The sequence below is a fragment of the Solanum dulcamara genome, chromosome 10, assembly GCF_947179165.1.
Source record: "Solanum dulcamara chromosome 10, daSolDulc1.2, whole genome shotgun sequence".
NCBI classification, from domain to species: Eukaryota; Viridiplantae; Streptophyta; class Magnoliopsida; order Solanales; family Solanaceae; genus Solanum; species Solanum dulcamara.
Window position 1 is genome coordinate 24,621,052 of NC_077246.1, and position 72,089 is coordinate 24,693,140.

Consider the following 72,089-nt stretch of genomic DNA (forward strand, 5'->3'; position numbering starts at 1 on the left):
TTTCTTGACTAGGGCTTTAGTAGAGAAGAGAAGTTGAAGAACCAACAAGGTTAAGCTCTAAAATGACTTGTGAACTCTTTGAAATGAATTTAATTCATAACTTTCTGAATTTGAAAACTTAGACTAACATAACATGTGCAAGTCACGTGCCCAAGGCAGTTGGTATAGGCCTCCGTACAGTCCTTTATAAAACATGTATATTGTTTTACTCAAAAGTTGTATTGAAAATAAATTTATTTTGATGGAAACTAGACTCAAGTACCTTTCATTCAATAGGTCGTAGGCCATCTAACTCTTTATATATTAGGAGATATGTTCATTCAAAGGTAGATGATAAATTGGATCATTTAATTTTTTTTTCCATAATGAGCATTTAAACTTGAACTTTTCTTTAATGTTCTCTTTGTCCTATAAATTTTGTATAACACTTCAAATGACTTAATATAAGGATTACTTGGTATTCATAACCATTATTAATAATATTCTCCTAATATCACACCAATGCATCAACATTTATGAGTCACAAACGTACTTTAAGTTACAGGTTATTACATTATCCTACCTTGGGATTATTCATCCTTGAATGCAGTATGCACCTTAAAATGATTCTAACTCAATTAGTTTACAAAAGAATTGATAGAGTTTTCTGTGTAAACAAGCCTATCCAAAACCTGTCAGCTAACTAGAATACATTCAACATGCTTCATGGAGCATCATAATAAAATAATATTCACGGATATCCATGAGGCTCTTCTTGGCTTTATATGAATGAGAACTGCACTAACTATTATAACATACCTTATATTGTGAACATCTCAACTCTGAGGAACATATGTGATATTGAAATGGTATGTTTGTATCAATCAACTGAATATATAACATATAAGTTAAGTAGTACTATAAGGTACTAATAAAAATGATACTCAAAAGAAAGGAGTGATGACTTTAAAAACCTTTGGGAGGCTATGTCTTTGTTACTCAACTTCTTAGCCTATCGGTCTAATATTTCCACTGGGACTTCTTTGAATGATAACTCTTCTGAGAGTTCAATATATTCTATGGGAAATATCTGTGTAGAGTCTCCTAAGAATTTACGTAACATAGAAACATAGAAGACCGGATATACTGCAGCTAAATCAGGAGGCAATTCTACTTCATAGGCTACTTAGCCAACTCTTCGTATAACTTTGTGTGGACCAACATACCTGAGGCTAAGCTTAACTTTCCTCCCAAATCGCATAATGCCCTTCATAGGCGACACCTTTAAAAATACCCAGTCATTAACCTGAAACTCTAAGTCTCTACGCCACACATCTGCGTATGATTTTTATCGATTTTAAGCAGTATTCAAGTGCTCTTGTATTAATTTTACTTTCTCAATGGCTTGGTGTATGAGATTTGGTACTAATATTTGAGTTTCACCTACTTTGAACCAGCCGATAGGCAATTTGCACTGTCACGCATAAAGGTCTTCAAATGGAGCCATGCCAATGCTGGAGTGATAGCTATTATTATAGGCAAATTATATCAAGTGTATATAATCATCCTCGTTGCCTTTAAAGTCTAGGACGCGCTCTCTCAACATATCTTCGAGTGTATGAATAGTGTGCTCTTCTTGTCCCTCTGTCTGTGACCTCCCAAAATGTGTGGTAAACTGGACACCCCTATCTGAAATAATGGATAGTGGAGTCCCATGCAAGCGAACAACTTCACTTATATATAGCTTGGCATACTCTTCAGCTGTGCTGGTGGATTTAACTGGCAAGAAGTGTGCTGACTTCATTAATTGATCAACAATTACCCAAATAAAATTATGTCTCTTAAAAGAGCGAGGCAAACCTATAACAAAATCCATATTAATAACCTCCTATTTCCATATTGGAATGTCTATAGTCTGAGCTAGGCTATCGGGTCTCTAATATTCTGCTTTAACTTGTTGGTAATTGGAGCATTGTGCCATATAATCCTCTATGTTTTTCTTTATGTCATTCCATGAGTAGACATCCTTAAGGTCATGATACATCTTTATAGAGCCCAGATGAATTGAGTATCAAGAACAATATGCTTTAGCCATTTGCTGCCTCAGCCCATTTATATTAGGAACACATAGTCTACCATGGCATCTCAAGGTGTCATCTTTTGCCAATTTAGAAGCAGTAATTCAATGTTCTCGAATCCTTTCTCGATACTGGAGCAATAATGGGTCATCATACTATTTTTCTTTCACTAATGCCACTAGTGATGACTCTACAGTATTTTGCACAACTATGCCTCTATCTTCAGATTCCAATAATCGAACTCCTAGGTTGGCTAATTTGTGAACATCTCATACTATTTCTTGTTGTACCCATGGTAAATGTACTAGGCTACCCATAGATAATCGACTGAGTGCATCTGCTACCGCATTAGCTTTTTCTGGGTGGTAGAGAATGTTGACATCATAGTCTTTCAGCAACTCTAGACACTTTATTTGCCTCAAATTCAATGCTTTTTGCTTAAAAAGATATTGGTGACGTCAAATCTTAAGCGCAAATACAACCGCTGCAAGCTCCAAATCATGAGTTAGATAGTTTTGTTCATTTTTTTTCAATTGTCGAGAAGCATATACTATAACCTTCCCATGCTATATCAAGACCACCCTAGGCCAACTCCTGAAGCATCACAATAAACTACATACCCTTTTGTACCCTCTAGTAAGGCCAATACTGGCGCCGTAGTCAATTTATTTTTAAGCTCTTAGAAGCTTCTTTCACAAGCGTCTGACCATTGGAACTTGACTGCCTTCTGCGTTAACTTAGTCAATGAGGAAGAAATAGAGGAGAATCTCTCTACAAAGCTTCGATAATAGCTAATTGGTCCTAAGAAACTATACACCTCTATCAGAGTAGTAGGTCAAGTCCAACTCTTCATAACTTCAATCTTCTGGAAGTCTACACTAATGCCTTTACTAGACACCACATGGCCAAGAAAAGCCACTGAGTTCATCCAGAACTCACATTTAGAAAACTTGGCATATAGTTGGTGCTCTTGGAGTGTTTGTAGGAATAATCTCAAATGACTTGCATGTTCTGGTATCATGTGAATATATCAATATATCATCTATAAATACAATCACATACAAATCAAGAAAGTGTTTGAAAACCCTATTCATTATATATATGAAGGCTGCGGGGGCATTTGTTACTCCAAATGACATGACAAGGAACTCAAAGTGCCGATATCTCATCTGAAAGTCTGTTTTGGGAATATATACTTCCCAAATCTTTAGTAATTATATCTAGATCTCAAGTCAATCTTTGAAAAAAATTTAGCTCCTTACAATTGATCAAATAAATCATCGATCCTTGGAAGGGAGTATTTATTCTTTATCTTCACCTTATTCAGTAGCTTGTAATCTATACACATTCGCATAGTACCATTCTTATTGCATACATATAGTACTAGAGCACCCAAAGGTGATATGGTAGGGCGAATAATACCTTTGTCAAGTAACTCTTTCAACTTCTCATTTAACTCTTTCAACTCAGTTGGCGTCATTCTATAAGGTGGAATGGATATAAGGTGGGTACTAGGATCTACGTCTATACCAAAATCAATCTCTTTGATTGGAGGTAATCTAGGAAGTTCATCAGGAAACACATCTAGATATTCATTCATACCATGCACTGATTGAAGTGTTGGGACCTTCTTCTCAGCTCTAAGGTCTCTTACTTGGACCAAGTGATATAAACACCCTTTCTCTATAAGCTTTCTATATAAGCTTTTACACCTTAAGATAGTAAATAAACCTTCATCTAGGCATCTACCATTTCCAACTCTATTAAATTTGCCAATATGTCCCGACCACATACTGTTACCAAGCACCCATAATAAACCCTTTTAGCTATAATGGCTCCTCTTATCAAAGTTGATACTATAAATGGCTCACGTAATAACTTTGTCTCTACTCTAAAGTTGTTAGCAACGAATAGAAGGACATATGATAGGGCAGCCCCTGGGTCTATTAATGCATATACATCACAAGAAAAAATAGATAAGGTACCTACACCCATATTTAGAGATGCCTCTAAATCTTACTGACCAACTAGTGCATACATGCGGTTTGGGCCAGCCCTAGAACTAGATCCTCTGCCTCTACTTGAACCTCTACCTGGTGATGATTGAAGACCACATGATGAAGAAGGTGTTGATGATAAGGATGCTCCTGCAGAGGCACTATACTATGTCTTATTACCTCTACCCTTAGCTTCAATCCTAGGACAGTCTCATATCTTATGACCCACCCTTGACTCCACACCTATAGCAAGTGGTAGACCCAAATCGACACTCTCCAAACTAAGACCGACCACACTAGCTGCAAGTAGATCATGGTGGTAGTTCTCGGCTAGTACCTCTCTGATTACCGATGTATGGTGCCCTCGAAGTCTGACTCTACTCCTGTCTAGGTCTCAATGACCGAGTTGGGGAACTAGATATAGAGGGTTTTACTGACTGAGCTTGCCTTTGTGGACCTCTACCGGAATAAGCTCTATGACATCCCTAAAACATGATAACTTTCCTGGCTCTCTTATTCTGCTCTCTTTCTCTCTCAGCCCTACGATTTTATAAGAGGTCTTCTGTCTGTTGGGAATGTGCCATCAATTTGGCAATATTCATATCTCAATTTAATGCAGTAACCGCACAAGAGCTAATTAAATAATCTCCAAGGCCAACCACAAAGCAATGCTTCTTTGCATCCTGGGTGCTGACCATCTCAGGAGTGAATCTAGCCAACTGAGTGAACTGCATGCTATACTTCCCGACATTGAGGTTCTCTGTCAAAATTTTAGAAATTCCTCAACCCTCACTTCCCCGAGCTCTTGGGGAAAAAGTGCTCTATAAAGGCCTTATAAAACTCCTTCCAAACTACTGGGGAAGCATTTTCTCTAGAATCCACCCACATCTCATACCATGCAATGACAATATCTTTCAATTGATAAGAGGCCAATTCAACAGCCTCAGTCTTTGAGATATGCATGAACCTTGTTGATCTCATCTATAAACTATTGTGGGTCCTTTGTCACACTAGATCTGGTGAATACTAGTGGGTTTATATGGAAGAAATCATATACTCTGGATTCAGCTACCTCTCCCTAGATAGTTCTAGGTGCAACGACATTTTGTCCTTAGACCTAAGCAGCTAAAAATTGAGTGAGAAACTATACTGCCCCTCTAAGATCTTTCTTGGAGGCACCTGGTAGTGGTATAGGCAGTACATAAACCACTACTGATGCTACTGGAGGTGTAGAAACTCCCACTGACCCTTCAGTCATTGGATTCTAAGGACCTACAAGTATAGGACATGTCAAGCTCTCCTGAGAGCTGGTTTGATCACCTAATAGTTGAGTCTACTCTGAAATAGCTACCTCTTGAGTAGTGCTAGTAGTGGACCTCGAGCATAATTTGTCCTTGTTTGTAACCGACATGATTTGTAAGACCAATTAAAAGAATATAAGTAAGAATTGACTTTCTTTGACTTAGCTCTATTGCCCAATCTAAATTATGAAAGAAGGTTGAATTGATAAATGCCCATGTCATCTCTATAATATAATTATAGCGCGCAATATATTTATAAGAAAGATCCTGCTAGACACGAATTCACAGACTCCCTAGGACACTTGAACCCTGTGCTCTAATACCAAGTTTTTGTCACGCCCCAACTAGGAAGGAGTGGACAACGAGGACTTATTCAAGCACTTGCTAATATATGTATTGAAATCGTACTAAAGATATAGACTCATAAGCAGAAGAACATATACCAAGACATATACTAACCATAGATAACAAAAAATCCCACTAGTCTACTAACAACTAAAACAAAACTAAGTCTAAGAAGCCTCTAAAGAGTGCATCTGAGAATCTGATAATTGGTCGGGACAAGGCCCCAACATACCCATTCCAAAATATGTACATATATAACAAAATAAAGGCTCTAGATATCTGATAGCTCTAGGTATAGGTGGAGCTTACCACTACTAAACTGGAAGTCTCTAGGCTTAATGGGAATGTCTGTTATCCTGAGTACTTGAGCCTGCATCAATGGAAATGCAGCGCCACAAAAATAAGGACGCCAGTACATATAAAACATGTATTGGTATGTAAAGAAGATTGAATAACAAGTAGACATATAAGAATGCTCAAATGAATCAAATATCAAGATAGGCAAATTTGAGCATCTGTATGTAGGAGGCATAATCCAAAATTGGAACTATGACCAATCTCATGGGTCCTCGTCTCGTGCTACATGGCTTATTCATTATATATATATAATCTGGATATTGACAAGTAAAAATGCTCCCAGAAAGTAGAACTATTAAAATTAGAAGTAATAAGACAATTTACATCTAAGCATCGATCTGGTGTATTTATGGTAAGAAATCATAGTGAGCAAGTAAGAGGAAAAGCTAGGATGGTAATAATTTTTTTTTTTGAGCCATAATCTTTCTGTAACTGTTTTTTTAAAAAGATTTTGGTAATCTTCTTCGTGAGAAAGAAGATCCCTCGTCTTTATTTTTTGGCAAAGTGACAACCATTAACGAATTTAATATGTCTTTACTAGCTACCGTTTGAACCGGACTAGCTGTATCTCGATATGATACAGTAGATTTTTTAGCATTCAAAAGGGAATGCACACTCTTCTCATTCATTTTTGATTGAGATGGAGAACTCTTTTCGTCTGTCTGAGTACCTGTATTATTAGTCTTTGGAATAAATTTATCTTGGAAGGTTTCAAGCAAACCTAAAGAATTAGAAGTAAAAAACACCCAAGTAGTAACAAAAATTACAGAACAAATAGAATATAACTACAGAAATTAAAGACTTAAAAGAAATAATAAAAAGACTTGACCAAATCTCTCTTTCATGAGCGAAGAGGACATAAATTATAAGAAACCTTTAGAAATTTTAACTAAATATCATCAAGACCTAATCAGTTTTTTAGGACATATTCCTACCAGTATATCAGACAAAGTAATAGTATAATAAAATAACACAACAATAGCCTTGTTAATAGAACTAAATAACAAAGTGGACAAGTTAATTAAAGAAAAACAACCTGAACTGCAAGTACCTAATACAAAAATAGATGCACTAATGAATCAATTAAAAAGGATAGACAAGTTCTTCGTTCCTACAAACCATTTTCAGGTTATTTGTAAAATACAGAATAATAATTAGTAAAACAAAATGTAACTATGCAAAACACATATTAATTTCTTAGGAGTAATATTAGGCAATGGTAAAATAAAATTACAGCCAAATATAGATAAAAAGGTATTAGATTTGCCAGATAAATTAGATAATACAAAAGAACTGCAGAAATTTCTAAACCTTATAAATTATGCTAGAAATTTTATTAAAGATCTAGGAAAAATAGCTAGGCCTTTATATGCTAAGACAAGAAGTAAAGGACAAAAATATTTTAATACAGAAGATATCAAATTGGTAAAAAAAATAAAGGAAAAAGTTAAAAATATACCAGACTTAAAAATTTCCTTAGAATCAGATTATCTCATAGTCCAAATGGATGGAAGTCAGTTAGGATGAGGAGCTATTTTAAAAACCAGACCTAGCAAATATAGCAATAGAAACAAAGAAAGAATATGTGCGTATCAGAGTGGTAAATATAAAGTAAAAGGAAATATGAGTAGCATAGATGCTGAGGTACTAGCAATAATATATGGATTAAATAACTTCTTTGATGGCATTGCAAGAAGGTTGTGATGTAGACAAGGCCATCAAAGAAGCTATTTAATCCATATATTATTGGCACTCAGATTATTCTATGGAGGGCAATGTTCCATACTATCTATTAACAGAGGATGGAGAGCCTTCAACTTTTCACAAGGCTCTGAAATGCCAAGAATAATCTCTGTGGATGGCAGCAATGTGAGAAGAAATTGAAGCTCTTCATAAAAATAAAACATGGAATCTTGTTCAATTACCACAAGGAAGGAAGTACATTGGAAACAAATGGGTCTACAAGATCAAACACAATGGTAATGATCAAGTGGAGAAGTATCATGCAAGATTGGTGATAAAAGGATTTTCTCAGAAAGAAGGTATAGACTTCAATGAGATATTTTCACCGATAGTTTGACTCACAACAATTCGAGTGGTCCTGGCAATATGTGCTACATTTAACTTGTACTTGGAGCAGTTAGATGTCAAAACTCGATTTCTTCATGGAGAGCTTGAAGAAGAAATTTACATGCTCCAACCAAAGGTTTTGAAGAATAGGAAAAAACGAACTTGGTTTGCAGGTTGAACAAATATCTATACGGTCTTAAATAGGCGTCGATGTGTTGGTATAAGAGATTTAATTCTTTCATTATAAGTGTTGGATGTAGCAGACCCAATTCAGATCCTTGTATTTATTATAAGAAATTTGGTGATGACGATTTTATTATTTTGCTATTGTATGTTGATGATATGTTGGTAGCAGGCCCCAACAAAGATTGTCTCACAAATTTAAAGGCATAATTGGCTAGGGAGTTCGAAATGAAGGACTTGGGACCAGCAAATAAGATTCTAGGAATGCAAATTCACCGAGATATAAATAATACACAGATTTGTCTTTCTCAAGAGAACTACTTGAAACAAATCTTGTGATGCTTCAAGATGCAAGACTGTAAGTCAATTTCTACCCACTTCCTATTAATTTTAAGTTATCCTCAAGTATGAGTCATAGAAATAAAGTAGTGAGGATGAATATGTCTTGAGTACCGTATGCATCAGCAGTGAAAAGTTTAATATTCTCCATGGTATGTACAAGACCTGACATCTCAAAAGCAGTGGGAGTGGTTAATCGATACATGGCTAATTCTGGTAGAGAGCATTGGAATACTGTTAAGAGGATTCTGAGATATATCAAGGGTACCTCAGATGTTGTAATGTGTTATGGAGGATCAGACTTTACTTTTAAAGGTTATGCTGGTTCATATTATGCAGGTGTTCTTGATAAAAGCAATTCCACCACAGGTTATCTGTATACTCTTGCTGGAGGAGCTGTAAGCCGGGTTTCAAAACTACAGTCTATCATGGCTATATCTATGATGGAAGCAGAATATGTAGCAGCTACACAAGCTAGCAAAGAGGAAATATAGATGCAGATATTACTGGAGGAGCTCAGGCACAAATAAGAGAAGGTTGCTCTATTTTGTGACAGTCATAGCACTTTGCATCTTGCAAAGAATCCGATATTTCATTCAAGGACAAAGCACATACGAGTTCTGTATTACTTTTTTCATGAGAAGGTGGAAGAAGACAGTGTGGATATTCAAAAAATTCACACTAATGACAACCTAACAGATATGTTTACGAAGCCGATCAATAGTAACAAGTTTATATGGTGTTGATCTTCTATTGGCCTAGCAGAAATGTAACATTGCAGTAATTGGGTATAAAGGATGGTGTGAAGACCTAATTGATTCTCAATTAAATTTTCAAGTGGAAGAATGCAAGAAAGTCAAAATGGGAGGTGCACATGCACCTTTCAAGAAGAAAATGCGTATTTTACGTGTTTCAAAAGTTGTTGCCTCCTTTAGCAACTTTTGACAAGAAAATGGGTATTTTACATGAAAGCGCGTATTTTACGCATTTCCAATTTCCTATAAATAGAGGACCTCTTGTCCTCATTTAGATCATCCCACAAAAATCTAAAAGAGTAAGAATACAAAGAGAGTTATACACCAAGATAAATATTATAGTCTTGAGTGTCCTCTTTAGTGAGTTATTCCTTATACAAGAGAAAAGTTTTTATTATTGTTTTTATCCTTGTATATGAGAGCAGTGTACTCCCATATTATCATAGTAAAATCCTTCTACCCCGTGGTTTTTCTCCTCTATCTGTTTGAAGAGTTTCCACGTAAAATTTTCGTGTCTAATTTATTTTCATTATTTATTATTATATCAAACTTTAGTTGTGATGCTTCTTCTCTCTAATAATAAACACAAAGAGTCGAAAGAAAAGAACGGAAAGGAGGTACATGGTTTATAGAGGAGCTGAACTGATAAGTTACTAATTCTAATCATCAAACTAAAATGCAGAGTAAAGGAAGACAAGTTACAGAAGACTGATTTACTAGAGAAATACTTAGCTTAAGTTTAAATTTTTATATTTACCTTGTGTGATGTTTTTCTTGCATTACTAATTTTCTTATTTTAGCTAGCTCATATTTTTTAGCATGATTTAGCCAACAATTTTTAGGTTCATTTCATTAATAAAAACAATCATTAGGCAACCAACCTAATGATAAATTTCATTAATAAGAAATAAAAAAAGCTAATTCACACAAACTAGCATCAATAAAATTAGAGTATGACCTTTGAATATATACTAGGTCAACCATAAAAAAAAGTGACCCAATTTTCTATCTCAATCTGTGTAGCCAAAACGAATATATACCAAATCTAGTTAAATTACAAACAACTTTCTGGTTTATTTACACCATAGGAAGTTCCAGCAACATTGGAGCATGTTAACTTTTATCAATCTGCAATGAACTATCTACTAAGTAAAGAGGATGAAGAAGAGAAGAAGTAGCAGTAGAGAGAACAGAGTTTCATTGATTATCAATCTATGTATACAATGCATTACACATGCTCTTATATAGAGCACTGTCAACTTGTTCTTCAAGCTAACTATGTAACTAATTTTTGTTATAACAAACTAACAAATTCAAAGTCTAATTTGTAACTAACTTCCAACTCAACAACTAATCTTCAACTAACTTCCAGCTTAGCATCTAACTATCTCAACATTATTTAACACACCCCCTCAAGCTAGTGTGCCGAAAGCATTGAACATACCAATCTTGAAAACCAGTAACTTATGCTGAGCAACACCCAAACTCTTAGTTAACACATGTGTAATTTGTGAAGCTATGGGAATAAACTGCGGTTGAACCAAGCCACTCTCGATCATTTTTCTAACAAAATGACAATCAATCTCTATGTGTTTGGCTATTTCATGGAATATAGGATTAAAAGCTATGTGTATGGCTTCTTGATTTTCAAATTACAATGTAACAGGAGTAGGAACATTACAGTTTAATTCTTGTAGGGGCCGATACACCCAATTCATTTCATCCACTGCCATTGCCATGCTCCTATACTCAACTTTCAGCTGAGCTTCTACTAACTGTTTGCTGCTTCTTTGATTTCCAAGACAAAAGAGCACCCCTTAACTTCACTACATATCCTGTGACTATCCTTCTAGTATTAGGACAGGCTGCCCAATTAGAGTCACAATATATAGGTAACTCTGATATTGTATTGGATGGGAAAAATAAACCAAGATCTGGTGATCCTTTTAAATATCTCACCACTCTCATAGCTGCATCCAAATGAGATTGTTTAGGACTTTGCATGAACTGACTAAGTACTTGGACAGTAAAACATATGTATGGCCTAGTGATGGTGAGATAGATTAATTTTCCAATCAATTTTTGATACCCAACCAAGTATTCTACTTTAAGATCAACTTTGTTTCCCATATGATCATCATAATCTACTATTGTGAGCTTATGATTTGCTTCTAATGGTGTAGGAGATGGTCTTGCACCAATGAGTCCTACTTTTGAAATTAACTCCAAGCTATCTTTCCTTTGATTGCGGAGTATTCCCTTCCCAGATCTCATGACTTCAATGCCAAGAAAGTATCTCAAAGTTCCTAAGTCCTTAACTTTGAAGTGAGTATGCAAGGTCCTTTTAGCATCTTCAATCAGTTCAGGTATGCTACCTATTATTAATAAATCATCCACATACACTAGTATAATAGAAATGTCCACTCCTGCCTTCTTTATAAATAGAGAATGGTCATATGCACTTTGTGAATACCTTGCATTGACCAGTGCATATGTAAGTTTGATATTCCACTTCTTTGAGGCTTTTTTCAATCCATATAGAGATTTGACAAGCTTGCAGAACTTTTTGTCTCCCTTTTTACAGAATCCTTGTGGCATATACATGTAGACCTATTCATATAAGTCCCCCTGTAAGAATGCATTGCTTACATCCATTTGTCAGATAATCCAATTCTTAGATTCAACTAAACTTATCATAGTTCTAATAGACACCATTTTTGCCACTAGTAAAAAAGTATCATGGAAATCCAACCCTTCCTTTTGATTGTATCCTTTTGCCACTAGTCTAGTTTTAAACCTCTCAATTTTACCATTAGACTTGTACTTAATTTTATATACCCATTTAGAACCTATAGCTTGCTTATCTATTGGAAGATCAATAATATTCCAAGTATGATTCTTTTCCAAGGCATGTATCTCTTGCTCCATTGCGAAAACCCACCTCTGATCTTTAGAAGCCTCTTGGAATAATTGAGATTCAAGTGCAGCTAAAAATGCACTTAAGTATGCTTGATAGTTAGGACATAAATTGGTATAGGAAATGAAATCAGAAATGGGAAACACAGATGCCCGACTGACTGTCTTTTTAGATACTACATAATCCTGCATCTATATAGGAGATTTAGCTGTTCTAGTACTGATTTTCTTACTTTTGGTTCTGCTGGTGTACCATGAAGAGGATCTACTTCTATAACCTCTTCTAGAAATGTGGTATCATTTATCATATTTTCTGCATTGTCTGACACTTCTATCACAACTTCAATTAGCTCTGCTGATACTATTGAAGATTTAACAATATTTACTCTTTCTATTGGTAAAGTCTTATTAGTCTCCTCCTGCATAGCCTGTTCTCTATCAATTGCAAGTGGCAAAGCATGCTCATGTATGTATTGTGTAGGGCAGGACAGAAAATGTCATCAAGATCTGTCTTAGCCCCCTTAAAAGGAAATATAGATTCCCTAAAGCTGACATCCCTACTAACTAGAAAAGTACTAGCTTCCATGCCAAACAATCTATAACCTTTTTGTGTTTCTTCATAGCCAAGTAGGACAGTCTTTCTTACTCTAAAATCAATCTTGTTCCCTCTAGGTAACATTGTAGCAAAACAAAGACAACCAAAGACCCTGAGATGATCTAGGATTGCACGTTTGCCATGTACGACCTCAAATAGTGACTTTCCTTACGAAACATTGGATAGTAACTTGTTGATAAGATAAACAGTTGTTTTCACACAATCACCCAAAACCTATGGGGATCCTACTTTGAAACTTTAAGGCTTTTGCAACCTCCAAAATGTGTCTGTATTTTCTTTCCACAAGTCCATTTTACTGAGGGGTATAGGGGAAACTACTTTGATGCATAATCCCCAAAGAGAAAAATAATTCATGACAACTGATATTGATGAACTCTTTTCCATTATCAGATCTCAGAATTTTGACATGGACAGCATACTATTTTTTTAATTTATACAAAAAATATTTCAACACAATAATCACTTCACATTTAGACTGTATTAAACAATACACGTGTATCTACTGAAGTCATCTACAATAGTCACAAAATAGTGCTTTCTATCATAGGTGGGAACCTTGAAAGGTCCCCATACATCAATATGTAATAGATGGAAACAACCAATAGTTTTAGATGTACTGAGGGGAAACTTGAGCCTACTTTGTTTAGCCATAATACAGACTATGCCAAGCTATTGTTGTTCTTTACACATTTTTATTTCTAAGTCACCAATGCTATTGAATACCTCTATAGAAGGATGTTCAAGCCTGTTATGCCATAAGGCTGAGTCTGACTGATCCTTTATTAATGCTCATACTGTGACTGGTTCTTCCTCCTTCAGCCAGTACAATCCATCATATTCTCTACCAATCCCTAACACCTTGCCACTGTAGAGATCCTGAAATATGCAAAATTATGGATAAAAGTTGACTAAACAACAAATCTCCTTAGTTATCTTGGATACTGATAATAAGTTGAACTTGAAATCAGGCACATATACGACATCTTTGAGTTTGTGACTTTTAAAAATAATTGTTTCCCTTGTGTGTGTTATATTACACTTATCTCCTGTAGGAACCTGAACTCCGTTATTTTGTTGTCTGTCAATAGCTTTAAGATTATTCAACACTTTCCTAAGTGGTGTCATATGATGAGAAACTCCCAAGTCTACAATCCACTCACATTGTTGTACTTGTGATAACAAAGATGATATACTTAAAAAAATGCAATGATATTCACCTGTGTGATCTTGTGACTGTTATTCTTGTGTTTTCCCTTCAAGTTTATGTAGTACTAATATTGCTCCTCTGAAAGATAGTGAACTCCACCTGATGATCCAAAGCTTCTTTCACCTCCAGCTTCAGTTATAGCAGTATGATGTGCTTGTGGATAGTTCCTTCCTAGATTACTTGGTCCTATATTATTTCCTCCTTGTGTTGCTAGATGTTTCTTACTTTTAAAATTAGGAGGATAGCCAACTAACCTATAACAATTCTTCTTTAAATGACCTTTATATCCATAGTGATCCCATATAGTACCAGGAATAGTACCTATAGTTCCACAACTCATAGGCTTTTTAGATCTAAAATTACCATCTCTACTTATAGCCAGCAAACTCAAGAAATCTTTAGTGAGATCAACTACTCCTAGTTTACTTTGACTATCTTCTTGTACTACTACAGAGTATGCTTGATTCACACTTAAAATTGGTGTTCTAAGAAGAATATCACTCCTTACATGGCTGTAAGTCTCATTTAATCCCATTAGGAATTGTAGAAATATTTGATTATTCAAATGCAATATGTATTCACCTGATTCTATACCCTCACACATAGAAGGCTAAGGTGCTAATAGCTATAGTTCATCCCAATAATCCTTCAACTTAAATTAATAGCCAGTGATTGAATCTGTACCTTGTGTCATCATGGCAATTTCTTTCCACAATTGATAGATCCTAGTGAGGTTTGATTTGTGAAATCTCTCTTTAAACTCATCCCACACTTTCTTTGCAGTTGAGGCAAGTACTATACTAGAGAATAACTCTGGTGCAACCACTCCACTAATTCATGCAAGGACTAGAGTGTCACGACCCAACTAGGGCCGCGACGGGTAACCGAAAGTGTTATTCCGAGCACCTACGATACGTATCCTATTCTTACTACTGAGTGGGCCGAATGAGAGATACCATTGTTAATAGCATAATTATAACCATGCGTCAACATACTTTGCTAACATATTACATAACGACGAACAAAGTTGCAAAACATCTAGCTGTACATATCTGTCTACAAACCTCTAAACAAGATACATATGATCACAAGGAGGGTCGGATTCTGCCGTGCCCAAATATATATACAAAAGTAGAACCAATAAAATGAAGCTACGAAATAATAGGAGCGCTTTTGGTATACTGCTAGTGGAGCTCCTAAGGACCGAACTCATCCGCCTTCCTATCTGCTTGGCATGAAATGCAACGTCCAAAAGAAGGGACTTCAGTATGAGTAATGTACCGAGTATGTAAGGCATGAAAATCAGCATAATAACGAACATAAGGTATGAATAACCGTATCATAGAATCATAGAACATAAAGTGAGATAAGAGAGTAACCTGTACATATTAGTGCCTTTTAGGCCGGATGCCATGCATGCTTGTCTTTTCCTTTAAAAACATTTCTTTTTCATATACATGGAAAATGGAACATGTCATATCGCCCATATATGTCCCGCATCTAGGATGAAAATTACTCCAACTGATCAGGTGGGAATGCATCTATAGCGCCACATATACATCTCCCCATATCCCCCATATACATATAGATAGCATGCACGAGAGCCCAACGAAAGTCACATATTTATCAGAGTGACGGAAGGTCGGTAACCTCTGATTATATTATAGATTAATCATGGTCGCTTCGTCTCACCTTGAAGAAATAATTGTTATAAGATGAGACTATTATTTAAAAATCAAGAAGAGAGTAATATCAAGAACCTTTTAGACATGAATCCGTTCTTATCATAGCCATTATAACATATTCTCATTCTCGACGTCATCAATGTTGTTGTAAAATATATCTATCGTTACTATCATAAAAGCTTGTAATACTGTAAACCTTTGTCTTGAAAAGCTATAGACATTTTGGAAAATATTTACGGGTTATAGAAAAAGTAGTCATTCCCCTGGGACCATTGACACCTATCTTTTGAAAACAAAGAAAATATGGAAGCACTTATGAAACCATAACATCGGGATCATGCCTTGAAAGAAAAGGGTAAGCCTTACATACTTATACCAAAGACATGTCAAAAGAAGGAATGGTTAACTTTACATACCTTGTCCGCTTCCTTAATCAATTCAACTTAACTCTTGGCCTTCCCAAAATCTATACCAAGATTAATGAATGCCAACATTAGCTATAGGTATCCAAGAACCTCATTCTAAACTAACATTTTATCTACCGAAATTTCGACAGCACTTCCCTTGTAAATACACCATCCCCGAGAATCTAACTCGGCCTATTTTATCAACAACAATCCGAGATTTCAACTCAGTAAATTTACCAACAACCATACCAAATCAATATACTACTTCCTCCAAGACCTTCCAATTCCAATAAGAACAATAACAATCTAATCCCTTCTTTCAAATTCAATTACCACAACCCAATAATTTACACACTAACCACATTATATTTCCTTGCTTAAGATTCAAGAACATATCAGCTGGAGCCCGTCAAATCTCTGCTGGTAAGTAATGTCGCAGGAATGCTTCAGTGAACTCCTGCTATATTGAGGGAGGTGCATTTGCTCCCCGTGAAGATATCCAATTATTATACCACTGGACTGCCACATCCCGCAATCTATATGAAGCTAACTCCACTGACTCGGTATCTGAAGCATGTATTATCCTCAGTGTTCTCAGCATCTCATCTATGAAACCTTGCGGGTCTTCTTCTTGTTTTGATCCATAAAATTCCGGTGGTTTCAGGTTGATAAAATCTTGGGCTCTCGCACTCACCATCCTATTTCCCTGGCACTCACCTTGCCGCTGAGCTTGTGCGGCAACTAACTGGTTCAGCAACTGAATAGCCTCTGTTATCTACTGGCCCGAAGCTGTTGGCAGCGGAACTGGAGGTACTGGGGCTGGAGCTGGAGCTCCTTCTTGCTCTACCGACCCGGGGAGAGCATAAGAAGTCTGGGGAGAAGCTTCGTTATGAGACTCGCCTTCTTCTACCTCCGCTGGTAGCTCTCGCTCAACTCTTCTCCCATCCACCATCTTTCCCATTAGGGCCGCCATAGCTTTCCTCTTCACCGGCATTACTGAAACCATAACACACAATTAAGAGGAGGACATAGAAACCTGGTAACATAGCTCTATCACACGATCTAGAGTACAAAGAAGATCATATTTCCTAAATGCCCCTGCATCCTCTTGTTTATAAGTGTGGCGCGCTTCACACCCATAAACAGGACTCTATCGGACACGGCTCGTAGACAACCCCAAGGACCGCCTGCTCTGATACCACTTTGTCACGACCCAACTAGGGTTGTGATGGGTACCCGATAGTGTTATTCCAAGCACCTATTATACGTATCCTATTCTTACTACTGAGTGGGCCGAATGAGAGATACCATTGTTAATAGCATAATTATAACCATGCGTCAACAGACTTTGCTAACATATTACATAGCGCTGAACAAAGTTTCAAAACATCTAGCTGTACATATCTGTCTACGAGCCTCTAAACAAGATACATATGACCACAAGGAGGGCTGGTTTCTGTCGTGCCCAAATATATACACAAAAGTAGTACCGATAAAATGAAGCTACGAAACAATTGGAGCGCTCTTGGTGTACTGCAAGTGGAGCTCCTAAGGATCGAACTCGTCCGCCTGCCTACCTGCGTGGCATGAAATGCAGCGTCCACAAGAAGGGACTTCAGTACAAGTAATGTACCGAGTATGTAAGGCATGAAAATCAGCATAATAACGAACATAAGGTATGAACAACCGTATCATAGAATCATAGAACATAAAGTGAGATAAGAGAGTAACCTATACATATGAGTTCCTTTTAGGCCGGATGCCATGCATGCTTGTATTTTCCTTTAAAAACATTTATTTTTCATTTACATGGAAAATAGAACATGTCATATCGCCCACATATGTCCCGCGTCCGGGATGAAAATTACTCCAATGATCAGGTGGAAATGCATCTATAGCGCCACATATACACCTCCCCATATACCCCATATACATATTCATATACATATAGAGAGCATGGACGAGATCCCAACGAAAGTCATATATTTATCAGAGTTATGGAAGGTCGGTAACCTTTGATTATAATATGGATTAGTCATGGTCGCTTCATCTCACCTTGAAGGAACAATTGTTATAAGATGAGTCTATTATTTAAAAATCAAGACGAGAATAATATCAAGAACCTTTTAGACATGAATCCGTTCTTATCATAGCCATTATAACATATTCTCATTCTCGACGTCATCAATGTCGTTGTAAAACATACCTATCATTACTATCATAAAAGCTTGTAATACTGTAAATCTTTGTCTTGGAAAGCTATAGACATTTTGAAAAATATTGACGGGTTATAGAAAAAGTAGTCATTCCCCTGGGACCATTGACACCTAATTTTTCAAAACAAAGAAAATATGGAAGCACTTATGAAACCATAACATCGGGATCATGCCTTGAATGAAAAGGGTAAGCCTTATATACTTATGCCAAAGACATGCCAAAAGAAGGAACGGTTAGCTTTACATACCTTGTCCGCTTCCTTAATCAATCCCACTTAACTCTTGGCCTTCCCAAAATCTATACCAAGATTAATGAATTCCAACATTAGCTATAGGTATCCAAGAAGCTCATTCTAAACTAACATTTTGTCTACCGAAACATCGACAGCACTTTCCCTGTAAATACACCATCTCTGAAAATCTAACTCGGCCAATTTTATAAATAACAATCTGAGATTTCAACTCGGTCAATTTACCAACAACCATACCAAATCAATATACTACTTCCTCCAAGACCTTCTAATTCCAATAAGAACAATAACAATCTAATCCCTTCTTTCAAATTCAATTACCACAACCCAATAATTTACACACTAACCACATCATACTAACAATATTAGCTTCCATATATGCAAGAACATTATATTCAATTTACATAACTTCTAAAACAAGTTTCCAACTACTACAATTTCACTAAAACCATTAAGCTTTTATTAGAAACATAGAATCCATAACAACCACTCAAATGTCAAATAGAATCAATTCACCATTACTTGTCAAACCACCCCCATATTTGGCCACAACAACTACATGCATATTTTCATGAATTTTTCATCCATTTCTATACCTTACAACCACATACTATATAAAATCAATCCATTCTTTCTACACAACTTCACACATACACGGCCAACACCAACACACATATTTTCATATACTTCATCTATTTCTTCACTCTACAACATATACCAACCATCCATAACATATAAAAGAAGATTAAAACCTTACCTTTTCTACTTAGTTCTTCAACTTGGCTAGAATTGTGCCTTGTTTTCTTGCTCCAACAACTACTCCACATTGTTAAGGACCCTCCAATTAGTTGTTTGGCTAAGAAAGAATAATTTTTGGTGAAAATTTTTCCAAGATTCTTGCCTATTAGAACATGGCCAAATGACCCTTTTTATTTTCTTCCTTTCTTCTTGCTCTCCAAGCTCCTTGAAGCTTCTAGGAAATAAGACCAAGATGACTAGTAAGTCATTCTTGAAACTTCTAGAAAATAAAAAAAATCAAGATGACTAATAAGTCATCTTTTGGACCCTTTTTCTCTTCTTTTTTTTTTCAAATCCATATGGGCTTTGGCCATTACTATGGATGGCCACCTAGGCCCAAGTGGTGATCAAATCCATTTTTTTTTTTGCTTCATAAAAATTTTATTTTCCAATTTCCGAATTTGGCCTTAGTCTTCCTCCATATTTTCATGAGTCATATTGCTAATTTCCCTTTTTTCCCTAGCCATTCTTGATATTTCCACTTCCTAATTTTCATAAGCAACTTGTGTGCTAAACGAAAAAAATATGGCCTTGTTTTAAACTTTCCGCGATTTTCTCGAATTATCCAAAAATACCAAAATGCGGGATATAACATCCTCCCCCCTTTAGAACATTCTTCCTCGAATGTTAAACCGGCTTTATGGTGTAGTATAATACGTCGGGAAAGTCTCCTTTATAGATGTCATATATAACCGTTTAACACATCTATTTTAAAAGCTCCTTACTCTCTACATACCCACTTTCTTTCTTTTCCCGAATACCACTGTGTTAGGACTTTCTAGCCTTAACTAATGTGGATCCAGTATCAGTTTTACCTTGTAACATTTGCACCTATGTCCTTTACTCTTCCTCGTGAACTCCGTCCGGTTAGGACCTTCTATATATCGTAACACTTACTACTGGAATTCACTTATCAATCAATCAGTCACTAATGAGATGTCGTATATATATATATATACAACTATTTCACTCATAGACATTTCCAGACACTATTCTAACTTACTTTAATCCGAAAGCCATGTCGCACTTCCTTCCTTTTCACCAATCTAGTCTATCTCAGCCTACATGACCCCTACAGATTTTCTAACCACTTTACATACCCCAACTTACGTTAGGTAGCCCTAATTCCATATTCTTCTCCTATACCTACCGTTATGAAATTTTCAGTCCACTTCCCAAGGGGTCACCCATCCTAAAATTGTCCTCACCCTAGCATGCTTAACCTCGAAACTTTAATGTATTTCGGTGTCTTAGTACCAGTATATTTGCCTCCACTCTCTCGTACGACCTTTATCACGTAATCTGGAGTAGGTCAGGGTCTTAACAACTTCCGAAACAATCTCGTAATGCATCTTTCCCCTTTAATTACCATTTTAGCCTTCGTAATCCCAGTATTCACCCTTCACCTATGTATAGGAGTACCTTTTGTCCTAGACTTTACAATTCCCAATACATTCAACAATACAGAGAGCAGTATACGATAAAGGGGAACCTAAATCAATTACCACATACATATCAAAAAAAAATATCGGTAGTGTACCTGTAGTCGCGTTTGAGGAAGGTTCAGGATCCTACCGTCCTGCCAATGCATATATACGATATGGAGGACCGGCTGAGCTGGGTGCCCCTCTTACTCTACCTCGTCTATGGCTCGCTGAAGCCTGAGAAGTCTGTCCAGGAGGGCGCACAGTCGATGATGAACCAACTGCCGATCAGACGGGCTGGGCTCTGTCTCCTTCATACCTTAGTGGGCAATCACGCATTAAATGGCTTGTCCGACCATAGGCAAAACATGCACCTGTATCTAGGTAGCATCGCCCAACGTGTGGCCTGCCACACCGAGGACACCGTAGTGGGGGTTGCCCTATCTTGTTAAAATTAGCTCTATTGGACCCTAAAACTATAGAACCCTATTCTGGTCCTGAATAGGTAGGACGGTCAAATGTTCTATTCGCAAATCGAGGAGGTGCGCTGGCCGCTGATTGGCCTGAATACCCGAAATGCTGTTGTGCCTGTCTCCCTTTGTACTCATTTATAATTTCGAAAAATCTACCTCTTTTTCTAGAACCTCCATCTGAATAACGTTCACCTCTTTATGGCTGGTGTTGTTCCTCTAGGTTTTGGGCGTGGGCCTGGATACGAGCAATAGTCATCCCATCCTAGAGTGAAGCCGTCAAGCACTCCTTAACTAAATATGGCCCCAACCCACTCACAAATCGATGTACACAATCTCCCATATCAGCCACCATGGCTGGGGCATACCTGGCCAAGGAGTTAAAATAGAGGCTATATTCCCGAATGCCCATATTTCCTTGCTTAAGATTCAAGAACATATCAGCTCGAGCCCGTCAAATCTCCAGTGGTAAGTAATGTCGCAGGAATGCAATACTGAACTCCTGCCACACCGGGGGAGGTGCATTTGCTCCCCGTGAAGATATTCAATTATTATACCACTGGACTGCCATATCCCGCAATCTATATGAAGCTAACTCCACTGACTCGGTATCTGAAGCATGTATTAACCTCAATGTTCTTAGCATCTCATCTATGAAACCTTGCGTGTCTTCCTCTAGTTTTGATCCATAAAATTCCGGTGGTTTCAGGTTGATAAAATCTCAGGCTCTCGCACTCACCGTCCTATCTCCCTGGACCTTACCTTGCCGTTGAGCTTGTGCGATAACTAACTGTGTCAGCAACTGAATAGCCTCTGTTATCTGCTGGCCCGAAGCTGTTGGCAGCGGAACTAGAGGTACTGGGGCTGGAGCTGGAGCTCCTTCTTACTCTGCTGACCCGGGGAGAGCATAAGAAATCTGGGGAGAAGCTTCGTTATGAGACTCGCCTTCTTCTACCTCCGCTGGTAGCTCTCACTCAACTCTTCTCCCATTCACCATCTTTCCCATTAGGGCCGCCATAGCTTTCCTCTTCACCGGCATTACTGAAACCATAACACACAATTAAGAGGAGGACATAGAAACCTAGTAACATAGCTCTATCGCACGATCTAGAGTACAAAGAAGATCATATTTCCTAAATGCCCCTGCATCCTCTTGTTTATAAGAGTGGCGCGCTTCACACCCATAAACATGACTCTATCGGACACGGCTCGTAGACAACCCCAAGGATCGCCTGCTCTGATACCACTTTGTCATAACCCAACTAGGGCTGTGACGGTACCCGATAGTGTTATTCCAAGCACCTATTATACGTATCCTATTCTTACTACTGAATGGGCCGAATGAGAGATACCATTATTAATAGCATAATTATAACCATGCGTCAACAGACTTTGCTAACATATTACATAGCGCCGAATAAAGTTGCAAAACATCTAGCTGTACATATCTATCTACGAGCCTCTAAACAAGATACATATGACCACAAGGAGGGCTGGTTTCTGTCGTGCCCAAATATATACAAAAAAGTAGTACCGATAAAATGAAGCTCCGAAATAACTGAAGCGCTCTTGGTGTACTGCAAGTGGAGCTCCTAAGGATCGAACTCGTCCGCCTGCCTACCTGCGTGGCATGAAATGCAGCGTCCACAAGAAGGTACTTCAGTACGAGTAATGTACCGAGTATGTAAGGCATGAAAATTATCATAATAACAAACATAAGGTATGAACAACCGTATCATAGAATCATAGAACATAAAGTGAGATAAGAGAGTAACCTGTACATATGAGTGCCTTTTAGGCTGGATGCCAAGCATGTTTGTATTTCCCTTTAAAAATATTTATTTTTCATATACATGGAAAATAGAACATGTCATATCGCCCACATATGTCCCGCGTCCGGGATGAAAATTACTCCAACTGATCAGGTGGAAATGCGTCTATAGTGCCACATATACACCTCCCCATATCCCCCATATACATATACATATACATATAGAAAGCATGCACGAGAGCCCAACGAAAGTCGCATATTTATCGGAGTGATGGAAGATCGGTAACCTCCAATTATATTATGGATTAATCATGGTCGCTTCGTCTCACCTTGAAGGAATAATTGTTATAAGATGAGACTATTATTTAAAAATCAAGAAGAGAGTAATATCAAGAACCTTTTAGACATGAATCCGTTCTTATCATAGCCATTATAACATATTCTCATTCTCGACGCCATCAATGTCGTTGTAAAACATATCTATCGTTACTATCATAAAAGCTTGTAATACTGTAAACCTTTGTCTTGAAAAGCTATAGATATTTTGGAAAATATTGACGGGTTATAGAAAAAGTAGTCATTCCCCTGGGACCATTGACACCTAAATTTTGAAAACAAAGAAAATATGGAAGCACTTATGAAACCATAACATCGGGATCATGCCTTGAAAGAAAAGGGTAAGCGTTACATACTTATGCCAAAGACATGCCAAAAGAAGGAACGGTTAGCTTTACATACCTTGTCCGCTTCCTTAGTCAATCCCACTTAACTCTTGGCCTTCCCAAAATCTATACCAAGATTAATGAATTCCAACATTAGCTATAGGTATCCAAGAACCTCATTCTAAACTAACATTTTATCTACCGAAATTTCGACAGCACTTCCCCTGTAAATACACTATCTCTGAAAATCTAACTCGGCCAATTTTATCAACAACAATCTGAGATTTCAACTCGGTCAATTTACCAACAACCATACCAAATCAATATACTACTTCCTCCAAGACCTTCCAATTTCAATAAGAACAATAACAATCTAATCCCTTCTTTCAAATTCAATTACCACAACCCAATAATTTACACACTAACCACATCATACTAACAATATTAGCTTCCATATATGCAAGAACATTATATTCAATTTACATAACTTCTAAAACAAGTTTCCAACTACTACAATTTCACTAAAACCATTAAGCTTTTATTAGAAACATAGAATCCATAACAACCACTCAAATGTCAAATAGAATCAATTCACCATTACTTGTCAAACCACCCCCATATTCGGCCACAACAACTACATGCATATTTTCATGAATTTTTCATCCATTTCTATACCTTACAACCACATACTATATAAAATTAATCCATTCTTTCTACACAACTTCACACATACACGGCCAACACCAACACACATATTTTCATATACTTCATCTATTTCTTCACTCTACAACATATACCAACCATCCATAACATATAAAAGAAGATTAAAACCTTACCTTTTCCACTTAGTTCTTCAACTTGGCTAGAATTGTGCCTTGTTTTCTTGCTCCAACAACTACTCCACATTGTTAAGGACCCTCCAATTAGTTGTTTGGCTAAGAAAGAATAATTTTTGGTGAAAATTTTTCCAAGATTCTTGCCTATTAGAACATGGCCAAATGGCCCTTTTTATTTTCTCCCTTTCTTCTTGCTCTCCAAGCTCCTTGAAGCTTCTAGGAAATAAGACCAAGATGACTAATAAGTCATTCTTGAAACTTCTAGAAAATAAAAAAAATCAAGATGACTAATAAGTCATCTTTTGAACCCTTTTTCTCTTCTTCTTTTTTCAAATCCATATGGGCTTTGGCCATTACTATGGATGGCCACCTAGGCCCAAGTGGTGATCAAATCCATTCTTTTTTTTTGCTTCATAAAATTTTTATTTTCCAATTTCCAAATTTGGCCTTAGTCTTCCTCCATATTTTCATGAGTCATATTGCTAATTTCCCTTTTTTTCCCTAGCCATTCTTGATATTTCCACTTCCTAATTTTCATAAGCAACTTGTGTGCTAAACGAAAAAAATATGGCCTTGTTTTAAACTTTCCGCGATTTTCTCGAATTATCCAAATATACCAAAATGCGGGATATAACATAGAGCATTACATCTATCCCATTGTTTTGCCAATTCTCCCTTGTACATGATTCGAGTGCAGCTTCCATCAATCAGACCTATCTTATTCTTTCCCAGCAAAGCTAGTGCTATTGATCTACTCCACAATGTATAATTTTCTAGCCCTGTCAACTTCAAACTAATCAATGTAACCCCTGGTGTATCTGAAGTTTGTAAAAACAATGGATGAGTGTAATCTATTTGTGAAATCTGAGTGGTTTCTTCTTGCGATCCCTCTTAACTAACCATGGCTTTAACAATTGAGCTTGAGCTACAACGGTCGATGCTCTGATACCATGTTAACTTCTATCAATCTGCATTCAACTATCTACGAAGTAAAGCGAATGAAGAAGAGAAGAAGCAGCAATAGAGAGAATAGAGTTTCATTGATTATCTATCTATGTATACAATGCATTACACATGCTCTTATATAGAGCACTGTCATCTTGTTCTTCAAGCTAACTATGTGACTAATTTCTGTTACAACAAACTAACAAACTCAAAGTCTAATTTGTAACTAACTTCCAACTCAGTGACAAATCTTCAACTAACAGCTCAACATCTAACTATCTCAACATTATTTAACAGAGCACAATGCTTGTGCTTGTTGGTTTTTAAAGGTTAGATTTACATCTTCTAGTCTAATCCCTTTGCAGGGATTAGCCTTACTACAAGCAAGTTTCAGTGCAACTTAGGATGTCGATGTTCCATGAATGTCTTGATATGTTACATCACTTATCTTAACTCCTGATACCTGTGAATTCAAAAAACGCACGAGTTAATTACTGCCTAATGTATACATCCATATTAAATTGAACTTTTCTCATGATTTTGTATCAGATTGCAAGTTCAATTTAATTTCTAACTGAGGCAAGAGCACTACCTGGCCAGGGCAATTCTTCTGATCAGGGCAATATTCTTGGTCAATTAAGATAGGATATCTGGCGTTCACCATCACAGAATGTTGAAATAGAACACCCTTCACAAATCCATTGCTAAGCCTTGCCCATGTCTTTATTCTCAAACCATTTTGAGTACCTCTAAATGTAGTCGTCTTCACGGTGATATTTTGAACTCCTGCTTCTTGCATACTCCACCCAAGACTTCCGATGCTGCAAAAATTAAGAGGAGTTGAGTTCTATATGCTGATAGAGTAAACGAATACTAATAAACCTGAAAAAATATTTACATTGTCAATATATATAACTTAAACCTAATAAGGAAAAATCTTTTAGCTAGTCAAATTTAATTATATATGCATGCATGAGCTTTAGTCAATGTACCTTATGCCGTGGCCAGGGCCGCAAGACACATTTTCAATCCACAAGTTGGAGGTGCCAGGGCCTATTGATACACAGTCATCCCCAGTACCAATTGCAGTTTTCAAAATGGTGTCGCCAGAAGAAGTTTCTATGTGAATCCCATCAGTGTTTGGGCTGATAGCTGATGCTGAAATTTTCATTTTCTGCAGCTTAGAAGTTTGACATCCATCTATAACCACATGGAACATCTGGCTATTTAATGAAGTCAATCCACTTATCACTAAGTTGTTGGAAATGTAAAAGGCAAGTGTCTGCATACCAAACATTTTTCCAATACAAAAACACAAATCAAAATCAAAACAAGATATATGTATATATATATATAAGTAAATTAGATTTTATAGACAGTTGAGTTTCAAGTGCAGCAAATGTGTTTAAGCCCAGCATGAAGAGGTGGGCGAGCTTAGTTCACATGATTAATCAATTTTAACCAGTATTTTTCTTATCTAGCGTAATTATATATGTAAAAATTAGTCAATATTAAAAACAACCCAACTTTAGATTTTGAATTCGCCTCGGCCCGTGACCTCCTTGGCATAGGGTGCTAACTCTTTCATTGCATAACAACTTTAAAGAAAATAAATATTCCTTTAATTGTGAAATCAAACTGTTTTCTAACAAATATTTCTTATGTCCTAATTTATGTGAATGTGTTAATATTTGTGAAATCAAATTGTTTTTTCTTGTTACTATTCCCTCCGTCCCTCTTTTACTTCTCCATGTTTGAAATATCCTTAAATTTTCTTTTTATTCTCTTCTGCTGTAATTATACGAGTAGGTATGTTCATATACATTAATCATAGTCTGTTTAATTTACTATGATAGGACGTTTGCCATCGACACATCGTGTATATATATATATATGTTATATGTATAAATAATCTATTCAGGAGTCTATCATGTTATTGTTGTCGTCATTAGTAATTCTGGGTAACAATTATGAACAATTTAAAGGATGGAACATACCGTTGCACCGGAAGGACAACTTTTGCCAGAGGTTTTACAAGCCCAAAGAGCAGCACCTTGACCATCATAAGTTCCACCAGAAATTTTAAGTCCATTGACTTTCTCAAACTTTAGCCAATTTCCATTATTACCTATAACTTTGTAATCAGAGGGAGCCACTAAGGTACCATCAATCTTTATTGTAATATCTTTATTCTTGCAATTTTGTCCCCAAAATGCAGCACTTGCTAGTAAATACCTTCCTTGTGGTACATATATCATGACAGACTTTGTGGAAGCACAAGCTGCAACCCATGCATTCAGAAATGCTTTTGTTGAATCAGTCTTCCCGTCAGCTTTGACTCCGTAACTCAGTACATTGTAAGTAATCTTCTTTCCTGATGATAAATGGAAGAATAACGTGATGACTAGAAGAAGAGACATATATTTTCTAGTAATTAACATCATTTTTCTGAAGGTTAATTAGTTAGCTAGAGGAAAGAATATGAATTATCTTTGAGTAATGGAGAATTAATTCACATATTTATAGGGCTTTGGAGTGCATGCATTCCTCTGTTGCATGGATTAAGAGAAAGGTGTGCCAGTATTTGGTTTATTAATTATTGAAAAATCCCCTTTGTAAGTCAACTTTGTTTTGTTAATAAGTAGTTATACCAATGTGAAAATGCATGTTGAAGTTATGTACGTGTAGCTTATCATTTCTTCTTTTTGTTTTTTTTTTCCGGAAAAAAGAAGATTATTTAGCCTGTAAATTTACAAGGTTCATTTGATGTTAAATAAGTGGCTCCCTATTTCACTAGATGACTTATCAAGAAATCGCAAAGAAAAGTGATATGAACTGAATTTTGATTGCTTCTCCAGAGGAATCTTTTTCTTTCACTGTACTAGAAAAATAAAAAATTAGCTACCGATAAAATTTTGTAGTTAAAGTTTTTTAGTTAAACAACAAAATAAGAAATTCAGAAGCTATTTAGCAACGCATTAACTGAGTTTGTAGCTAATTTTATATTTTAAAGTGGTGTTTTTTCTTTTTGACAATTTTGTGACAGTACTTGAGGATCAAATGCATACAATATTGTGAAATAATAATTCGTCTTCCGTATGATTGGGTAGATAATTTGTACTTACATGTTCTTTCATGTTCGTTCATAATTGGCCTAATCATATGAAAAGAATATGAACCTCTGACTTTTAATGGAAAATAAAATTAATCCAAAAAGAGGTATTTGTATAAGTAGTATAAAAAGGCACCACTGATCTGCAAGATTAATAAAAAAACAAAAACATTCCGTTATATACGAATAGAATTAATCCTTTGGTCAGAATCTCCACATGGTGCAATTTAGTTATACGTAATCATCGCACTTAAAGTCGACGCGTGTAGCATATTAACGTGATTACGAGTCCTCTCTATATAATATAATATAATATATAGGGGCAGACTGAGGCAATTCACTTAGGACAAAATTTGTATTAAACATTAAAGGACAATCAATCATCATGTAGTAGTCATACATCAATCATCATGTAGTAGTCATACACTTTGTGCAGGTTCTTCTGTTACAAGTGTAATTTGATTCTCTCAAAGACAAATACAATGAGAATAAAAACACTTTTGTTTCAGATATAGAATCTCGTTCAATCCATGAAATTCTAGCCTACGCTTTCTTCTTTGTCCCCCGAACGAGTCTCTTGAGTGTTTACAGTATGAGGGATCTCATTGGGAATCGCTTCCTGTTGTTGATGAGTGGCATTTGCAGGACCTTCAATCTCATCAGCCAGCATCTGCTCCACATCTGGCATATCTACGTCAGTGTGATACACATATTGCACTGTAGCATTGCCGATGATCTGTAATCGGTTTTTACAAAAATCACAAATACAGTAGGCTCCCAATTCGAACACAACTATTCATAGTAAAAAAAATACCTTCTTGACATAATACAGTCGGTTCTTGATAATCACATGTTTCTGGTGCAAGCAAGAACAGCCGATTCTTCATTAAGAAATTCCACATGAATTTGCCCACATGAAATATATATATATATATGATTTTAGGAAAGTATGTTTACTTGCCACAAGATTTTTCTTAAAATACAATTTTTATTTCTGTTATATTCGGTACGTAAGAAGAAAAAACTATTTTCCTAAAAATATATGGACATGCTAATAAAAAATGGAAAAAATGTAAAAAAATAAAAATAAATTAAGAGCAGAGGCTTAGATGAGGTGTGTATAATGTTTTTAAAAATAAAAATAATAACATTTTTAAGGAAGGAGTGGGGAGTGGGTGAAGTATGAATTTTTTTTAAAAATATTTTATATAAATAATTTTTTAAAAATAAAAGGACGGGGATTGTCCCGGGGGGGGGGGGGGGGGAGAGGTGGTGGAATGGATGAGAAAAATATTTTAAATTTTATTTTTTGGGGATAAAAATATTTTAGTCTTTAACTTTTAATCAATATTAATAGTTTATTTAATTTTGTCAAGGTAAAATATTTTATCCATGTGGAATGTTATGTGAAAAGGTTTTTGCAAAAAATAGAGAGAGTACTGTATTACACATACCACTAATGTGTGTTTCTCAAACTAATAAGTGATAATTTAGGTATGCAACTTATACTTCCAATAGTTTAGGTATGAAACTCAGAAAATGGAATAATTTAGATGTATTTTTGACATTTATCTCTTTTAAGAATCATATTTTAGCTTGGGATTGAATATTCAATGTTTTATGCATTTTACTATGTTATTGCATTCATGTTGGATTGCTATGTCTCTTTTCCTACTCCTTTCATGCTAGTCAAGTCCCATTCGAGTACGAATATTCTCAAGGGGGGGAGATATTTTAATGCTTGAATTTTTTTATCCAAGTTTGGATCTAGTCCAGAGAAATATGGAAGCTATGACTCGCCAAGAGGATTCGGTGACTCGCTGAATTGCCCAGGATCTTGCCCAAGCTTTTTGAAAATTTGACTCAAGAATAATATCACGATCCAAGCTAGGCTCTAGGGTGGCACGGCGATCAGAACCCTGAGGGACTCCAACCAAGCCTCTTAGCATACATAAGGTAAGTAAAAGCATCAATGGAAAAACATAAAAGGGAGATAGTCTCAAAGCAATCTCAATAGAAAGGAGAACTCAAGCAACATGTCCCAATGATTGGAGCTACAACCCATGAATGTCTTAACATGCCTATGCTTTAGTCTAGATGGGATCATAAGACATGTTCCTATCTCATCCAAAGAAAAAAAGAAAATGTGATAGTAAAGAACATAAAATCGTGTTGGTTACGCCCTCGGGACATGAGGACTTACTAATCAAGTTGTAGCAATAAAGTGACTCTAGGCACGAGCTGGAGGATGAACATGATCGCCGATTCCTATATTATGATATAATGTAGGAAAAAATATGTGTTACTATGTGGAATACACTAAGTATATGAGAAGCATGCATGAACAATGATAATAGGATATACACAATATGAACATAAGATGCATGACCAATATTTTTTGAAGACATGACTAAAAACATGAAAACAATTGAACATCATAATCTTGCTCAATACATCATAAAATCGACATAAGAGATCGCATCATAGTTTATACCTTTGTATCAGATAGGACCATAACTGACACTTAAGATCATGTGAGCCATTACATGAAATTCGATGTTGCTCCCACATTGAGAAGAGAGAGACTAATTTCCAAGGTAGACTATGTGAGAATATCTTAACATCATGAGCTATACATAGATCCACTAGTAAGGACATAAAGGCAAACCTCTGTGGACTATGTCGTACTTAGGGATTAAAGGTTGCTACTAGGACTCCCTTGGGTAGATTTTTTGGCTATCAGACCGAACCCCACCTTAAAGTCCTCTCGGTGCTTAGACATTATCCAAACGGAATACATAATCATTAACATCATCATGAAAATAGTCACAAGAGTAGCCTATAAACATGATTGATTCATATAAGAATATAAGAATGAAAAAACCTTTCAATATTTATGAATCCTTGATTAGTTGAGAAAATCCTTTTGCCTCTTTAACATGATTGTGTGAGAAATGCCTTTCACACTATAAATACTTACTTGAGACACCGTTGAAACATAATTCATCATAATCATAGTTTTTCATAAGATATTTCATCAATTCATGATCATAACTCCATAAATTCATAATTGAAATTATCATAATGCATGAGTCCTTGGCTATTAACTTGAAAACATGCAATTCAATTCAATTTATGCATGATAAAATAAATGACAATGATAGAAACTATAATGAAATCGATTCAATGCAATTACATAAGAATTAGGGCGTTGGAAATAAAATTTCAATAAGGAGAATTTAGAGAAAACATTGGGACTCCATGGATGAATGAATCCATGGATGAATTCCCACATACCTTAGTCAATTGAGACCTAAATGCAAAGATTATAGACTTGAAACCTTGAAATCCTTGAACCTTAACTTGTCATGAAGATAAAACCCTTGGGAGAGTATTTTAGAGAGAGAAAAAATTGTAATTTGGGATTTGAGAGAGAATGAGGGAAATTCAAAGGGTTTGGATAGTTATAGTCTTAGAATTTAGGCTTAAAAATGACGTAGTCTAGAAATTAGATAAGTTGGAATTGACAAAAATACCCTTAATTAAAGCTTTTAAGATCCTCTTTGCAAGGTCAACCGACCTCGCCTTTCCATTCGGTGAGTCACCAACTCCTTAGGTCTTCTCGTCAATCAGTCGATGCAGTTGCTCAGAAACTTTGGGGTTTTTGGCGAGCTCAACCTTTTCCTATCACTCAGTGCCCTTCTTCTCTACTAACTTCTCTGATGTTTTAGGCGAGATAGGCTTGCTCTCCTTTTCAACTCGATCGATTGCCAACCCCACCTTCTTATAGTCCAAAATCTCTTACCACTGAACCTACCTTCCATGTTGACTTGGCGAGCTCTAAGCACTTGGGTGAGTTGCCTAACTCACTTGGCGAGCACCAGATCCTATTTTCTTTGTTTTATAAACCATGATATTTCAACTTAATATAAATCATAACTTAAAAATCAATTTCATTATCATTCAGGCATATGAAAATATGAGAATAACTTAGACACATGATTTTGAAAGAGTGACCATGAAAGAACTTATTACCTCAACTAGGAATGGAAGGAAGAAGATGAGGATATCGTGACATCATATAAGTTTTGGCCTCCCATGTAGCACCTTCAACTTCTTGGTTCCTCCATAGCATCTTAACAGATGCAACTTCTTTATTCCTCAGCTTCCTAACTTGCTGATCTAGAATCTCAATAAGAAGCTCCTCATAGGATAAACCATTATTCACACCACACTATCCAAAGACATAATAGATATAGGATCACCAAAACATTTCTTCAATAATGACACATGAAACACCAGATGCACCGATGCCAACTCCAAAGATAAATTTAATTCATAAGCCACCTTGTCAAATCTTCTCAAAATTGTGTACGGACCTACGTACCAGGGACTAAGCTTCTTTTTATTTTCAAAATGCATCACACCTTTCATTGGGGAAATCTTCAAGTAAACTCAATCATTAACTTCAAATTCAAGTTCCCTTCTCCTTACATCTGAATAGGTCTTTTGTCGACTTTGAGCAATCTTCAATCTCTCCCTAATGAGTCTAACCTTCTCTATCACCTCATGTACCAATCGGGACCTATTAAAGAAACTTCACCAACTTTGAACCACCCAATAGGAGAACTACATCTCCTACCCTACAAAGCTTTAAATAGAGCCATTTGAATACTAGAACGATAACTATTATTATAAGCAAACTCAATCAAAGGCTAATGGTCATACCAATTACCCTTAAAATCAATTACACAAGACCTCAACATATCCTCTAAAGTCTGAATAGTACTCTCGACTTTACCACCGATTCACGGGTGAAAAGCCATACTAACCTTAACTTAAGTACCACGACCCTTTTGGAAAGATCTCCAAATTTGAGATGTAAACTGGTACCTCAATTTGAAATAATAGAAAATGGAACACCATGAAGCTTAACCAACTCTCGAATATTAAGTTTAGCATAATCCTTGGCCGAATAAGAAGTCTTAATGGGAAGGAAATGAGCTGACTTAGTCATTTGGCCAACAACAACCCAAATCGAATAATGTTGCCTATGGGTACAAGGCAAACCCATAATGAAGTCCATATTAAATCTTTCCATTTCCAAGTGAGAATCTCAATATCTTGAGCTAAACCTCCTAATTTTCGATACTCAACCTTCACTTGTTGACAATTAGGATATTTAGCCACAAACTACACAATATCCTTCTTCATTCCATTTCGCCAATACTTTTCCCTCAAATCTCTATACTTCTTTGTGGAACCCGGATGAATCAAATACCGTGAACAATGAACTTCGTACAATATCAATCCTCTTAACCCAATAACATCGGGAACACACAGATTACCTTGATATCTCAACACACCATACCCCCAGGAGAAAGACTCAATGGCTTTTTCAGTAACCACTTTCTTCAATTCAACCAAAATAGGATCATTATCTTGGTTTTCCTAAACATCTTCCACAAGAGATAATTTAGAACCATTTTTAACAACACCACCACCCTCTTCTGAATAAACCAAGAGAACACCCAAAAAAGCTAGCCTATGAACATCACAAACCAACTCCTTTTCATCCTCAACATGGGCAATATTATTCATAGACAATCTACTAAGAGCATCGGCAACCACGTTCATTTTACTCAGATAGTACAATATGCTCATATCATAATCTTTCAACAATTCAAGCCATCTCCCTTGCCGAAGGTTCAAATCCTTTTGGGTGAACACATATTGCAAACTCTTATGGTCGGTGAATAAATCAACATGGACACCATATAGATAGTATATCCAAATCTTTAAAGCAAGTACAACCGCCACCAATACAAAATCATGAGTCAGATAGATCTTTCAACGCACCTTAAGTTGCCCAGAAGCATAGACTATCACTTTACGATTTTACATTTAAACACACCCAAGACCAATCCTTGAAGCATCACAATACACAACAAATCCATCAGAACTTTCGAGTAAGGTCAACACTAGAGTGGAAGTAAGTTTAGCCTTCAACTCTTGAAAGCTCTTCTCACATGCCTAGAACTATTGAAATTTCATCTTCTTTTATATCAAGCAGTCAAGGGTGATTCAATGGAAGATAAACCAACCTTCTATAATAACTGGCTAAGCCCAATAAACTTTGAATATAAGACAGGAAAATGGTCTAGGCCAATTCTTAACCACTTCTATTTTCTTCAGATCAGCTATAATACCTTCACCGAAAATAATATGGCCAAGAAAAGAAACCAACCTCAACCAAAAATCATACTTGCTAAACTTAGGAAACAATTGACGGTCCTTAAGGACTTGTAATACCACCCTTAAATAATAGGCATGTTCTTTCTCACAGAATACACCAAAATAACATCAGTGGGCAATCACAAACATATCCAGGTATTGATTGAACACCTTGTTCATCAAATTCATAAAAGCTACAAGAGAATTCATTAATCCAAAAGACGTAACCAATAATTCAAAATGACCATACCAAGTTCTAAAATCCATCTTCGGGATGTCACATTCCCTTAATCAGAGTTGATAACAATCTGATCTAAGATCAATCTTGGAAAAGTAACTCGCTCCTTGAAGTTGGTCGAATAACTCATCAATCCTAGGAATGATATACTTATTCTTGATAGTGACCTTGTTTAATTATCGGTAATTAATGCACATCCAAAGCGAACTATCTTTCTTTCTAACAAAGAGAACAAGAGCACCCCATGGAGAGATACTCAGTCTAATGAAACCCTTATCTAATAAATCTTTCAATTGGTCCTTTAACTACTTAAGTTATGCTGGGGACATTCGTTAAGGAGGAATAAAGATAGGTTGGGTATCAGGCAAAAGATCAGTACCGACGTCTATTTCCCTTTGGGGGGGGGATACATGGGAGATCATAAGGAAATACCTCCGAAAATTCATTAACAATTGAAACTGACTCAAGAGTAGGAGCTTCAGAATTTGTATTCCTAACCAAGACTAGATGATAGATGCAACCCTTGGAAATCATTTTCCAAGCTTTAAGGCATGAGATGAATTGATCCCTAAATACATAATTACTACCCTTCCATTTGAGGACTGGCTAATTAGAAAATTGAAATTTGACTACACAGGTTCTACAACATATGAAAGCATAGGATTACATCAAAATCAATCATTTTAGGCTTTACAAGATCACATGAGGTAACTTTATGAAAAACCAAGACCGTACAATCTCTAAATCGAAAAAGGCTTTAATAATGTCTCGGGACCAGCAACAAATCTCATAGCAAGATAGGCAGTAACAAAATATAGAGTAGCACCCGGATCAAGTAAAGTATAAACATCAAATTTAAATACTTTTAACTTACCCGTCATAATATCGGGAGACTCCTCCAAATCCTGCCTAGTCTAAAGAGCATAGAATCAGTTTTGGTGCTGACCGCCACCGTCACCCATAGTAGCACCTTACTGAATCGGATGACCTGTTACCTAAGTCTAAGCCTGGTGTTAACCACCACCTCTAAAATTCTTTATTTGATGACCTAATTTATCACATCTAAAACATGCATTCGAGCTCGTCAAACACCCTTCCTTATGGCTTCTTCCGCACTTCTTGCATAGGGGAATGACTTGGTCACTCGAAGATCCTCCTTGAGCCGTAGGGTTAGACAACCTTTCTTTATCAAACCTTGGAGCTAGATCATTCATAGAGTTTTGGCTGGAATACTCTTTGCGAAATTGAGAAAGACCACCATTTCCGGACCTAGAGTGTGAAAAGTTACCACCATCTATCCTTTCCCTCTTAGACTCTCTTACCTTATCCCTTGTCATGACCCAATTTCTCAATTCATGATGGTACCTATTATCAACCCACCAGTAGGTAAGCCTAACCCCACAATATAGAATCATAAGCGACAAACCATTATAAGAGGAAGAAAAGAAACAAATAATAATAATAATAATAATAATAATAATAATAATAAAATAAGAATAAAAACAATACAATAAGATAACCCCCAAGACCTGGTATTAGTTGGTAGTTGAGATACTAAACCAAATAAGGAAGTACAAGGTTTATATAGATATAATAATAGTACAACTTTCTCCAAATACAAAATAAAGACTGATCCAAGTTGAAATAGAGGGAGATAGGCAACTCTGAATGTCAAGCGCTCACCCAAGTCTCCAAAATTCAAGATCTGCTCCGCATGATATCCAAATCAGCAAAGAAAACCCATACTATAATCTGTAGGGTGCAAAAGTATAGTATGATTACCAACATGTGGCATTTAGTAGGCATCGACTGACTGAGCTCCAAATATAAAGCAAGTATAAAAAACATGTAAGTAAGGAGTAAATATCACAAGTATCTAACAAGAATAATATTGAAGCCTGCAATAAGAAACATCTGATATAAGGAAAGGAGAGGATAGGAAATAAGCAAGGAACTAAAGGACGTACCTGGTGGTGCCATCCCAGAACCTAAACACGATAACTCATTACGGAGGAGGACAACTAAGTGACTACCTACTAATAGAAGTAAACACCAATATCACATAAAGGCCTAATGGACTGCATCAACTAAATCCCTGCACAAAAGGTTAGGTAAATAAGAAAAATAACAGTAACTACCTTCAAACAAGATACCACACTTTATACCGCCATAAGTTTTCAAATAGTCAAACAATACCTTCCATGCCCCTGCTTTCCCAAGAAGGTCACTCACAAATAGGTAAACCCGTATGACATCCCATACTACCGATATATACAAAAAACTATGCTGGTGATCGGAGATGGATATATGAATGAAGTCATGCAATAAAACCAGTTGTACCATCACTGCCAAGTGCTTCATACCAAGATATATACAACTACTTCCAGTTTCGTCCAGGAAATAGGACCCATAGACCTCTATAGGATCGCCATAGGGTTTTTAGGAATGCCTCTATATACCTGTCTGGTCTCGATTTAGGTCTTATATCAATATAGATATATATCGATCTGTGTATCCAATCATAAAAAATCTTCTCCATCGCGGTCATTGGAGATAAAAAGTCAAATCAGTATAGAAAGGGTTAGGAACTCTCTCTAACCAAATCAAAATCATAAAATTAGTGTATCCTCGATGCCTTGAACGAATATTATAAAATGAGCGCATCCTCGATGCCTTCGGTCCATTGAAAATAGAAGTAATAAAGAAAGTATGACCCCTATTCAAAAATCAATATAAAATAGTTTGGGTTATAATCCAGCTTTCTCAAATCAATGCCAAGAACCAATGCATGCACCGGGGTCAACTACATCCATGAGAAAAGAAGGATCCAATGCAATGCATGCCATCACCAGTACGCAAACAACATGCACAGTCACATACAATAATGATGCCATATTCACCTTACCCTCTAGAGCATGAAAAAAGAGCTAACAAATGAAACCAACCTTTAATCAAGGCCTAAAGCTCAAATCTACTGGATCCTTATTTTCTCATGGATGTAGTCGACCCCAGTGCATGCATTGGTTTTTGGCATTGATTTGAGATAGCGGAGTTGTAACCCAAACTATTTTATATTGATTTTCAAATGGGGGTCATCCTACCTTTATTATTACTACAACTTTCAATACCCAAACAACATGCACAATCATATACAATAATGATGCCACATTCACCTTACCATCTAGAGTATGAAAACAGGGCTACCAAATGCAACCAACCTCTAATCAAGGCCTAAAGATCAAATCTACTCATCTAACTCAACTATAAGGCCCAAAAGGGAGCTTAACCCTAACTGGGCAATAAGGAGAAGGATATGAGAAAACAGGTGCTCAGCTAGTTAATTAATACCTCTAGATCTAACTGGAATACAACCCCGAGAATACAAACATGGCTAGCCTGCCAAATGGCAAAAAGAAAGCATAGGGAATTATAGTTCTAAATCCAAAAATGGGATCCAACAATAATTCACAAGCCTAACTGGGTGAAAACTCCTAAACTAAGGCTTCACAATAGGTGCTACAATAGTGGAGGACACTAAGTCTCAAAAACTCCCGCCAACAACAGCTACATTAACTAAGGTTCATCCAAAAATCAATTCTAAGTCACAAATCGACCAACCACTATATACATCAAACAAGTTACCTAAAATAGGCTAATCAAGGCCAAACTAAGATATAATCAATAATCTTACCAATTAGACTGGAAGTCTCATAAAGGCAACCTAGCCTAAGGCTCATAATGGGACAAAGTAATAATAAACTAGGAATCAAGCCAAACTCGCCACATACAATCCAAACCATAATCAATTTACACTATACACTACCTCATAAAGATCAATCAAAAGAAAGAAAACCGTAACCTACCTCGAAGCCGAACACATGCATTTCAAGTCCACTTCCTGATAGATTTTCACTCCAAAAATAACTCCAAATGCCTCCATACTATCAAAATGTTGATCACCTTATCAATACGATTGTTTTGACACTAAAACCATATTTCCAGAGAGGGACCAAAAATTAGGTCAAAAACGGGATTGTGGGACCCATGATGGTAATCCCAAAAATGACTTTCTGAACTGGTTCTAAACGTATTATTGAGCATGTACCACAAAATTAGGCATAAATCGATGCTCAAAAAGAGGGAAAATAGCCCAACATAATAAATCACCATTAAACCTTGAACTAAGCTAGGGTAGCCCCTTTAGGGTGGAATTATCTCAAATCATAGCCTTCCATGCTTCCCGAAGATGCAAACATGTAGCCATAACTCCCACAAACCCATTGCACTTGGAATCTCCCAAAACAGAGCTCCCAAGATCGAAGAAAAGGAAATGGAGATTGGGCTGTTCGCGTCATTGGTCTTAATTAAAAGACCAGTGAAATGCTCTCCATGAACATGGAGGAAAAGGTCCACGAATGCGGAGTACAAAGCTCCGCAAATGTGGAGGGAAAATCCATTAGGCTCCACGAACACGGTAGGTACCCCGCGAATGCAGAGGACAATTCCTTAGGCCTTCGCGAATGCGGTCCCATGTCCATAAACACATAGAGCAAGGCCCCTGGCTTCTGCGAACACGAACCCCGCGATGCAAACGCAAAGAGAAATGGTCATGCACCAGATTTTGGTGCAACATTAGATTTTTCAAAGTCCAAAGTCTCCGATGGGGTGCTTATGATTCATTTAGAATCCCATGCGCGCAAACAGACTATGCTACCCCACCAAATTCGATATTCCAAACTCAATAGAGCAGTTGAAATTTCCATCTGATTTCATCTCGATAAAACTTGGGTCCCACACCCATGCACTATTTTTTCCATTTCTATAAAGAGGCTCAAAATAAGACCAGAAGCCTCGAGAACTGCATGAAAGATCATTTTAGAACAAACACAATATTTTGGAGCTAACTGCGCTGATGAAATTTCAATGCGAGTATATTTACCAAGAATATTGACCAAAGTCAAACATAGGCCAAATTTTCAAGGCAAAAGCACCAAATGGCCCCAAACTCGTATCGATTGCCTCAATACTCATGCTAACCATGATACTAGCCTAAGTGTTCCATTCTGGAGCTGATGAAACTGTCAAAATTTTGTTCTCAACTTATCTTCATGGATTTTTAACCGAAGTCAACCATTCAAACTCCAAGAGCTCCAAAACAGGAAAACGGGCATAAAACTCAAATAAAAGACCAGGCTACTATGATTGTCGATAAGTCATAAATGACTTGGGGTCACTATAAGAAAGCTCTAAATGCTGAAAATATCAAAAAAGATGAAAATGACCTTGTGGGTCATTACATCCCTAAGCTTCTCTTCCTGAATTTTCTTGGCGTAGGTCATGAGCCTTGAGATATCCATCTCTCTACTTAGTATATATGCCTTATACTTCTTGGACATCAAGTCTAAAACACCCGACACAAACTTACTTATTCAGGATCTTGAGTCGAATACTATAAATGGTGCATACTTTGATAATTATGTGAACTTGAGTGAATACTTCCTCACACTCATGTTACTATGCCACAAGTTGATGAACTCTTGGATCGCAGCCTTCCTTAGCTCAAAGGGAAAGAAACGGTCAATAAACACCTCTTTGAACTTATCCCAAGCAATAGGATCGGCTTCCATAGCTCGTCCCACCTTCCATTGGTCAAACCAAATCCTAAAAACTCCTTTCAATTATTAAACGACTAACTCCACCATTTCCACTAAACTAATCCCCATAATTTCCACAATCTTGTGAATACTTTCAATGAGCTCTTATGGATCCTCATAAACTTTATACATATGAAACTCGGAAGGACTCATCCCCATAAAATGATGAACCCTTGTTACCACCGTACCCATATTTTGGATCACAGGAAACTACCTTTTGGTTGTCTTGAGACACTTCAACTTGAGCAAGAACTTGCAATGTGGATTGGAACTCCGGATAAGAGATTTTCTCATTCAAAGGTTCATTTGGAGCTTATTGCTCCTCCTCAACATTTCTTCACCCAAGGATTCTTTATGGAGGCATCGTTTAGAAATCACAAAGAGAAGGTGTAAGAGGGAAAGCCTTAAAGTTCAACTCTATCACACGATAAGATCATGAAAGAAGTGAAATTTCTTAAAATGCCTCATAACTTCCTATTCATAGATGTAGCAATATTTACACCAATGAACAAGACTCTATTTAATGCGGCATGTTGGACTCCTTAGGAAACCTTAAACCTTGTGCTCTAATATAAAGTTTGTCACGATCCAAGCTAGATCCTAGGTGTGACACGATGATCGAAAACCTGATGGACTCCAAAAAAGCTTCTTATCATACATCACATACATAAGGTAAGTAAAAGCATCAAAGAAAAAGCATAAGGGGAAGATAGTCTCAAAGAAATCTCAATAAAAAGGAGAAGTCAAGCAATTTGTCCGAATGATCAGAGCTATGACCCATAAATATCTAAACATGCCTCTACTTTAGACTAGATGGGGGCATAAAACATATTCCTAGCTTATCCAAAGAAACAAAAAAAATGTCACCGTAAAGAACATAAAATCGTGCTGGTTATGCCCTTGGGATATGAGGACTCACCCATTAAGTGGTAGCAATAAGGTCACTCTGGCCAAGAGCAAGAAGAGGAACGTGATCGTCAGAACCTACATTATGATATAATGCAGGAAAAAGTATGTGTTAGCACATGTAATGCGCTGTGTTTATGAGAATAATACATGAACAATGATAATAGAACATAGACAATATGAACGTGAGAAACATGATCAATATATTTAGAAGACATGATTAAAAATTTGAAAATATTTGAATATTATAATCTTGGTCAATGCATCATAAAATCGACGTAAGAGATCATATCATAGTTTATACTTTTGTGTGGGATAAGACCTTAACTGATACTTAAGACCATGTGAACTATAACATAGAATCTGATATAACTCCTATATCTAGAAGAAAAAGGCTACTTGCCAAGGTAGACTCCATGAGAATATCTTAACATCATGAGCTATACGTAGATCCACTAGCTAGGCCATACTGGAAAACCTACACCGGCAACGTAGTTAGGAACTAAAGGTTGCTACTAGGATTTCCTTGGATAAGTCATTTGGATACCGAACTGAACCCCACATTAAAGTTCTCTTGGAACTTAGTAATTATCCCAATGGAATACATTTAACATAAGAATTGAAATCATCATAAAAATATTCATAAGAGTAGCTCAGAAACATGATTGATTCATATTAGAATTAGAAAAACTTTCAATCTTTATGAATTCTTGATTAGGTGAGAAAATCCTCTCACCTCTTTAACATGATTGTGTGATAATAGCCTTTTATACTATAAATACTTACTTGAAACATTATTGAAACATAATTCATCATAATCATAACTTTTCATAAGATATTTCAGGAATTCATGATCATAGTTTCATAAATTCATACTTGAAAATATCATAATGCATGGGTCCTTGGAAATTAACATGAAAGCATGCAGTTCAACTAAATTTATGCATGATTAACTCAATTAAAATGATAAACACTATAATGGAATTGACCCAATACAATTGCATAAGAATTAGGGCATTGGAAATAGAATTTCAATAAGGAGAATTTAGAGAAAACCTTGGGACTCCATGGCTAGAAGGATCCATGGATGAATTCCCACATACCTTGGTCAATTGTGCCCTAAATGCAAAGATTATGGAGACTTGAAGCCTTGGAATTCTTGAACCCTAACTTGTCTTTAAGATGAAACCCTTGGGAGAGTATTTTAGAGAGAGGAAGATTGTAATTGGGGAATTGAGAGGGAATGAGGGGAAATTAAAGGGTTTGCATAGTTATAGTCTTAGGATTTAGGCTTAAAAATAATGTAGTCTAGAAATTAGACTAGTTGAAATTAATAGAAATGCCCTTAATTAAAGCTATTAAGATCCTCTTTTGTGAGGTCGATCGACCTCGTCTTTCTATTCTGTGAGTCACCGACTCCTTACGTCTTCTCGCCAATCTGTCCATGCAGCTACTTAGAAACTTTAGGGGTTTTTGGCAAGCTCAACTTTGCTCGCTACCTGGTCGACGGTTCACCAATCAGGACCTCCTCTTTTCTCAGTACCCTTCTCCTCTTCTAACTTCTCTAATGTTTTAGGCGAGATAAGCTTGCTCACCTTTCTAGCTCGGCGGGTTGCCAACCCCACCTTCTTCTTATCCAAAATCCCTAACTACTAAACTTACCTTCCATGTTGACTTGGCAAGCTCGTGGGTACTTTGGAAAGTCATTCAACTCACTTGGAGACTCACCAAACATGACTTGGTGAGCACTAGATCCCCTTTCCACTATTTTCCCCTTTTTAACTCATAATTCCGGCCTTTCAACTTCTAGGGCTTTATAAAATAGGACTTTTTGGTGAGAAGAGAGAAGGTTTGGCGACTCGCCAATTGTGTTTGGCGAGTCAAAGCACCTCACAAAAGAAGTCAGAGATTTTTACTTTAAAGTCAAGGAAAATGTGCAAAAAGAAGGGGCTTTGGTTACTCGCCAAATTGGCTCGGCGAGTTGTGTTTCCTCACCAAAAAAATTGGAAATATTGGCAGGGAAAGGAGAGATTGGGCAAGAGGAAAAGCAAGTCAATGACTCATTGATTGGGCTGGCGAGATAAGTCTAGCCGCCAAATGTTTTAGAGAAATTTTCCTTAGATCTGAGGAGGTTAGGTGAGAAGAAGGAAAGATTGGCGACTCATCAATTCGGTCGGTGAGCCCAATCGATCTCGCCAAATAGGTCCCTTTCATTCTTCGAATGAGGATAGTTCCATATTTTCTAACTCGTTTAATCCCTAAATTACATCATTAAGACCTATTTCTAAAACTTATAACTACCCAAACCCTTTGAATTCCCCTCATTCTCTCCTAGGTCATTGAAACTAAAACTCACCTCTCTAGAATTCAAGTCTTCTTCTCCAAAGGATTCCTCTAAAAGTGAATTAGGGCTATTCAAGTTTCAAGTATCCTCTTTCAATTTCAAGTCTAGAATTCTCCAACGTATGTTTGGAGTTCATCCATGGATCCTATTCCATTCATGGAGTCCCAAAAATTTCTACCTTTATCTATCAATTTGAATTCAATAATTCTAGGGTTTTGATCAAATTACATTGGGTCAATTCAATTAAGATTTTATTAAATTCTAATGATCTATTCATGTATGATTTGAATTAAATTACATATTTTTAATGAATTTTACAAGGACCCATATATTCTGCTATGAAATTCAAGTATGAACTATGGTTTTATGATCATGGATTTTATGAGTTCTTATGAACAATTTATGAAATTTATGTATTATGATTCAAGTATGTTTTCAAGTATAAAACCACTAATTATGAAAGTTTCTCTCACAATATATAAGATATCATGATTTAGATGCTTAGAAAGGTAAGTATCCATAAGTTCAAGTCATGATCATGATTTTGAAGGAGCTATTCTTATGATGTATTTTCATGATGTTGGATTGGTTGATTTATCTTTCCTAATTATCATATTTTATATATTCTGTTGGGATTAACTTATCACCAAGCAAACTTTGTGGTGGGGATCCATGAGGGAACCCTAATAGAAACCCATAGTTCCAAAACTTCGTGCCACCATATAGCTCATGTTATATTTATGATACAGAGTCTACCTTTGTAAGTAGCCTCTCTCTTCTTGGTATAAGAGTTACATGGGATTCTATGTTATAGTTCACATGGTCTTAAATATCCGTTAAGATTAATATTCCCCCTATATTTATATATATGCTATATCTACAAGTTTTGTTGATGTTTTATGATGCATTGACCTTATGAAATATTTTCAAATGCTTTTAAGTTTTATTCATGTCATCAAGATATTTGTCATGCATCACATATTCATATTTACTATATTCGATTATCATTATTCATGCATGTTCTCTCATACTTAGAATATTTTATGTACTAATGTATAATTTTGGCCTACATTGTATCATAATATAGGGACCAACGATCCTGATTCATATCTTGTATGTGGCTAGAGTTTAAGTTACTACTTTCTTATTGTTGGTGAGTCCTCATGATTTGAGAACACAATATTTATGACCTTTTATGTTTCCTATGACTATTACTTATAGTATTGGTTATCTAGGGACTTGTCCTATGCCCCGTCTAGACTAATAGAAACATGTTAGATTTTGCTATATCTATGTTATGTTCATTGGGAGCTTGAGTTTGTTTTCTCCTTATTTGAGATTCTTGTTGGAACTTATCTTTTGCCTACGCTTTTATTAATGTATTTACTTACCTTATGTATGTAATGTATGCTAAGAGGCTTGGTTTGGTCTCTTGGGATTCTAATCGTTATGTCACGCCTAGGGCCTAGCTTGGGTCATGGTACATAGACTAGAGTGTTTTATGAAATCCTTAGCTTAGGCTATGGGATTTCTTGTGATATTGACTTAGTGTTATTATCCTTATTAGGACTAGTATTGGTTGCCTTAGGCTAGGTTTGAGCCTTAAATTCCTTAGGATGTGTTCTAGGTCTTTAAAAGAAGGCGTGGATTTTAATAGGGCTTATTTTGGACCGTGTATCTTGTCCTAGAGCCTAAGATCTTAGTGGATCATTGTAGACATAGGTTTGGCTTAGCTATGCTCGGTTATAAGCCAAAATGGCATATTTGGGGTAAGGCATTGTCCTTTGAGTCTCCTCTCCTTATTTTGACTCTGAGCTACTTTTTAATTTTTTTGTTTTATGTTTAGTGGTAGGTTTATGAAGATTTAATGAGCTTCTATTATATTTTTTGGGCCCGAGGATATTGTTTGAGGAGAAATTGGACTCCAGGTTAGTTCCTTCCACCTTGGTAGTGTGTTAGGATTAGTATCATGTCTTTTGATTTTGTGTGTCTTGACAAGAGTCGTTCCACTAGGACTACTTTTGATAAATTGATTTGAGACTTTTGAGCCATTGAGGATGTACTCTTTTTTTACTTGTAACATTAAAGGCGTCTGGGATGTACTCATCTTTTACTTGAATAGTCGGTGCGTCTTTACCCTTTTTTACACTGGTGGCTATTTACCCCTCTGGTACCACAATGGATATGACTTGTTGAAGACCTGGTTTAGGACCAAACAGTGTATATAGACTACCCGCATCCTCTATGGGCTCCTCTGTCAACATGTGCCACTGTAGTAGATGAGGGAACTATATGGTCCTATCTGGCAGGCCGAGGGTCGGAGTGGGTCTGTATATTTTGTTACTATTGGCACTGGTTATCGATGATACTATAGATTTTTACTACAAACTTATATTCAAATGCATAGCCTATCACCAGTATAACTATTTCCTTATTGGCACCCCCGATTTTATAGGGGCTGGAAGTTATGTTTGTTATTTATATTATGCTTGTTTTTTTGTACTTTCTAGGGGTATGGGCATCCAGGGTTGTTATTATTTGATTATAGGTTTGCTTATCTTATGTTTTATTTTGTAGTTAGTTAATAGGGTGTCTTACTATGGACATGTTGGTACTTCCTATTAGGCTGAGTTGGGTTAATTCTTAGGTAGTTATGTGGTTAGCGGTGATCGTCGAATTTCTACTCTTGATTAATTGGCTTATATATTTCTTTGTTGTTGTAAATAGGTTGTTGGATTGTATTTCTAGGATGTTCCTTGACTCTATTTCTTTTCTCCTTGTACCCTATTCCTTCACTCTTATTTCCTGTTCTATCTTGGGTTATCTCTTGTGTAGTTACTTGTGTTGTACTTACCTTGTTTATATGTTGTTCATACTTTTTTTATTTATGGATATCAGGCAGCCTATTCCTACTGAGCATCATTCATTTGGTAGCCATACAACACTTTTGCACCCATCAGATCATAGTACGGGTTATCATTGGTGGTTTGGATTTTGTGCAAAACAACTTGAATTTTGAGATTTGATGAGCTCCCGGAATCTAGAGTTGATGATTTCCATCAATTTTAGGCCATGACTAGTTTTTACTTTGCTTTCAAAGACAGTCTGTACTTATCTTTTTATTGTAAAAGCCTTGTACTCTCATTTTAATTAGATGTTGGAATACTGACTAATGTCAGGTCTTGGGGATGGTTCTTTGTATATATTTATATTGACTCCTCTTTCTTCATATTATTATTAATTTTTGCTTTATTTCTTTCCCTTTTTCTCAATAGCTCATTGATTATGCTTTCGAGCCATGGGTTGACCTTACCTACTAGTGGATTCTAGTAAGTTTCATTATGACCAGAGAAATTAGATCATGACAAGTTGGTATCAGAGCTCTAGGTTGACCGATATTATTGGTAGGAGAGTAATATCTATTAAAGTTATGTAGATCAATGTAAAGATGTTTGTATCCTCATATATTTGGGAGTCTATATGGCATTCTTAGGAAATTCAGTCCTTGACTCCTTATCATATGTTTTCTCTTTGATTAACTTCTAAAACTGATCCTTTGAAATCCATTATCTCTTAGATGGATAGCACGAGGTTCTCGATGAACACATTATAAACACCAACATATTATACCAGAGTTTTGGCATATGGTTCTCAACCTAAAGATAGATTGGTTGTTCCCAGCAGAGTTCATTGTTAGTATCAGAGTATATGTTGGGATTTCTTTAATGGGCCAGGCATAAACCCATTTTATTCCTTATAGATTAAGCTATGAGTTAGGTGTTCATCAAAGGGTTGTCTTTTCTACTTTATTTGGTGTTGGAGAATTTGATAGCATCGTGGTCTACCTTTCGATAGGTTGTTAGTCATGTGAAGGTCGTGGAGCAGGCATTCCTTAAGACATACAGATATAGCAACTATAGGCCTCGCCATCAGTCTAGCGTTGATAGCCTTCCACTTTGAGATGGGTATCCATTTAGTGAGGTTCATAATCCTTCTCAACCTATCATACTTATGGTATTAGAACCTCAGATTACATGAGGTTCTGAGGTAGGTCGTGGAATCTACAATAGATAGAGTTTAATTCAGAAATTTGAAGGTGAGCACTTAGGGCCTTCAAATGTTGGAGCTCATTTCATTCTACTTAGGCCTTTTCAATAGGTTGATCTTGATGGTAGTTACTATGAATGTGATGAGATAAGCCATTTTATTAGAGAGTGTCGCAGTGCCTTGATACAGTTCGCTAGGGGTAGTCCCTAGGGAATTAGAGGTGGTCCATATATTGTCAATGGTAGACAGGCTAGTTTATCACATTCTTCACATTGGGCTTCAAACTATTGAGGTTGTTATGATTGCGGGGAGGTTGTCCATTGGTACTGGAAGTGCCTCAAGCGCGAGATGTTAACTCAGACGTTGTCAATATTAGTTACTCCCTAAGATAAGGTGGTCAGAGCTTTTCGTATCTATGGATAGCATGGCCATCAGTGTAGAGCTTGTCCCCAGTATGGAACTATGGTGGCATATGTTTAGCTGGGTTAGTCTCATGGGTTTATGTCACATCCGATCATAGGAGGTACCTAGACTATTATTGGTGGTACTTTAGGTGTTTAGGTTAAGATCAAGCACGATCTATTTTATGCTTTTACAGGCTGGCTGGAGCCAAGAACCCAAGTACTAATTATATTTGTGTGATTTTATTATTTTGTCCTTTATTGCATATAGTATGTGGTTTGGGAGTTTTTATACCCATACGCACCCATTTGACTTGTTATTTATCTTATGATTGTTGTGGAAGTATAATTTGGACTTCTATGTTTGTTTTTTAGAATCATAGTTGATTTGTTTTAGTAGTGGATATACCAGGTTATGTCTCTTTGACGGAGAAGTGGTGGTTGAGCAACTCCTTATGTCTTTGCCTTATTGGCTGGGTTATGTGTTAGCGGGTGATCAAGTTAGCTTTCCTTTTTTGTCCCCCTTACTGATTACTTTTGCTGTAATGTCGATCCTTGAAAGGTAGGTGGCTAGATAAGTTTATTCAGATTTGGAGGTTCCTATATTGTTAGACCTAGTTGGCTTAGAAGGTTGCCTTAGTTGGGTGTCGTCCCTTTGGATTAGTGGTTTGGAATTGCCCATTTTTAGAGTTGTGAGTAGGGTAGATAACCTTCTTTTGTGTTGTGGTAGATAGGGTTTGTTGTTTCCTTCCTTGCCTTAAGTTTTTTCTCAGCTGTTGAGGTTGTATAGTGGTGGTTCACTCATTTTATCTATTTGTTTCATCTCTTCATGCAGACTTGGTGTTTGTTGTGATTTTCTCATTTGATCTCCTTGAATTATCTCTTTTGATGGTTTTGGTTCTGACTATGGCTAGTAAAGGTTTGGAAAGTATGGTCTCTTATTGCACCTTGCTATAGTTATGGTTGGTTCTCTGCGGTTATGTTGGTAGATTTTGAGGTTTTGGTTGTTATTTTGAGTCGGAATGGTGGTGTACCTTGGCAGATCATACTTTTAGCTTTTGTTAGAGAATGAAAAGTACTTAAACAGGTTCATATACAGGATGGGGGCAAAGTAATTCATGGTATCTGTGACTTTGTACTTTCTCAGGATGTGAGGTTTTCTTGTGGCATATGGAATAAACTGCGGTGTTTGTTGATGAGATTTAATGCCCTTGGGCCATTATTGGTCAGTTAACTATGTTTATACGATGCCTAGTGGCTTGGTTTCCCTTGGGGTCAAAGTAATACATGGTATTTATGACTTTGTACTTTCTCAAGATGTGAGGTTTTGTTATGGCATATGGAATAGCTTGCGGTGTTTGTTAATGGGAGTTAGTGCCCTTGGGCCATTATTGGTCAGTTCACTATTTTTATACGATGCCTAGCAGTTGACTTTTACTAGTATGGTTGGATCAGATTTGCACTTGCAGAGTATTTGTGGGCACTAGCGTCAGCTTTTCGGAAGTTCTTTTGGTAAGAGTGGGTTACTGAAGATGGGCTCAGTGAAGTCTTATCATTTATAGGTTGGGTGTCTTTTAGTGGAATATTTAGATACAGAAGGTTGAGTTTCATCTTGAATTAATGGTTTTAGAAGTTGGAGTTGGATTCTGGTCTTTGCCTCGAGTTGTTTTCTTTATTTTGGCTTTTATCTTCCCTAAATGTTTAGATAAAGTATGAAAGTCCTTAGAGGTAGGTGATGTAGGTTCTTCTAGGTGGAATTCAGATTATGATGGAGATGTTTAGTAAAGCTAAGGTCTGGTAGGACGCCCTTGGTGGCTAGGAAATATGGGGTTTGGAGCATAAGACATGTATTTTGCTTTGTGAGTTGAGTTTCATCAGCTTTGATGGTGTGTAACCTTCAGTTTGGTAGCTTCAATATGGTGTTTGTTTCATTAGATGAATCTGGTTATTTCGGCTAGGCTCAATTTAGTTTGGCGAGTGCTTGAGTCAAAGAAAGAAGTTAGAAGAATATTTGGAATTTTGAGATGGATTTGAAAATTTTCTCGTTAGCCGAGTTTTGTGTTTGGGTTTTTCGCTCTAGAAGGGTGTATGGAGGCCTAGCGGGGTATGTGGTCTAAGTAACCTCATTTTTTCGAGCCTTAAGTATTTTTAGTCCATTGACTATCGAGGATGAAAGTCCTTTTAATAGTGGATGTTGTAATGACTTTCCCGGTCATTTCTTCCATTTCTAGGTAATTTTAGGTTTTAGAGCTTTCATGTAGTAATCCTAAGTAATTTATGACTTGCTAGGATTGAAAATTCGATCGCCTGATCATTCGTTTAGGTTTTGTACAAGTTTAGGTATTTTGGAGCTCTTAGAGTTTGAATGGTCAACTTTGGTCAAAAATCTAAGAAATCAGCCTTCTAATAGGATTCTTATAGTTTTATCAGCTCCAGAAGGATCAATTTAGGCTAGTGGCATGGTCGGCTTGGACCTAGAGCTTCTGGTGCGAGTTGTGCCATAGGCATTTTATCTTTTAATATTTAGCCTAAGTTCGACCTTGGTCAACATTCTTTTCCAAGAATGTCAAGTTTGACATAGGACTCGACCTTTGTCAGTATGCTTAGCTCTGGAATTTCAAATTTGTTCTAGAAGGACTTTTAGTTTGAGTCCTAAGGCTTTTAGTATGAGTTTGAGTACTTAAATGAGATATTACAAAGCTTAAAGGACTAGAGTTGACTTTGGTCAACATTTGGAGAATTACTTGTCGCATGAGAATTCCACGAGCGTCATTAGCTTAGGAATGTTGAATATGATCTAGTAGGACCTTTGGTTTGGATTTGAGGTTGTCTTTTTGATTTTGGGTGTTTAGGCAAAAATTTAAGTTTTAGGCCTAATGGGGTCCTGAGGGGGTATTTCTATCATAATAATATTTATTGGCAAGACAGTGATTCCATTGAGTCGGTAATGTTGGATTTAGTAGGGTAGCATATTTGTTTAATTTTTATCGGGCCCCGAATAAATTCTGAGGGTCCGTTCAGAGACGTTGAAAAAATAGAAAAATCTAATATCTGGTGCAGGTTGACCAAAATTTATGCTTTTAGCAACCAAATTTCTGGCATTCAATTCCAAAAATCAGTATTCAACCCTTTTTTTCTAAACATAATTTCTATCATCTGGGAAGGCCAATGTGGTGGCTGATGCTTTAAGTATGAAATCTCCTAGTATGGGGAGTCTCACCGTGATTTGTGTTGACAAGAGGCCCTTGGCTAGGGATGTTCAGAGGCTATTTAATAACTTTGTCCAATTGCGAGTTTCTGAGAAGAGTAGAGGTTTTATTGCTATCATTAAGGCTCGCTTTTTATTAGTTGAGAAGATTCAGGAGAGAGAGTTTGATTATGAAAAGTTATGCCTCATTTGAGAAATGGTTTTGAGGGGTGAAGCCAAGGAGGCTAGACTTGATTCAGATGGTGTTTTGAGGTTTGAGGGTAGGATTTTTGTTCCCAAGGTGGGTGAATTGATCAGAATTATTCTAGATGAGGCTTATTGTACTTGATTTCCTATTCATCAGTGTACGGCAAAGATGTATCATGACCTTAGCCAATATTATTGGTGGTGTGGTATGAAGAAGGACATCATAGAGTTTGGTGGTGCGGCCTAGAAGTATGACACAGAGGAGGTCCATTCCTACATGGAAGTGGGAGCAGATCACCATTGATTTTGTTGTCGGTTTGCCTATCATTGTGGGTGGTTATGATTCCATCTGGGTATTTGTTGATAGAATGAGCAAGTCTACCCATTTCATTCTAGTTCGGGTGAAGTATACGAAAGAGAAGCTAGCCCAGTTTTACATCAGTCAGATTGTCCAGCTTTATGGGATGCATGTGTCTGTTGTTTTTGACCAAGGTTCGTTGTTTACTTTGCACTGCTAGATGGCATTACAATATAGTTTGGATACTAGGCTTGATATGAGTACAACTTTTCACCCAGAGACTGATGGACTGTCTGAGCAGACTATTCAAGTATTGGAGGATATGCTTTGAGCTTGCGTTATTGATTTTAGTAATAGGTGGGATCAATATTTTCCCTTAGCGCAGTTTGGCTACAACAACAGTTATCACTCTAGTATTCAGGTGGCCCAAGTCAAGGCGTTATATTATACACGATGTTGATCTCCTATTGAGTGGTTTGATTATGTGGAGATAGACTTTTTAGACATAAAATTTCTTAGAGATTCCAGGGAGCAGGTTCGTATGTTTCATGGTATACTCTTGATAGCCCAAAGTGGGAAAAAGAACTATGCTGACATGAGATTTAGACCATTAGATTTCATGGAGGGTGATCATGTTTGCCTCCGAGTGTCGCCCATGATGTGTGTGATATAGTTTGGGAAGAAATGAAAGCTTAGCCCTCGGTTCACTGGCCCATTTGAGATTTTGGTGCGAGTGGGAGAGGTGGCTTATAGATTGGCTTTTCCACCTAGCTTATGAGTGGTACATCCTATTTTCCATGTTTCCATACTCCGAAAGTATGTTCTAGATGAGTCCTATGTGATGTCCCTTGATTCAGTAGAGTTGGGTCCAACTTTGACTTTTGAGGAGAAACCCATAGCCATTCTGTATAGGCAGTTCCATAAGCTTAGGACCAAGGAGATTGCTTCAGTGAAGGTACGGTTAAGACATCGTATAGTAAGAGAGGCTACTTGGTAGTCGGAGGATGACATGCGTGCCTATATCCCTTGTTTTTCGAGGTTCTAGGTACTTTCTTTTACTTTATGTTTGAGGACGAATATGGTTTTTAGTGGTAGGTGATGTAATGACCATGAAGGTCATTTTTGATAACTTTTATAAAATGACCATTTTACCCCTTCCGATAGTTGCCTTGAGTCATGTTTGATCAGTATTCAAAGTTGGTTTTGTGAAATACTATGAAAATATGAGATTTTTGGAAAGATTTTAGTTTTGAAAGCTTAAGTTGTGAAATTGTGGTATTCAATGTCATTTGGAGTTACGAGTCTCTAAATGAAATTCCATCAATTTCATAAGTTTTAGAATGTGGAATTTGGTCTAGGAGAGTGGACGAAATCAAATTCAGAGTTATATCGAGCATTTCAGGTCCTAAGTTGGAAATGATTGAATTTTGAGATTAGACTTGACTTTGGTCAACATTCAAAATTCGCATTCTCGGAATTGAATTCCGACAACTCTGTTGGACTCGAGGGATGATTTTTGTCCTTACCAAGTTTTTCAGGTCATGATGACACCTACTATCAACACACCAATAGGTAAGCCTAACCCTATAATCTAGAATCATAGTCCACAGACCATCACAAGCGGAAGGAAAGAAGTGAATAATAATAATATTTATAATAAGAAAAGATGAATGAAAACAATTCAACAAGATAACCCGCAAGACCTGGTATCAGTCGGTAGTCTAGCTACTAAACTAAAGTAAAGGAATACAAGGATTTTACAATTACAATATTAGTATGAGTGTCTCCGAGTGCAAAATAAATACTAGCCCAAGCTGAAATAGAGGGAGATAGACAACTCCGAATGTCAAGATCTCACCCAAGTTTCCAAAATCTTAGAGCTGCTCCGCTGCGATATCCAAATCAGTAGTGAAAATCCGTACTATGATCTGCAGGGTACAAAAGTATAGTATGAGTACCAACAAGTGGTACTCAACAGGCATCGATTGACTAAGCTCCAAAGATAAAATCAATTATAAAGAACATGTAAGCAAGTAGTGTATATATCATAAGTAACTAACAATAATAATACGAAAGCCTACAATAAGAAACATCTGATATAAGGAAGGGAGAATATAGGAAAACAAGAAAGTAAACAAAGGATGTACCTAGTGGCGCCAGCCCAGAACCTAAACACGTCAACACACTACAAATGAGGACAACTAAGTGACAACCTACTAACAAAGTAAACACATATATCATATAAAAGCCCAAAGGACCGCATCAACTAGATCCCAGTACAGAAAGGTTAGATAATTAAGAACAAGGGAAGTAACTACCTTCAAACAAAAGACCACCCTTTATATCGTCACAAGTTTGTAAATAGTTAGACAATACCTCCCGAGCCCCTGCGTGCCTAGGAGATTCACTCACAAATAGATAAACACACATGACATCCTATACTATTGACAAGTACAAACCACTTTGCTGGTGATAGGCAATGCATATATGAATGAGAGTTATGTAATAAAACCAGTAATACCATCAGTGCCAAGTGCCTACTTCCAATCCTAGCTAGGAAGTAGGACCCACATGCCTCTCTGAGATCGCCATGAGGGGATTGAAAACGTCCCTATATACCTTCTATATATATATATATACATATATAAATCTGTATATTCGATTATCTAGAATCCTCTCCGTAGTAGTGACCAGAGATAAATAGTCAAATCAGTATAGAAAGGGTTGGAAACTCTCTCCGACAGAACCAATATCAGAAAATAAGTGTATTCTCAAAGCCTCCAGTCCACTATAAATAGTATTGATAAAGTAGTACGAACCCCATTCAAAAAATTAGTGTAAAATAATTTAGAACACAGCTTTATAAAATCAATGCCAAGAAGAAATACATGCACCGGGGTTGACTATATTCGTGAGAAAACAAGGGTCCAATGCAATGCATGCCATCACCAACACCAAAACAACATGCACAATCAGAAACAATAATGATGCCAGAAGTACCTTACCCTCTAAAGCATATAAATAGGACTAACACATGCAACCGACCTCTAACCAAGGCCTAGGGCTCAAATCTACTCCTCTAACTCAACAGCAAGGCCTAAATGGGAGCTCAATCCTAACTGGGTAACAAATAGGTGGATATGAGGGATCAAGTACTCAATTAGTCAATCAATAGCTCCAGATCCAACTAAAGTACAACCCCAAGAGTACAAACAAAACTAGCCCCGCCAAACGACAAAATGAAAACATCTATATCTAGAAATGGGGCCAACAGTAATTCACAAGCCTAACTGGGTGGAACCCATTAAAACAAGGCTCCAAAATAGGTGCTACAATAGTGAAGAACACTAAGCCTCAAAGATTCCTGCCAACAACGACTATATTAACTAAGGGTTAACCCAAACTCAATTCTAAGGCTCAATTCTGCCAGTCACAATAAACATCGAATAAGCCACCTAAAATATGCTAATCAAGGACAAACTAAGGCATAATTAATATTATACAAAAAACACAGAGGGTTTCATACAGACAACATAACCTAAGGCTCAAACTAAGACAAGAAAGAAAAAAAATAGTAATCGAGCCTAACCCATCACAAACAATCCAAACCACAAGAAATTTGTACTAAATAATACCACATATAGCTCAAACAAAAGAAAGGAGATCGTATCCTACCTCAAAGCCGAACACACGCGCTCCAAGTCCACCTTCTAATAGCTTTTCATTCGAAAAACAACTCTAATTGCCTCCGCACTATCAAAATATTGATCCTCTCATCAATACAGATGTCTTGTCAACAAAATTATATTTTTTGGAGATGGACTCAAAATTGGGTCAAAACTAGGATTGCGGATCCCAAAATCGACTCTATGAAAAGGTTCTAAATGTATTATTGAGCTTGTAATACAAAATGGATCAAAAATTGATGCTCAAAATGAGAGAAATCATCCCAACAAAATTACATTGCATCAACTTAAACTTGAGCTTTGGAAAAGCTCCGATGGGTTGCTCGAGATTCGTTCGAAATCCTGCGCATGCAAATAGACTATGCTAGCCCACTAAATTCATATTTCAGACTTAATAACGTATTCAAAATTTCCATTCGAGGTCGTCTCGGTAAAGAGTGGGTACCACATGCAAGTGCCATTTTTGCCAATTTTACATGGAGGCTTAGAGTGAGACCAGAAGCCTCGGGAACCACACGATAGGTCATTTTATACCAAACTTTATATTTTGGAGCTAACCGCACTGACAAAATTTCAATCCAAGTGTGTTTATCAAGAATGTTGACCAAAATCAACCTTAGGCTAAAGCTTAAAGGCTAAAATGCCTAATGGATAAAACTCGCACCGAAAGTCTTGGGATTCGGGCCGAGCATTTTACTAGCCTAAAATTACTATTTTGGAGTTTATGGAACCATCAAAATTCCATTCCAAGGTCATCTTTCAGAAATTTTGACCAAAGTCAACCATTCAAACTCCAAGAGCTTCAAAATAGTTAATTGAATATAAACTCAAATGAATGACTAGGTGACCGAACTGTCAACGTTGGTAAGTCATAGATGTCTTGGGGTTGCTACAGGAAAGTTCTATACATTGAAAAGATCATAAAGGATGAAAATGACCTGCAGGGTCATTAGAATATCCACTACTAAAAAAACTTTCTTCCTCGAAAGTCAAAGGATAGAAAAGAACCTAAGGTCACAAAAAAATGAGAAAGCCAAGCCCGTAAGAATTTTCAGACCTATAGGTGCCCTCTTATGTCAGCATTGCCAACCCTAACTTAAGCATAAGTGAAAACTCTCAAATTCACTTATCTTCTTCATAACTCAAACCAACTTCCAATTTCTCTCTTTTTATACCGATTTCCACCCAACAAGAACAACCTCAATTGAGCACAATATACTAACCATAGAGAAACAAAAATCACATAGATACCTCATAATTAGGCAACCAACAGATAAGAAAAGATGCTAAACAACTCCCATATTGAATTCTCTGCTTTATACTCCAAACTCAAGACTCTTTAGTCATCATGGATATACTATCCATCCTAAACCACCATAACAATTCCCAGCACCATCTGAACACTGCCCAAATAATCACGTGAACAACTACAACGAAGGAAAGGCAAGCACCACCTGAACATTAAACAGCGGCGAGACTAAAATAAATGACTCAGCCTAAGGCACAAGCCCAAAGTTCTAACTCAATGACACCCAAAACCAATAACTTGACTTTGAAATCTACCTTTCAAAACTGAAAAGGCTACTCCAAGGGACAAACAAATCTACGGGTAGAAAAACTACACTGAGAGCAACTTTAATGTCACTTTGTTGCTAATGGAACTCCTAGAAAATAAAACCAATATGAGACTCTAATATAGAAGCAATCAAAACGGATACCATGAATTTATGTACCACTTCTCGAGTGCAAATCTGAGCTAACCACCTTAATCCAAGAGTAACTAAGATGGTAGGTAGTGAATAAACATATTGACCCATTAAAAGCACACAAATAAAGCTCAACCACCACAAGGTACACCACCAGGAGCACTGCCAACTAAGAATAATGACACATACGAACCTCACACCCTGACCAAGACCAAGACACTTCACAAGCAAGGAGTGCCACGCACGAGCGGAGAAAAAAGAAAGCAAAGGTAATTGACTCCATCCTGAAGAAGAGTCATTTGAGAATGTTCCTCTACCTCTAACGAAGACTGTCATCTAGAAGCCATTAATGAACGCTAAAACACTTTACCCAAACGAAACTTCTTACCCTTTTGACTGGCCTACACATCCAATGAAGAACATGCTCATAACTAAATTCCCGAGTAATGGTAGCTAAATTACCGAAGGTCCATAATTAGTGAAAATACCTTAGAGTTGACCTGATGTACCAATATTTAACAATATGGGCACCCTCACTCAACAATTCCACCAATTTATCTAACTACTGATCGATCATAACTTTACTACTCTATCTCTTCCACGAATCCCAATAAAACCTTTTTTACACGACACTTCAAGCCCATACTTAGAATAAATAAAGACAATTCTATTTCCAGGCTTCCCAACTTAAACATAGACTTCTAACACCACATCACACAACTAGATGAACCCATAAATTTACCATCAAACTTACCATAAAGAGATAACCTAACCAATTCGAAGGGCAGACCTTAACTTCGCCACCTTAGAAACTAAGAATGGGAAATCGAATAAAGAAAGAATCGACGAACGAATTTATAGTAGACCATAAGGGCCACAACTACTAATACAACCATCTCTCACCAGAAATCTCACACCAACTAAGCATACTAGGAGAGCAAACTAGGAAAGAGAAATGACCAATCCAAGAAAACTCTAGGATGGCTAAAAGAAAAACAACCAGAGAAATCAACTAAGCTCAACATCTACAAGGTATAACTCTACCACTACTGTAACATAATGGTAACACCAATATGATCCAGTACTAAAAGAAATCCTCTATGAAGCATAAACACATACATCTAAATTCAAGTGAAGTCATCATAGCAAATAATAAGCAAGTAATCAGGATAAGTAAGCATGCCCACATAAGTTTATGTAAAGTAATTACGAGAGTCACAAGATGAATCTAACAATTCCAGTAATCACTGATGGGTACGAAGACCCCAATACCCAAGAACTAAAAGTAAGGAATGTCTTAGAATTTTTTTTTATGCAAATCTGTTTGATACTTGGCGCCTCATCCTCTGTATGATTTGTAGAAACGTGGGGTGGAATGCGTCTGGCCTCAAACTGAACATCCACACTACCAACTACAACACTCGGGGCACTACCTTTAACTAACTGTATCTGTTCCTACAAGCCTAGTCCTATCGAGCCTCTCGCCTATGATGTGTGACTGTAGGAAAATCCCTAGCCAAATATTCTGACTCACTACATGTTTAACACCTCCTACTAATTGCAACCAATTGAGATGGCCTGGCTGGTGTAAAATGAACCCCAATACCTGTATTCTCAAAAGGCACCCCTTGAGAAGTCTGTCATGAACTCTGTCCATCGTGGGTACCATAACCTATCACAAGACTGCCTAAAACTTATGGTGCTTCTAGCATGGGTCTAGTAGATTGAGGGTGAGAGTAACCCTCCCAAGGATGATGCCTACCTCAGAGTAAGGTGTTGCCTCTACTGCGCTAATGGTGGGATCTCTTACCTCTATCTCTATAAGACTCCATACATGATGCTCCATAGGCCTCACATAACTTACCACATGGGGAAAAGTATACCCAACTACTATCAAGTGTTGTGATGCTAGTTGGAGCAGCAAAATCAATTCCTCAATAAATCACCGAGTCATGTCTCGCTCTATAGGAAATAGTGTAGCAACATACCTTGTCTAGTCTAGAATTTCCATCACATACTTAGAGACTAATGAACAACCCTATTGATGACCTATAAGTCCAACCCTAGGCTGAGAACCACTTGGTGCACCCAAAACTACTCATGCCTGTGGTGTATGCTCATTAAGAGGTGGAATCTCCAATGTTGGACCCAAAGGAGCTAAGGTGGTCATAGATACTATCGAAGCCTGAGTAGTATATGTTGATGCTCTAGCCATGCTGATCGAAAAGCTCGTATAATCTATCTAAGGAGGAATGAATTGCAATAAAATATATAGAGGTTGATCAAAGAAATTTCACACTATAAGGAATCAAGAAAGGAGTTTCCCTAAAATGCCCTATAGCCTTCCGAAGATAGGATACGGATGTCTCTGTACCGATTCGCAGGACTCTACTATATACTTGCTCTTATACCGATGATACCAATGAACCTAAGCTCTGATAACACTTTGTTATGACCCAATTTTTTAGGTCATAATGACATCTACTATTAACCCACCAGTAGGTAAGCCTAACCCCATAGTCCGAAATCATAGTCAATGGACCATTACAAGCAAAACAGAAGCAAATAATAATAATAATATTAACAACAAGATAAGAAGAATGAGAACAAATACAACAAGATACCCCCCAAGACCTGGTATCAATTGATAGTCGAGCTACTAAACTAAAGTAAAGGAATACAAGGCTTTATAAGTATAATATTAGCATAATTGTCTCAAAGTCAAAATAAAGATATCACATTAAGGCACAAAGGACCGCATTGACTAGATCCCTGCACAATAGGGTTAGATAATTAAGAACAAGGGTAGTAACTACCTTCAAATAGGAGACCATCCTTTATACCGCCACAAGTTCGCAAATAGTCAGACAACACCTCCGGGCCCCTGTGTGCCTAGGAGGTTCACTCATAAATAGTTAAACCCGCACGACATCCCATACTCCCGATAAGTCCAATAAACTATGCTGGTAATAGGCAATGCATATATGAATGAGAGTATGCAATAAAATCGATAATGCCATCAGTTCCAAGTGCCTCATATGAAGATATATACACCTACTTGCATTCCCGGCCAGGAAATAGAACCCATGAACCTTTCTAGGATCGCCATAGAAGGCTTGAGAATGCCTATATATATATATATAAAGTTGTATATTTGATCATCTAGAATCTTCTCCATCGTGGTGACTAGAGATAAATAGTAAAATCAATATAGAAAGGGTCAAAAACTCCCTCTGACCAAACTAATATTAGAAAATAAGCGCATCCTTGATGCCTCTAGTCCACTGTAAATAGAAGTAATCAAGGTAGTACAACCCTATTCACAAAATCAGTATCAAATAATTTGGGTTACAACCCAACTTTATAAAATTAATGCCAAGAACCAATACATGCACTGGGGTTGACTATATCAATGAGAAAACAAGGGTCCAATGCAATGCATGCCTTCACCAACACCAAAACAACACACACAATTACAAACAATAATGATACCACAAGCACCATACCCTTTAAGGCATAAAAACAGGATTAACACATGCAACTGACCTCTAACCAAGGCCTACGGCTCAATTCTACTTTTCTAACTCAATAGCAAGGCCCAAAAGGGAGTTCAACCCTAACTGGGTAGCCATAAGAAGGATATGAGGGAATAAGTGCTCAGCTAATCAATCAATAGTCCAGATCAAACTAAAGTACAACCTCAAGAGAACAAACACAACTAGCCCCGCCAAACGACAAAAAAAGCATAGAGGATTCTAACTCTAAATCCAGATACGAGGCCCAACAATAATTCACAAGCTTACCTTGGTGGAAACAACTACACCAAGGCTTCAAAATTGGTTCTACAATAGTGAAGAACACTAAGTCTCAGAAATTCCTTCCAATAATGGCTACATTAACTAAGGGTCAACCCAAACTTAATTCTAAGGCACAATTCTGCCAACCACCATAAACATCGAAAAGCCACCTAAGATAGGCTAATCAAGGATGAACTACGGCATAATCAATAATCTACTAAAAACACTGAGGGTTTCATAAAAACAACATAGCCTAAGACTCAAAATGGGACAAGGAAGCAAGAAACTTATAATACAGCCTAACCTGTAACATAAAATCCAAACAAAAAGCAATTTATACGAAATAATAACTTATAAAGTTCAACCAATAGAAAGAAGACCGTACATGTAACACCCCAGATTTTGTTTTCCGCCAAGACTTAAATCGTTCTTCTTGTGCGTGTAGGATTGAACTCAATGACTTATAGTTTCATATATGAGTTAGGGTCAATTCCTAAATATTTTAAGTGTATTAGAGGTTTTTTAGGATCATAATGGATCTCTAACACCAAACCAAGTTTGTATCAATTAAGTTTTCGAATGAGTTTATATAAGGGTCAACTTCAAATAACCATAACCTTCGATATACTAATATTTATTTATCCCATGACCTATCAAATTAAAGGTCTTTGAGTCTTCTTTCCAATGCTACCAAGATTTTATTTTTTGGAGTTCGAAGTCAAAAGTTATGACCATTTTACTACAGACTAGTACTGTAGAAAAATTCAGGCCTGGACTATCACTGCAGGAATTTTAGGCCTGGCACTCCAGTGGAGCCCGCCGCCATTATAGCGCCCGAAACTAGCCTCAGTAGTTTGGGTGCTGGCGCGGTGCACCAGCTATAGCACCAGTAGGGCTTTTAGCCCATTTTCTAGATTTTTGATGAAGGGCAACTTGGACTTTTTCTCTAAACATATATACACTAACTTGGAACGTTTTGGGATCATTTTTTTTGTCTTTCACCTCCCAAAAACCCTAATCTTCATCCCCTCTTCTCTTCCAAATTATCTCCAACAAAAATTCCTCTCAAAAGCTCAAGGATTCTAGCTTCTCATTGAAAACCTAATAACAAGGTTTCTTCAAAACCTACTCTAAGGTATGTAAAACTAACCTAAAATATGGATTGAGTTCTTCCATATGCCCCATAGATGTGTTGGATGAAAATGGTGAAAAGCTTGAACCTTCTATAAAGATTTTCTTGAGATTTTCCTAAACTCTAGAATATTTTTATATACTAGTAATTGATTGATAGTTTTCATGACTTGAATTATTGAATAATTATCTTTCATACTTATTTCATAAAACGTAGCTACATATTTACTACAAATAAAATTTTGTCTATAAATTCATATGTATTAATGGTGTTCTTGAGTTGAGTTTTGTTGAGAGTATGAAATCATGTATTTATTCACATGAACCCAAGATGCGATTTTATTTTGTTATAATTGTCTTGAGGTTGAGATTGATGGTTTTTATGTATATTTATTGATTGGAATGAAAAGAATGAATCGGGATAGTTATGGTTATGAATGACATAAAAAGAAACGAAACCTTGGTAGATCTAGAGTGTCAATTTTGTTTCTATAAATGGAATATAGAATTAAATAAGAATTTTAGAGCAAGATATTTGATAATGATGTGAATGATGATGTTTGATGATGATGTGAATGATGATGTTTGGTGATGATGTGAATGGTGGTTATTTAACATGGGTAGAATGATTGATGAATAGGAATGTTGATGATGATGTTTGAGGTGAAATGGATTGGAGTCTAATGTGACTACATGATATGTGATTTGCATAATTTGATTTTATTGGAGTCATATGAGTATAAATTATTATTTGATAAGGAGTTTTAAATAAATGATTTGTGAACATTTTTGTATAAACTATTTATACACTATTTTGAGTTTAAAGAATGATTATTTTCATCTCTGATTTAGAAAGAGTTTGAGCATGATTGGAGTTTGAAAAGTCTCTTAATTATTATTTTGAGCATGAGTATTTGGAGTATAAACGAGTTGACAAATTTTATATTAAAACATCTATTTTGATATTGTGTCAATTTTAAAGAGAAAAGTTTGATGGTTTGAGATGAGTTGATTTGAAAGAAGGTCCAATGAGGCCAAATTTGATTGAGTTTTGAAAAGAGTCCAATGAGACTAAATGAGTTGATTTGAAAATAAGACCTAAAAGACTAAATGAGTATTTTACTCACTTGATAGATATGAGCATATTGAGTCTTGGGAGGAGTATTGAGTACCAAATTGGGTATGAGTATAGTTCATACTTAAATCCCATGAACTACGTAACCAATGTAGGAAGGGATTGTACCGTGTCGAATGTTTCCCTATTTTATTGTCCTAAAATGGTAGGACTTGATTGATTGATGGATTCATGATTGGTTGATTCATTCATACCCTGGCAAAGTATAAACGGATATGGCAACAATGTCGGTTTGTTTTACTATCACTTACTCATATGGTGATGTTGTCGGTTAGAAAAACTCCCAATTGAGTAAATTATGCTTGATATGATTGGTTTCCTTAAGATTATATCTGATTGAGTTAATTTATAAATTATTGCTAAATTCTAATTTGCATATCTATTTTGACTTTATTGTTGAGTTGATTGTATGTGATTGGATTGTAAACGATTGGATAGGATTGAATTGGATTGTATAAGATTGGATTGGGTTAGATGATATGTGATTGGATTAGATTAGATGATATGTGATTGGATTGGATTAGATGGTATATGATTGGATTGGATTGTATGATATATGATTGGTCTTTGTCTAAACTGTATTCTTATTTTAGACTTATGACACCTTGATTGAGTATCTCTTATCTTTATGACTTAAGATATTTGAACCAATATTATTCTACCTTGAGGTATGTTTTATTCTGCCATAGTACATACTCTTACATTCCATGTACTGACATCCGTTTGGACCTATATCATTTTATGATGCAGAGACAGGTTTAAGAGATCATCAATAGGCGTATCATTGAGGATCTATTCACACTCAGCTTATTGGTGAGTCCTCCCCTATATTCGGAGGATACTACTTTAGTTATTCTTGCATCGAGTTAGTCTTTTCATTCTTATTTGAGGTAGCCATGAACCTGTCATTGGCACCAATTAGATAGTAGTGATAAAGGCTTCATAGACTAGATAGTGATGGATCGATTGAGTATTTTATTTCTTGAATTATTCTTGTCAAATTATTTAATGACATAGATTGGAGATTGATTTGTTGGCCCATGGACTTTCTTTCTCGAGTTAGATTATTGATTGGGATTATCCACCTAATTATTTATTTATTTTAAGCCTTCTGCTAATTTATTGAATGAATGGATATGTGATTAGATCAAGCAATTCACTTGGGGACCAGGAATGGTCTTCGAGTGCTGGCCACGTCTAGGGTACCCTCCCGGGGTGTGATAAACTTGATATCAAAGCATAGAGTTCAAGAGTCCTAGGGAGTCTATGAAGCCATGTCTAGTAGAGTCTTGCTTATGGGTGTGTTGTGCACCAAACTTATAATCAGGAGGCTATAGGACATTAGGAATTATTTCACTTCTTTCATATTCTGAGTTCGTGCGATAGAGTTTAACTGTATGAGAGTTTCCTTCTAATTTGTGCATTGCTCATATCCATTTGACTATCCCTCATACTCAAGGTGGTTGGAAAAGTAAAGCTCATATCCTTATTGATGAGTTGCTTTCAGATAAAGTCCTGAGAATGTAAAGAGGTTGCACTAGTCTTGAGAGAAGCCGATTAATGTGCTTAAGTATATTAATTTGAAAGAATACACTCTCATTCATATGGATCGTTCGTTGAGCCAGAGCGAGATGTATCCCAGAATCTCATCTCTAATTCTTGATTCGAATGTTATCTTAAAGAGGGAAGTTGTATATCTACATGATAAGTCTCACCATCCAATGAAATGTGATTTGAGGCATAGTGAGCTATGATTCGTAGAATGATTCTAGAGTTAGAAAAAGGGAGTTAGAGGAGTGGAACTTAAATAGTGAGAATGGTGGTTGATTGAGGCTGTAACTAGAGTAAAGTATCTATAAGGTGAGTAATGAGGTGTAATAAATGATTGTGATAGTGCTAGTTTTAAGATTTGATTTAGTAGGCTTGACATGACGTATGAAAGAGATTAAGATATTAACTTACGAGGAGTGTGTATTATGAATGGATGGGTATGTGACCCTCAGATGTAAATAGTGAATTGAGGCTAAGTCATTTGGTAAGAAGAGGCTTAAGAGGTATATATGAGATAGTATAGATTTAAATGAGGCTCTAATTTTATGAGTTGCTTTGGGTGACTAATTAGTATTCCCTAGTTGTTGCCTTTGAGCTAAGAGGGAGATGATGGGATAGTAAATCAAAGTAAGTCTTGAGCTCTCAATATTGATGAGTTTACCAGGATAATAGTAGGCTGAGTTGAGTAAGAGTAGATGGGGGAAGTGAGTGTTTCCTGATCATGATAGTTGTGTTGTACTTGTTTAGTTGAGGATAGAGGAGTGGAAGAGGAGCGAGATGAGACCCTATGATGTGCAATATATAGGTAAGAGTATGTTAGTGTGTCTCTGGGTAAGAACTCATGAAATAATAGAGGTAGAAGTGTTAAAGTAAGCATGATAATTCTTAGATGTTATTGAGGTGGTTAGAGTGATAGGCTTGAATGTGTGGTAGTCACTATGAGAGTGATGGTAGTAGGCTATTGTTGACTTTTGGGGAATGATTGGATGTACGTGAAGGGTGCTATGAGGCTTGGAAAGAAAAAGAAGTTTGGGCACCGATATATTGGCCTTACAAAATTATGGAGAGGATTGGGAATGTTACTCATGAATTGGAGTTCGACGGTTGATGATCTAGATGTTTGAATGATTCGATTGATAGAGTTTCGATGTTCTATTTGTGCCAAATGATGAGAATGATGAAGGTAATGTCCCTATTCTTGACTTGAATTGATTTGGCTATTCTTCAGTCAGAATAGTTGATTTTTTGGAAATCTTGATTTGGTTGATTGGTTGATTTGATTGAGTCACAATTTTTATTCTTTCCTCAAGTCCACCTTTGATTTATCTTTATTTGAGGACGAAAGATCCCAAGGGGGAGATAATGTAACACCCTGGATTTTTTTTCTCGCCAAGACTCGAACCGTTCTTCTTGTGCGTGTAGGATCAAACTCGATGACTTATAGTTATATATATGAGTTAGGGTTAATTCCTAAATATTTGAAGTGTATTAGAGGTAATTTAGGATCATAAGGGATCTCTAACACCAAACCAAGTCTAAGGAATTTCTATCGATTAAGTTTTCGAATGAGTTTGTATAAGGGTCAACTTCAAATGACCATAACTTTCGGTATACTAAGAGTTATGTGTCCCATTACCTATCAAATTAAAGGTCTTTGAGTCTTCTTTCCAATTCCACCAGGATTTCATTTTTTGGAGTTTGTAGTCAAACGTTATGACCATTTTACTACAGATTAGTACTATAGAAAAATTCAGGCCTGGACTATCACTGCAGGAATTTTAGGCCTGGTGCTCCAGTGGCACCCGACGCCACTATAGCTCTCGAAACCAGCCTCGGTAGTTTGGGTGCTGGCACGCCATCAAGGTTTTTAATGCATTTTCCAGATTTTTGAAGAAGGGCAACTTGGACTTTTTCCCCAAACATATATACACTAACTTGGAACATTTTGTGATCATTTTTTTTATCTTTCACCTCCCAAAAACCCTAATCTTCATCTCCTCTTCTCTTCCAAATCACCTCCAACAAAAATTCCTCTTAAAAGCTCAAGGAATCTAGCTTCCCATTGAAGACCCAACAACAAGGTTTCTTCAAAACCTACTCTAAGGTATGTAAGGCTAATCTAAAATATAGATTGAGTTCTTCCATATGCCTCATAGATGTGTTGGATGAAAATGGTGAAAAGCTTGAACCTTCTATGAAGATTTTCTTGAGATTTTTCTAAACTCTAGAATATTTTTATATACTAGTAATTGATTGATGATTTTTATGACTTGACTTATTGAATAATTATCTTTTATATTTATTTCATAAAGAGTAGCTACATATTGACTACAAATGAATTTTTGTCTATAAATTCATATGTATTGATGGTGTTTTTGAGTTGATTTTTGTTGAGAGTATGGATTCATATATTTATTCACATGAACCCAAGATGAGATTTTTTTTATCATAATTGTCTTGAGCTTGACATTGATAGTTTTTGTGTATATGTATTAATTAGAATGAAAAGAATGAATCGGGATAGTTATGAATGTGAACGATATAAAAAGACATGAAACCTTGGTAGAGCTAGAATATCATTTTTGTTTCTATAAATAGAATATAGAATTAAATAAGAATTTTAGAGCAAGACGTTTGATAATGATGTGAATGATGTTGTTTGGTGATGATGTGAATGGTGGTTATTTAACATGGGTATAATGATTGATGTAGAGGTATGTTGATGATGATGTTTGAGGTGAAATGGATTGGAGTCTAATGTGACTACATGATATGTAATTTGCATAATTTGATTTTATTGGAGTCATATGAGTATAAATTATTATTTGATAAGGAGTTTTAAATAAATGATTTGTGAACATTTTTGTATAAACTATTTATACACTATTTTGAGTTTAAAGAATGATTATTTTCATCTCTGATTTAGAAAGAATTTGAGCATGATTTGAGTTTGAAAAGTCTCTTAATTATTATTTTGAGCATGAGTATTTGGAGTATAAACGAGTTGACAAATTTTATATTAAAACATCTATTTTGATATTGTGTCAATTTTAAAGAGAAAAGTTTGATGGTTTGAGATGAGTTGATTTGAAAGAAGGTCCAATGAGGCCAGATTTGATTGAGTTTTGAAAAGAGTCCAATGAGACTAAATGAGTTGATTTGAAAATAAGACCTAAAAGACTAAATGAGTATTTTACTCACTTGATAGATATGAGCATATTGAGTCTTGGGAGGAGTATTGAGTACCAAATTGGGTATGAGTATAGTTCATACTTAAATCCCATGAACTACGTAACCAATGTAGGAAGGGATTGTACCGTGTCGAATGTTTCCCTATTTTATTGTCCTAAAATGGTAGGACTTGATTGATTGATGGATTCATGATTGGTTGATTCATTCATACCCTGGCAAAGTATAAACGGATATGGCAACAATGTCGGTTTGTTTTACTATCACTTACTCATATGGTGATGTTGTCGGTTAGAAAAACTCCCAATTGAGTAAATTATGCTTGATATGATTGGTTTCCTTAAGATTATATCTGATTGAGTTGATTTATAAATTATTGCTAAATTCTAATTTGCATATCTATTTTGACTTTATTGTTGAGTTGATTGTATGTGATTGGATTGTAAACGATTGGATAGGATTGAATTTGATTGTACAAGATTGGATTGGATTGAATATGATTGGATTGGATTAGATGATATGTGATTGGATTAGATGATATGTGATTGGATTGGATTAGATGATATGTGATTGGATTGGATTAGATGGTATATGATTGGATTGGATCGTATGGTATATGATTGGTCTTTGTCTAAACTATATTCTTATTTTAGACTTATGACACTTTGATAGAGTATCTCTTATTTTTATGACTTGAGATATTTGAACCGGTATTATTCTACGTTGAGGTATGTTTTATTCTTCCATATTACATACTCTTACATTCCATGTACTGACGTCCGTTTGGACCTATATCGTTTTATGATGCAGAGACAGGTTTAAGAGATCATCAATAGGCGTATCATTGAGGATCTATTCACACTCAGCTTATTGGTGAGTCCTCCCCTATATTCGGAGGATACAACTTTAGTTATTCTTGCGTCGAGTTAGTCTTTTCATTCTGATTTGAGGTAGCCATGAACCTATCATTGGCACCAATTAGATAGTAGTGATAAAGGCTTCATAGACTAGATAGTGATGGGTCGATTGAGTATTTTATTTCTTGAATTATTCTTGTCAAATTATTTAATGACATAGATTGGAGATTGATTTGTTGGCCCATGGACTTTCTTTCTCAAGTTAGATTGTTGATTGGGATTGTCCACCTAATTATTTCTTTATTTTAAGCTTTTCGCTAATTGATTGAATGAATAAATGTGTGATTCGTTCAAGTGGTTCGCTTGGGGACCAGCAATGGTCTTCAAGTGCCGGCCACGTCTAGGGTATCCTTTCTGGACGTGACAGTACATATCTCAAAGCCGAACATGTACACTGCAAGTTCACTTTCAGGAAGCTTTTTGCTCCAAAACAACTCCAGTTTCATCCATGCTATCAAAATATTGATCTCCTCATCAATACAAATATTTTTTTTAACCAAAATCACATTTTTTGGGGATGGACCCAAAATTGGATCAAAAATGGGATTGTGGGAGCCACGATGGGAATTCCAAAATTGACTCCGTAAAAAGGTACTAAATGCATTATTGAAATTGTACTCCAAAATGGATCACAATTTGATGCTCAAAATGAGAGAAATCAGCCCAACAAATTAAATCACCATTAAAGCTTTAAATTAAGTTAGGGTAGCCCCTTTAGGGATAAAATTACCTCAAACTATTGCCTTTCACACTTATCCAAACATTCTAACACGTACCCATGACTCCCACTAACCCAACTCACTTGGAATCTCCAAACAAATAGAGTACCCTAGCTCCCAATATAAAAAAAAGGAAAAAAAGGGATCAAGGCTAGTTTGTGTCTGGTCTTAAATTAAAAGACCAGACAAAACAATGCATCGAGATCATTGGAGCTTGGGTCGCGATCGTGACACCCAGGTTGAATGACCATTGCGATCGCGGTGGTCAAACTTCACGATTATGACGTCACTTGGTCCACCTCCCATTGGAAGCCTTTTGCAATCGTGATGACTAAGTTGAGTGCCCCTCCGTGATCATGCAGGCTTCATCGTGATCACAATGAAGAGTAGCACTAGCACCAGCAGATACTGCCCCAACTCAAACCTGAACTTTGAAAAAGCTTCACTGGGTGCTCGGGATTCTTTTGGATTCCCTTGCACACAAACAGACTATGCTACCCTACTACATTATTGAATCAACAACATAGTAAAAATTTCCATCTGAGATTATCTTGACAAAAAGTTGGTCCTACACCCAAGAGCTATTTTTGCCAATTCTATAAGGAGGCTTGAAATTAGACCGATAGCCTCAGGAATTGTATGAAAGTTTGTTTTAGACCAAAGCCGACATTTTGGAGCTAACCGCACTAACATAATTTCAATCCAACTTTGTTTACCAAGAAATTTGATCAAAGTCAACCCTAGGCTAAAGCTTAAAGGCTAAAACACCTAATGGCTCAAACTCGCACTAAAAGGCTCAAGACTCTAGCCGAGCATGCTACTAGCCTTAAATGACCATTCTAGAGCTGATGGAACCATATGAATTCTATTCTAAGGTCATCTTCTTGGAATTTTATCCGAACTTAACCATTCAAACTCTAAGAGCTCCAAAACAGGGAATCAGGCATAAAACCTAAACAAACAACCAGACGATCAAACTATCAGTGTCAACAAATCATAAATGGCTTGGGGTCATTATAGGAAAACTCTATACGTTAAAAAGATCAGAAAAGATGAAAATGACCTGGACAATTATTATAATTTTAGGCCTAGGGAGAGTTTTTATGTATTTTTTTGAAAGTTTCGAGGGTGTTTTGTTCTTGTTGAGGCTTAGAGTTAGTTTGGTTGCAACTTGTTAGATTTTGGATTAAGGAGGCGTTGAATTCTAATTCAGGGGGTTCCATTGAGTTCGAAACATCAAATTTAGTATGGCTGCATATATGATTTGTGTGTAAGGGATTCTAAACAAATCCTTAGGGTTGATACGGAGACATTGTGACTTGTGTGTTTCGGGATCTTTTTTGGTATCAGATGCAAGCCTCGCTTTAGCGAAGGGAGTGTCTCCAAAGAGAATCCCACTTTTGAGATAGGGACCATTTAAGTGGGATTTACAAATGAGAACCATGGTCACAAAAGCGACGCCTGTAAAAATGACTCTTGTGTTGCTTAAGCAACAATTGAGGGGTTTATATCCGGGATTTTAGCCTTATTCTCCATTTTCATACTTTGGGAATTAGTTTAGATGATTTAGGAAGTTATGTTTTGAGGTTATTTGAATGAGTAAGTGTTGTTAATAAAACATCTACATTACCCATTCATTATATAATGATTTTGACTGCCAATTAAAGATTTTGGATCCCAAATTTTGGGAAATTTCTTCAAGAACTTTAAATTTTATAAAATGATGATTGTGGACTGTTTTGAACTCCATTTTTGAAATGGTTTCCTTTAAGGGATCTATAATTCCTTGAGAATCTTTTTCATCCAAAATTCTCTGATTTAAACCCCATTTTTAGAATTGTATTTTTGAGTTATTTTGACCCTTTTGCCTGATTTCATATTTTTGTGTTGTTAGCTTCGTATCTAGATTTGAATCATAATTTGGCTAGATTGTGGTGAGTTGGAGGCTATTCATAAGGGAAAGGTTCATATACTTGATTGATCAGATATTTCATTAAGTCAAGTGAACTTCTAAACCTCATA

The 72,089-nt window shown here is 36.5% G+C and overlaps 1 pseudogene; it reads right to left on the reverse strand.

Moving 5' to 3' along the window:
• Positions 1 to 10,458: 10,458 nt before the first annotated feature.
• LOC129871117 (polygalacturonase-like) lies at positions 10,459 to 28,052 on the reverse strand (annotated as a pseudogene).
• Between the last annotated feature and the right edge of the window lie 44,037 nt (positions 28,053 to 72,089).